The 60,948-nt window shown below is 47.3% G+C and overlaps 1 protein-coding gene across 1 annotated transcript; it reads left to right on the forward strand.

Annotated features, from left to right (window-relative positions):
* The first annotated feature begins 20,823 nt into the window (after nucleotides 1-20,823).
* On the forward strand, nucleotides 20,824-59,498 carry LOC8028420 (OTU domain-containing protein 3). The gene is made up of 9 exons (XM_002399203.4): nucleotides 20,824-20,969; nucleotides 21,730-21,920; nucleotides 30,303-30,451; nucleotides 34,665-34,777; nucleotides 37,285-37,407; nucleotides 38,484-38,588; nucleotides 41,784-41,889; nucleotides 51,729-51,892; nucleotides 58,775-59,498. The coding sequence occupies exons 2-9, from the start codon at nucleotides 21,763-21,765 to the stop codon at nucleotides 58,937-58,939; spliced, it is 1,083 nt and encodes a 360-aa protein (XP_002399244.2). The 5' UTR covers nucleotides 20,824-20,969; nucleotides 21,730-21,762; the 3' UTR covers nucleotides 58,940-59,498.
* The last annotated feature ends 1,450 nt before the right edge of the window (nucleotides 59,499-60,948 follow it).

The raw sequence follows: 60,948 nt of genomic DNA on the forward strand, positions 1-60,948 counted from the left end.
GCAGCTGGTGTATGAAAGTGAAGAAATATGGCCACAATTGCAGGAGCATCATTATAGATTTACATCTCACACAGTCAATGCTGCTGAGGGTATGAATGAATTGGCAAGTTATGTATACTATTTCGCTTTTCTTAGAGCGCAGCTCTAAGGCCTCATTCACATAGCCGGCGCCTCTCCCATCCCGGCACCGTCACGGGAGCACGCCGGGGCGGGGACGTGACGGCAAGGTGTCCGAACAGGCCGCGCAAGCAAAGCGACGGAGGCCGCGATGGCAGGATTGGATTGTATCGGATTGCTTATTTATTCAACTTAAATTACAAAATAAAGAGATAATTGTGCCTGAACATTAGTGCGGACGTTTCTTTTTTGTAAATTAAGGATTTGCGTCTGCTATTAGCAATCCCCGCCGAAAAGGAAAGAAAAAAAAGTGAAATCCGTTTACAACTCCCTGTGACGCCGAATTGGAGCGCAGCTCTTGAGGAGGAGGAGGGAAGGGTACTGAGGGGAGGGTAGACCCCTCCTCCTTCTCCTCCTCCTTTCCTCATCCTTTAATATGCTCCGGGGGGTCACGTGACCTCGGGAAGGGGGAGTCACGTGACTTCGGGGAGGGGGGTCACGCGACCTTGGGGAGGCGTGATCTAGGGGTCACGTGACCTTGGGGGTCACGTGACCTTGGGAGGCGTCACGTGACCTCGGGGGGGTGATGTGACCTGGGGCGGCCTTGGGGGTCACGAGACCTTGAGGTGACCTTGGGAGGGGTCACGTGACCTCGGGGAGTCACGTGGCCTGGAGGGGCCACGTGATTTGGAGGGGTCACGTGACCCCTCCAGGTCACGTGACCCCTCCAGGTCACGTGACCTTGGGGTGACCTTGGGAGGGGTCACGTGACCTTGGGGTGACCTTGGGGGTCCCGTGACCTTGAGATGACCTTGGTTACGGCGACGGCGACGCCGACGCCGCTCAAGCCGGAAACGGGCCCCTAAGAGCTGCGCTCTAAAACAACACAACAAGCATTGGCTCACTGTTGGCAACCGAACGATGAAAAATCTTCCAAACTTAGCGAAACTTTTCTATTTTGTGATGGGTCGGTTTTTGATGGGGGCGGGGCTCCGTCATCCGCCGGGACGTCGGGACGCCGGTGCCGTAAAGCAGCTCCCTACGTCGCCCGGCACCCGACGAGGCACAGCTTTCCGGCGAAAACCGGGCCGAAAATCCTCTCCCCTGACGGGAACGCCCCTCGCGACGGTGACGGGATGGGAGAAACGACGGCTGTGTGAATGAGGCCTTAGGGGCCCGTTTCCGGCTTGAGCGGCGTCGGAGTAACCGCGAAATCACGTGACCCCCCCTGAGGTCACATGACCCCCCTCCCCCCGACGTCATATGACCCCCCCTGAGGTCACGTGACGTCAAGGAATCACCTACTCGTGAATGGGGCCAGCTTAACATGGAAAACACAAAGAGAAAAAATATAACATTCGCACCGCTGGACTAGCAACATTTAATGATGCCTCTTTTTTCTTTTCTGCTAATCCTTGCGTTTAAGGAAGAGAAATTTCGAATTAAGTGTAAAGAAAAAGAAAACGTAAATCAAGTGTAAAGAATGAAAAAATCTAAGTGTAAAGAAAAAGAAAACCGGAATCAAGGATTAGCAGAAAAGGAAAAAGAGGCATCATTAAATGTTGCTAGTCCAGCGGTGCGAATGTTATATTTTTCCTCTGTGTGTTTTCCATGTTCAGCTGGCCCCATTCACAAGCAATGAACCAACATGCTCGGCTTCAGCCAATAGCAAAATCACCTACACCTCGGTATGCCTCATCCTCCTCAAGAGCTGCGCTCTAATCCATCCTTACAGGGAACGGTAAACGGCTTTCACTTTAGAGCGCAGCTCTTAGGAGCCCGTTTCCGGCTTGAGCGGCGTCGCCGTCGCCGTCGGCGTAACCAAGGTCACCCCAAGGTCACATGACCCCCCAAGGTCACGTGACCCCCCAGGTCATGTGACCCCCAAGGTCACATGACCCCCGAGGTCATGTGAACCCAAGGTCACGTGACCCCCGAGGTCACGTGACACCTTCCAAGGTCACCTCAAGGTCACGTGCCCCCCCTCCCCGAGGTCACGTGGCCCCCCTCCCCGAGGTCACGTGACCCCCCTTCACCCCCCCCCCCCCCGAAGTCACGTGACACCCACCCTTAAGGTCACGTGACCCCCTCCCCCCAGGTCAGGTGACCCCCCAGAGCATATTAAAGAATGAGGGGAGGAGGAGGAGGAGGAGGAGGGGTCTACCCTCCCCTCAGTACCCTTCCCTCCTCCTCTTTAAGAGCTGCGCTCCAATTCGGCGTTACAGGGAGTTGTAAACGGCTTTCACTTTTAGAGCGCAGCTCTTAGGGGCCCGTTTCCGGCTTGAGCGGCGTCGGTGTCGGCGTCGGCGTCGCCGTCGGCGTAACCGCGCGGTGCATTATGGGTAAATTTTCCCGCTAAATCTAGCGGAAACATTTCCCCGCTAGATCTAGCGGAAAAATTTCCCCGCTAAATCTAGCGGAAAAATTTCCCCGCTAGATTTAGCGGAAAAAATTTCCCCGCTAAATCTAGCGGAAAATTTTCCTTGCTAGATTTAGCGGGGAATTTTTTCCGCTAAATCTAGCGGAAAAATTTTCTCCGCTAGATTTAGCGGAAAAAATTCACCCGCTAAATCTAGCTGAAAAATTTCCCACTATCCGTACGTCGATCGATTGCACCTAATCCCTCAAGTGGTCTTAAACTCTTTAATGTAAAGCTGAATGTCAACCTGCGACACCCCGCCCCCTCCGATCACGGCCCGACCAGCGGCATCAATGCCCAACAGTTTACGATCTCATCTTCTTGTTACACCACTGATACGCGAACACACGGTCACATCGGCGATAATTCCAGTCTTCTGTTCCCAACCCACAACACTGCCATCACGATGTTGCAGCTATGTTGCTGACACGCACAAACACAGGACCACGTTGAACGCCGGTTGCACTCGGCATCGGAAAACAGAACCGAACTTAGCACGGAAGGCACCCAGGCAGCCGGCAGCAAACCTGCCTGTCTTGGACGCAGTTCCTGCGGTTTCATAAGGTCGAAACGTCGACACAGTTCCGCGTGGTTTCGCTACTGTATTGTTGTTGTTTGTTGTTTATTTCTGGGGTGACGAGAAGAAAGGGGCACCAGGAGATGTGTGGGCCTCCGTTCATGGGGCGAGTCGCTACCTGGTGGATCTGGGAAAGGGACAGAGAGAGGAAAGAGGAGGAGAGAAATATACAAAAAAAAAAAAGAGGTTAATGTAAAAATGTAGCCCTAACGTTTCGCTCACGGGTTCACTCTCGTTGAAGTGAACCCGCGACAAACAAACGACGCACATTTCCCGGTGGCGCTCGCTTTAGTTTGCGGCACCGTGCTTGAAGCGTGCGCCACCGGGCGAAGCGCGCCACGAACCTGTCGCAAATTTGCTCTGTGGGGCCTCTTTCGTTTGGCCAGTGAGGTGCTCAAAGAGTGTCGACAATGGTCACCTCCGAGCAGAAATCAAAGTCTATCTGCAAGGCCGCTTTCCCGAAGAAAACGAAGAAGTGCTCGGAAGGCTCTTGCTGTTACCCCTCGTAATCCTTCAGGGTTCAAAAGTTCCTCCATGCTGTTTCTTGAGAGTCCTTCAGAGGCATAAAACTGAAAAAGAACTCTTCTTGGCTCCGCATGGGCGGGGCACCACAGAAGGGCGTGTTCGGCATCTACTGGGTCACCGCACTCTGGGCAGCTGGGGTCCTCCTTACGGCCCATCCTGTGAAGCCGCTTAGCCGTATATGGACATCCAGCTCGAAGTCTGTGCAGGAGTGAAGCGTCGGCTCGCTGCAGGTTGCGGGGAATGCTTGGAGGCGGCTTGTTCGTCGCCACTCCTGGATGAGGATGCGACTTCTGTAGGCAGCTACGGATCAGTCGATGTGCCTCGTTGAAACGATCCAGCAGAAAGATTGGGTCTTGGTCGTCATGGGCTTTGGCTGCCAGAGTGTCCGCTCTCTCATTACCGGGAATCCCGACATGAGATGGGACCCACTGCATGGCGAGGGTCCATCCGAGGTCCTCTACCGTTGCAGCCTCTAGTGCCACTCTAGCCACGAGGGGTGTAGGTTTTTGAACACGCTGAAGTTGTTGCAACGCAGATTTTGAATCAGTTAGGATCACCGCTTTTCTTGTTGGCTCGATATTCTTAATTGACTCTAGCGCTCCCCATATGGCTACGAGTTCCGCTGTTGTCGATGACGTCATGAAATTGAGTCTGCCTGCGACATCATAGTTCATTTCGGGAATGGTGATTGCAGCTGTGGCTGTCTGCCTAGTTCGGTTAACAGAGGCGTCCGTAAAAACATGGGTCCAGTCTTCGTAGTCCTCGTTAAGGCTTTCTAGGGCAACCGAACGAGCAACAAATGTGGGAACATTTGCCTTTCGTTGGGGAATGGGCATTGTCTCGTATATTTGCAGTGGTAGACGTGTTGAATGCGGAGGCACAGGTGGAAGAAACTCTCCAGGGCCTCCTATCTCTTGATCAAATCTTGACATCAGGTGCCCTAGATGAGAATGCTGTCGCTTCCGGAGGTGACGCCAGATGCTGGTTTCCGGGGCCAAGCTATTCATGCGAGCGATGTTGCGCATGGCTTTTTCCTGCAGTCTCAGTGAAAGCGGCCATTCTTCTGCCGACACAAGTGTCGCGATGTTTTCGGCCGAAGGGGGGAGTCCCAAACAGCAACGAAGGGCAATGCGATGAAATGCCTCTATGGCTCGAACTTGGGCTCTTCCGATGGCCAGGAGAGGGAGCGCGTACATAAGCCGGGACATTATAAGGCCCTTGTAGAGCTGGAGGAGAGCATGTTGCGATGCCCCCCAAGAGCATCCTCCTAGCTGTCGTATGACAGAAAGTAGTCGACGGCAACGGTTTAATGTTTTTTGAACTTCTGGCCGCCAAGTCACGCGGTCGTCGACGATGATTCCAAGATAAGTGTGAGTTTTGACTCTCTTCACAGGTATTCCAGTAATCTTCAACTGCAGGGCGTTCTGGGGTGCTCGGCCTGTCGGTCGGTAAAGGAGTGAAGCGGTCTTTTCCGCCGTCAATGTGAGGCCCAATTTAGCTATCATTAATGCCGTGGCGTCTAGGGCCACTTGGAGCCGATTGCGAATTCCGATGGCGTTCTTTGAGGGTCCGATACACCAGATGGCAACATCATCTGCGTATATCGCCATTCTGATTCGGAGTGCGGAGTGGTCAGCCGGGAGGCAATCGGGGAGAGCAGCCATCGCAATGTTAAAAAGTACCGGACTTAATACGCTGCCCTGTGGAACCCCTCGGTCCACTAGGCGAGGTGTGCTGACAGCACCAGGCACTTTGACACGGATTGATCTTCCAACAAGGAATGCCCGAATGAAGGAAAGAATCCTTCCACCTATCCCGAGTTGTTGTAGCCGCTGAATGATAGTCAGGTGGGGTAGGCTGTCGAAAGCTCGACTGATGTCTAGGAAGACACAGTGTACCATTTTTTTTTTGTAGCTTTGGCCTCCTCGAGGGTTGAGGCGAGGTCTCCGATGACGTCTGCGGTGCACCTTTTCGCTCTAAAACCGGCCATTTCAGGAGGAAATGCGTTTGTTTGATTTAACAGCCATGTAAGGCGCCCAAGAACCATTCTTTCGAGGACTTTACCCACACAGCTCGTTAATGAAACAGGTCTGTAAGACGAAGGCTGTGCAGCCGGCTTTCCTTGTTTAAGTATTGGAATTATAGTGGCTTCCTTCCACACATTCGGAAGGATGCCGGTTCTCCAGATGATGTTAAACTTTTCAAGAATGTCTGCGTGGTAGACAGGGTCCACATTTCTGAATGCTTGGTAGGTTATACCATCTGGTCCCGGAGCACTTTTTTTTTTACATCGGCCCAGCGCTTCCGTGAGCTCTGTCAGGGTGAAGTCGAAATAGTTCGTCAGCATCACCCCTCTGTCTGGAGAAGGGTTGACTGGTGCATCTGTAATTTCTCTGAGTTGTTCGGGGAGTGGTAGTGGGGCTGCTTGTTGTCGAGAAAATTCGTCTGCTAAGACCTCTGCTATCTCTTTAAGGGGTCTACCGGTATCAATTGCAAGACTGGCAATGGGATGCCGTGGGACCTTAGCCCCGGTGAGAGCTCGGGCAAGTCTCCAAGCGCGCTTGTAACCACCTGGGCTGCCAAGGGATGTACAGTCTTGTCTCCACTGCCATCGCTGCAATTGCTTCGTGTGGCGCCTGAATCGGGCGTCAATTCGATTGTAGCGTGACCAGTCCCATTGGGCGTCTGTACTAAGCGCCCTTCGCTGTGCCTGTCGTCGGGCCGCTCGGAGGTTTAGCCACTCCAGATCCGGGGATGGGCGCGTAACAGGAACTGTGACGGTACGCGTGGCAAGTCGTAAACACTCCACAATGCAGGTCGTTAAATCTTCAGTGCTGCCACTATTCATGGCAGACCCAACATATTGACGGAATAGGTCCCAGTTTGTCACTTTGCATATTTTAAGGTTCTTGGGACTCGCGGTTGGGTGTTTTACACTTATTGGCACGTGATCGCTTCCTGCCGTGTCCGGTCGCGCAGTCCACGAGGCAAAAATTCCTCGTGACACCAATGTCAAGTCGATGGTGCTGGGTTTACATCCTTGCCTGCGGAACGTGGAGGACCCATCATTGAGGGCTCGGAGTTGGAGCTCTGTCATTGTGGCTTCTAGCTGTCGTCCCCTGGAGTCTGTTAGTTTGCCACCCCATGCCTCGTTGTGTGCGTTAAAGTCACCGCAAATAATGAGCTGACCTTTGCTTCGCTTCTGAATTTTCTCTAGTGCTTTCGAATTCCAGACAGCACGTGGCGCGATATAAGCGGAAACAACCGTTGTGTCGTACCTACCAATTCTAACGATCACACCGGCATACTCCTCAATGTCCGAACTTAAGTCCGAAAGGTCGAGAAGGGTATGATGTATATTAGCACGAACAAGTACAGCCACTCGGGATCTGCCATTAATGTTTACAGGGTTACTGTGGTAGAACACATATGGCGAGAGCCGCACCTCCCCGAGAACGACATTCGTTTCTTGAAGAGCAATGATATCAAAGCGCTCAGTTGTAAGATGTTGGCGTAGCTCAGATAAACGCGTTCGCAAGCCGTTCACGTTCCACTGAAGAAGGGATGGGAAAGGTGGACTTTGTCTTTGTCGAGGGGTACTCTTCTTTACTTGTGATGTGTGGGAGCTTGTTTGCCCATGACATTGCACATTAGTGTTTCTTGCCATCCTTAGTTTGCCCCCAAAATGGGAAGCATTGTCTGCAGGACAGAAGTAATTATGCGGGCCCATGATGTTTCAATTTTGGACAGTATAGCAAGGGTTATGTTCGCAACTGTCCCAAAGATAGAAACCCAGGGGGGTGATATGGCGATGGGGGATTCCGCGGTCTCGTCGTTCCCTTTCTCAGTGGCCGGTCTACCGGGTGGACGTTCAGGAGGCGTCTTTGTGAGAGCTTGAGTCCTTGGCAGTGTCTCTTGTTGATCCCTTGGACCAATGCTCTCCGGTGAGGTGTTAATAGCCTGCTTTACTCGGCGATCTCCAATGAGAACGGAAGCGTATGTTGTGCCGCTTGCCTTGTATGTTTTGGACTCGGTTTTGGTTTTTATATTCTCTTTTGATAACGGCTGAATGTTATCAACCCGTTGTTTACTTTGAAGGCTCAAGGCAGATTTTGCAACGGGGAATGCCACTGCATTTTCCCTCGAGTACGTGAGAATATTCCGTTCATTAATCCATTTGGGACAGTCATGCGATGTTGCTTGGTGATTTCCCTGGCAGTTGATGCATTTCACTGTCGCTGATTGACATTCGGCGTTCAGTGTGTCATGGTGTTCTCCACAGCGGCTGCAGGCCTTGGGGCGTTGACAAGCCACTTTTTTGTGGCCAAATCCGTTGCAGTTGTGGCATTGTAGTGGTCTTTCTTTGAAAGGTGACACGACATGGCGAACGTGACCTAGTAGCACGTAGCTGGGTAGCTTGCTGCTGCTGAATGCAATCTTTACAGTGCTGGAGCCTCCAAGTCTACGAACATGAACAACCTTGCTGGATATGTCTTCAGTGCGAAGGTGTTGAGCGATTTCGTCGTCTGTGACTTCGACGGCTACTCCTTTTATAACGCCATAAGCCGTGGGTCTTGAGAGTGGGGAATACGCTCGAACTGGGACAGTGCAGAGCTCGGTTGTGTTCAATAGAGTTTGTGCCGCTTGCCCATTCCGAACGTCCACGGCAATCAGATTTAGTCGGCTATTGTACCGTACCTGAATGATGCACTCCTGGCATAGCTGCTCAAGGGTATTAGACACTTTCAAGCTGTTGAGTGTTGTTAGCCTGGTTTCCTGTGCCACCGGCACAAAAATGACAGTGAGGCAGTTGACTTGCTTTTTCGGTGTGCAGATGGTTTCCACACTCGAAGAGGAGTGGGCACTCGTTGGCCGAGTGCGTTTCCTGATGACCCTTTGGAATCCATCGTCAGAGGTCTCGCTGTCCATGTTTACGGAGACTGAGCAGCTAGAGTGCCTGCCGTCTTGAGATGGATCGTGGCTACCTTGCTCATGACAGTGCACAGCGGTGATGGAAACATCGTTCTCTGAAAACGATGTGCCATCAAGCATCTCTTCTATCCGGTGGCAGCGTGCCAGTTGCCTTAGTGCTTGCCTTCTAAGGATCAACGAAGTCAAAGAACCGATTAAATGGCATAAAAGAGAAAATGTACAGAGGTCGAAAATTACGCGTAGCAGTTCCGATCACTTCTTTTTCCTCCTCTCCTTCGCTACTGTAGTGACTATAGACATTTTCATTTCAGTAGTTGCCTGACCGGTGGGTAGAGGGCGCTGACGTACTCGCCGCCATTAGGTTGCTTCAATTTGGTCGGTTTCGGTTTCAACGTGTACGCGATTGTGATGCTGTTTCATGCCACTTTCGATTAATTTTGCGATATGAATTTCTTTCTAGTAGCACACAGCGAATCAAACAATAGTATTGAGGCACTTGGCAAACCACAAAGTGGTTTCGAGCCTAAATTGCGATCTTTTTTTACGAAGACTATATATGCGTCTGATTCCGTCCATCGTGAATTTCGGCCAGGTTCGGCGAAGAAACAACTGCGCTGATGCACAGGTGGAGTACCATTGTCCACGGCCGTACCCGCGGACACTAATTATAAGAAGAAAAAAAAATAAAGAGCAGGACAAGCTCCGCCTGCAGCGTGCGCTTGTTGCCTGCCGCCGTGCTTTGGCTGTGCGTGCGCCGAGCGGTACGAAAGGTAGATAGCTCGCGCTCAAATCAGATATTGAACTGACCATCTTATATTGCAACAGACTATATTGCATAAGTGCTTTGTCAAAAAGCAGGTCGACAACATGATTAACAATCTGCTGAATCACCAAGAACAAATGAACTGACAAGTTTTCTGTTCGATGTTTGGTTTCCATACACGAACCTTTTCTAACTTCGAGACTGGAATCGTCATTTATAATGACTAGAAAAGTTTCATATAATCACGTAGATAATATTAAAAAAGTGATATTGTCTCCGCCTGTTTTATTTAAAGAAATTCATCGCTCGAGAAGTATTTTGATAGACCAGACTAGGCTGACTAGAAAATTTCTTTAACTAAAGTACTCACTTACAGCATTTAAAAATATTGGCCTTATGAAATAATCTTTTTGTCATATGGACATTTGCTTACGACGTTCTCAAGGTATGAGAATGGTAAGATAAGTGAATGCCAGACTACAAATAAAGTCTGATATTCATCTTCCGTAAAAGTTCCCGAATGAAATTGAAGAGCGCAAAAGAAATTATCTCCGATGAGTTTGGCTAAAGTCGAACGTCGGGCACCACCCAATGGACATTTGTAGAAAGCTGTTCACAGATTTGAAACGATGCCCTTTGCTCATTTCGACATCGCCAGCTATTGAAAGTAACTCCCTATTCGCCGTCGACAACCGGCTGCACTCGGCTGATTTTCATGCAGAAGGATTATTTTCGGCGCCCCATTTTGTGAATCATAGGCACTATCAAGCTGTCTGTGACAGTTTCTTACGTGGGGAGTTCAAATATTTGTGTTGAAATGAATTAATTGAAACTGCATGGTTATATTCAAAAATGACTTAAGCAACTGAAAGACTATGGACGTGGGATCAAGCACGATATACAATTCCGTGGAATTCGTAAATAAACCGATAAAGCGAATGCTTATAGCACACAAGCGATTAAGAACATAAAACAGATATAGCTGTGATATTGCGGAAAAACAAGTTGCCTAATGTTAAGGTACCATTATTTCTAGCATAAAAAAAGAATCCAAACTAAATGTTTGAATTATCCCGCGTCTTGTTCACAAGTTCTCTAGTGTAATTAAAAGAAACTGTTTTCGATCTGTTGTAACTAAAAAAACACGTGGCTAATTACACTGAGTGTTTTTGTTTTCTTCCATGATACCAATACGCGCTCATAGATATAATAACATTGGGCTTCCTATTGCAAATATTCCGCCCTTATTAGTAACCAAACCTCAGTTCTGATAAGTTATTGGTATTTGAACCCTCGAGGCTCTTTTCGAGTCATATATGTATTCAATGTGCGCAAGTGCTAACGCTGATTCCTGTTCTTAAAAACCTTTTCACACGTATCCCGCACACCAACGGTAAAAAAAAAAAAAAAATTAAAAACGTGTTACAAAATTAACTACAGAAGTTGCGCGCATAATGATGTAATGCAATTGCATGGTAAGTATAAGTATCGGACGACACTTTACGGAGTAAGGCAAGAGACGCGGTGAAACGCGACGAGAAACACGAATTCAAACCATCCGCCAAGGCGCGGACGGGAGAGTGGAGCAACAAGTTGAAGCAACCTAATGGCGGCCGCATCACGTGATTCCAAGATGGCAGCGCCCATGCGGCGGAAGGTGAAAAGGTCTACAGACAGTTTTACTGAAAGAGGGCGAGAGAGAAAAGGGGAAAGGGCTACCGGCGCTTTCCCCCTTTCTGATTGTGTAGAAAGAGTGAAAGTCCCGGATGAGAGGCTTCGCCGGTGTTGGGTGTCTGCTGTGCGCGAACTTCGTTCGCGCTTTCTTTTCTGTTTTAAGCTCGCAAACTTAATTAAAGCCAGGGGCTTCGACGGCAACAGTCGCCCGGTCATCGGGACACCATTGCTGGGTCATAGGGTGCACGAATAAAAACAGAAAGCATAGAATACTGTCCGAGGACATATGTAGCTTGCGAGGAATCCAGCAAGGCGAGAGCGGCTGCAATGTCTTTGAACTCCATCGCTTTCCACATCACCCCTGTCTCCGGGGGCAGTGGATTGCTTGCGTCCGTAAACCGAAAATGTGTTTCCTCAACGCCATCCTCTCGACTTCGCTCGGAACATTTCGTGAATGGAGCGCGCACCGAACGCTGTACCGCCGATGAACATGGGGTACGCTCGCAATGTGCGTGCGAGTTTTCTCATGATAACTGCTGTTTCAGCTTGTAAAATTTCGTAACTGAATTTATCTTAATAGTGATAATTTGTAGTGGTGACTGAATCGATTTTATCATCTACAACACTTAGTTAAAGACTTTTATTTCCGCCGCCGGGTAAGGCTGGAAATTGTTGAAAACGTAGTTCTATTTTTTTTTTATTATTATTATTTTTTTTAATTGCGATCTCCTGCGCGATACCAGAGAGCCGGCAAAAGCGCTCCTTAAAGTGCCGCTGGTGGGTTGTTTCCGTTGACTAAGGCGCTTTGAGGCGCTTGATAGTCGCTGCAGGGAACGACTCATGTGTTGCGATCTGCGTTTTCGAGCCCAGTGTGCACGTTTCTCTGTTTGAGTCATGGCATCCGCCAGTGTGGCGACGGGGGGAACAGCGGCAGCGAACGTGCCAGCTATAGAAATTGGAGGTGAGTACTCAAAATATTGCATCAAATAGTAATATAATTCGTGGCTGCTTCGAGGCTTTCTGCGGTTCGATAAAAGTACATCTAGAGCGTCTTCGTCGTTCATTCACAAGGAAATATAAGAACAGGGACACGAAGATATAAAGAGCACAGCAAGACGTTATATAGCAGCTCCGGGCGTTTACAAAGTTAACTGAGGTTCCCGTTTCGTGTATCGCTTGCTGATTACAACTAAAAGCGGCTACGTTTAAATAGGCCCATTGCTGGCAAAAATGTATAAATGGTTCACCATTTCCAGTCATGCGGAAAGCAATGGAGCTTAAAAACATTCCAGCCGTACTTGCCTTCCCGGATTCCATGCAAGCTACATAGGTCCTCGGACAGTACTCGACGCTTTCTGTCGTTATTTGTGCACCCTATCACCCAGCAATGGTGTCCCGATGACCGGGGGACTGTCGCCATCAAAGACCATGGCTCTAATTTAGTTTGGGAGTTTGAAACGTAGAAGAAAGCGCGAACGAAGTTGGGGCACTGCGGACGCCGAACACCGGCCAAGCTTCTCATCCGGGACTTCCACTCTTTCTACACAATCAGAAAGGAGGAAAGCGCCGGTAGCCCTTTCCCCTTTTCTCTCTCGCTCTCAAAATGGCGCTACCCACGATAAAACGGTCTATACACGAACTCATCTCTGTTACGTCACGGCGCGGTGGTGGCGCGTCGGTCGCACTTCCGGTCCGGGGCTGTGGGCAGAAGTGCCCATTTGAGACGTGTATTCCTGCGTTGTTTTGAAAGGAACCAGACAAAAATTTGCCTTCTTGTCAAAATGCTGCGACTGGGGCTGTACTAAGAGTATCGAGAGAGGTTTGAAGGTCAGTTTTCATGCGCTCGGTTCGTCCGAGAACGCGGATATGTCCAGTGAAAACGGAAAACCAGACGCCGTCGGACCACGATTGCTTGGGCGGGAAGCATTTTGGGTTAAATTCACCGATACTACTGGCCATCAAATTTATTTGTTTTGTTCCAAAATGAACGCCGGAAAACCGTCAAGTTGTACGGACCACCTGGGAACTACGTTCAGTGCGTCTTCAAGTTCAAACGGTCGCCGGATCGTTCGAACGGTCGTCTGCTCTTTCAAACGTTTCTGCTTGTCGTCTGCTCTTTTAGAGGACACCGGCCCGTAGACCAAACGTGGGCCCGGTACTTGTGATAAGAATTAAGTGCAGGCCTCAAAAGACTTAAGTTTGAAGGTTGGTAAGCAGGCTCGACGTAAACAGTAGATACAAGAAGATGTTGATCCTTGTTACCACTGGCCATCACCGACTTGTTATGCCGGATTCACTTGGTTAGATTCTGCTTGCGATTTTCAGTATCGACGTCGACCATCTCAGCTATGGTTCACGCTAGATTTTGCAGTCCGCTACTGAAAACTGCGAGCGAAATCTCATCTTGTGAATCAGGCTTTAGCGTACGCTCTGCGGCGTCCACGCGGAATGAATCGCCGCATATCTGATTATTCACGCGAAGTTTTGCGGTGTAACGAGCCTCGTTAATTTCGCTGACGCTGCTCAAGTAGTCAGACATCGTTAGGAGGACGTAGAATCAACAATTCCAACGCGAAAAAGAGCGCGGGGACTCAGACCGGCGCCGACAACATCGCATTTCAATGGTTTGTTTATGGGCGACGGCGAGCTTTTTGCCCACACCCCCATCGCGCATGCGCGGCGCCGGTGGCGTCCGCTAGGGGCGCTCCGGGCGCTCCGGTTTGTTTGTAAACATGAGTTGGTGCATAGTTCTGTGCCGCGCGAGTCCCGTAATCCGGAGACGGCCATCCCCCAGTGTACGTGGCGCTGCTGGCACTGCTCCGGAACTTCGCTGTTTCTAGCGGCTTTGTTTGCTCGTTTGATAAAATTAGTGATAAAAACGTGAATGCAACCGAAATGTTCTGCACGTTTAGACTAGAAGACGGAATTAGAGGCGGCCTTCGCTGCCGCTAAAGCTCAATCAACTCAACAGCTATTTATTCAACAACATGCGCGACTTGCTCGAAAAACGAAACCGAAAGGAGATGAGTTGGGAGGGCGAAATCTTTCTCCCGTCTGCCTGGAGAAGAAGAAAAACGTCTCGATCCTCCCTTTTTCTCGTGTCCGCTTGGGGGCGCGTCAGTAGAAGGGAGGAAGACGCGCCGTTGCTACTTTTTTACTCCATTTTTTCTTAGAGTGTAGTGCCACCCAATAAGCTACGCTTCAGAGTAACGACATTTACCCATCTTTCAGAATGGAAGCTTGGGCGTGTTGGTAAGGCACGATTATTTAAAACGTACAGCGAAACAGACGGGACAGAAGAAAGGAGACAAACAACCTCTGATCTTACAATTGAAGTTTTAATTGTCAAGGCGCAGCCTAAATTGCCTTGACAATGGCTGCGCCTTGACGAATATAGGCTGCGGCGCTGTAAGTTCAGCGGTTGCTTGTCTCCTTTCTTCCGTCCCGTCTGTTTCGCTGTACGTTTTAAATAATCTTGCCCATCTTGGGGCTTAAAATCATGGTTGCCAGTTATCTGTAGCTTTACCGAAAATCCCGATAAACGCTTTTCCGTCCTCTACAAATGTTTATACAGTTCGCGACAGAGCAAAACAATATATTACACGAGCTTTCTAACACAAAAATTTAATGCTGAGAAAGTCACACTTTTGAATCGTGACAATCGGCAGTTGCGTCTGCTCTGACAAGTACCGACGCGGCGACGCCCACAACAATATCGGGGAACAGAGTGCCAATACCCTAACCGTAGCTCATTTAGTAGCTCTAGTACAGGCTATGCTTTGTGTTTGACTTACAAAGTAGCGTCAGATGTGCCAATGCACGAGACCCGTGCGTCGTGCGGCCCTTGGAAGCGAATGGCGGAGGAGCACTCGCTTGTGGCACATATCTGACGCGTTCGCACAACAAGGGTTGTCGGTACTAGTGCCACTAAATAAGCTACGCTTCAGAGTAATTACACTTGGCCATATTGTGGCTTAAAATCATGGTTGCTAATTATCTGAAGCTTTATCTAAAATAACCGGAAACGTTTTGCCGTCCTTCACAAATGTTGAAAGAGTTCGCGACAGAGGAAAGCAATGACCTTCCTAGCACCGAATCTAATGCTGAGGAAGTCGCACTTTGGAATCATGGCGATCGGCAGTTGCGCCTGCATGCTCTGCATACAAACCAAAGTGGCGGCGCCCACAACGATGTCGACGAACGGAGTGCCTATACTCTAAGCGCAGCTCATCCCACTTAGCACAAGAACATTCTCAGAACATTCCGGAAACGTTCAAAAGAACATAGGCAACATTCTTGGAATGTTGCAAATTTACGTAAGAACATTCAACCAACGTTGTCAGAATGTGGCGCAGGCACTTATCGCTACATTCGGGGAACGTTTCCTAAGGGACATTCTCGGAACGTTCTGAGAATGACATAGAACATTACCAGGGCATTCAATCAACATTCAAATACCCTAACAAGGTTCTAAGAAATGTTTCTCATAACATCCAAAAAACTTTTGTGACCTTTTGAAATGTTGCAAATTTATGCCGGGACATCCTTTCAACCTTCTCAGAACGTGGCATGGGTACATCGCTGCATTCAAGGAACATTCTCTGATGACCATTTAAAAAGATTCCACAATTACGGCTACAGCCCCAATCCTCACAGGCCGATAGTTTTTAATCGAAACAGATTTTTAGACGGCGCAAGCGCAAATTACCCGATTTCCCAGCTTACCAGCCTGAGCACGTTCTAAAGATAGTTTACCTGTCACTTGTCAACTTCTTTAATTCAAAATGTGCTGCATACATAACCGATTACTCATTCCGAGCTTAAAGGGCCCATGAAACGAATTTCGGGTTGGGATAAATCATTTTCGATTGGGATTTTACTAATAGCACATCGTTCAGTGGGCCAAAAGAAAAAAGGTAGAACGACAAAAGCCTGACTTTCAGTGCGAAAATTTGAAAACACGGCGGACTATTTCGTACCTCCTCCCTTTCGTAAGCTCTCTGCCTTTTCACTGCGATACATCCGCGGTCCCAAAAGCGCTTCATCGGGTCCAAACGCACGTCACACGAAACAGGACCTCACTTATTCCCTTCACCCCTAAGCTAACATTAGCGAGTTTTAGTACACCGTGTTTCCCGCTCCGCTAAGCCCCTCCGCTACCCGGAACTCTGCAGCCAAGGCCATCGGCGCGCAGGCGCAGTGGCGGTTTCTTCGTAGCGGAGGGCTAGCGGAGCGGGAAACACGGTTTACTAAAACTCCCTATTGTGGTGGAAGCTACGCGCTTGCCGGACCAATCAGCCGCCTCCCTTTTATCACCTGATCTCGTTCTCTGCGCGTGAGTATGCGCGAAGGAGCGTGATCACGTGTCAAGCGTGGCTGGCCCAACGAGCACGTAGCTTCCACCGCACTGTCAGCTTCAGGGTGAATGGGGTGGGGAAAGCAACTTTTGTTTGAATCTTGAGCGACGGGCTAATCTTCTAGGGGGACAACGGCTCTGTCCGGGTATACATAAACAAGATTCCGAGCAAGAGGAGCCTCCCCTTTTTTCGTCTCCTTGAACTGTTTGGTGGAATGAGCGATTTATGAGTTGAGGAGGAAAGCTAAACAGGAAAAAGTTGGAAAAGCGTTTCATGACCCCTTTAAAGGACCCATGAAACGAATTTTGGGTTGGGATAAATCATTTTAGATTGGGATTTTACTAATAGCATATCGTTCAGTGGGCCAAAAGAAAAAAAGGTAGAAAGTCAACAGCCCGATTTTCAGTGCGAAAATTTGAAAACACAGCGGACTATTTCGTACCTCCTTCCCTTCGTAAGCTCTCTGCCTTCTCGTTGCGATACATCCGCGGTCCCCAAAGCGCGTCATCGGGTCCAAACGCACGTCACACGAAACCGGACTTCACTTATTCCCTTCACCCCTAAGCTGACATTGTGGCGGAAGCTACGCGCTCACCGGACCAATCAGCCGCCTCCCTTTCATCACCTGCTCATTCTCTGCGCGTGGGTATGCGCGGAGGAGCGTAATCTAGGGAGCCTTCATGTGCGCTTTGCTAGGGTGATGCCACCCTTTGTAATACCACTCGCCGACAAACCAGCAGCCATTTTGGTCCTCGGCGATAATCCGTGGGCTTATAACTAGGGTTCCGCGTTTTCGGTTTCTATTTTTTCAAAATTCGGCGTACTTTTTTCGGTGTTTATTTTAATATACAATTTTCGGTTTTTTTCGGCGGATATTTATGCCCACAAAAGTTTATCGGCTTTTTTCGGTGAATATAAAATAAACACCAACGGACACCGGATCAGTTGATCCTTGTACGTAGCTCTGATGTTTGTGATCACTCAAAGAAGAACGGCACAGATACATTGAAAAAGAAATGGACACTTCGTTTGGCAAATGTGTGCAACTGTAAAAGAAACAAGAAAAAAAACCATAGAAGTACAAACAAGTCAGATATGAAGCCTATGCCCAATAAACATGGAACTTCACTTTCTGTACATCAGGATTACGCAATCTCATTATAGTACACACACATGTACTTGCCAAGGTTCTTCTCCTTAATCCGCACTATTTCTCTTCTGTTAATATGCCCCTGAGCTTCGAGAATGCCCTCTCAACGCTAACACCGGACACGGACAGGCTGAGGAGATGAAGCGCTGCCTGAGCCAGCATCGGCCCATCAACCAGTTGTGACCGCCGAAAAAGGCACGGTGCGACGTTTTAAAGCACAACACAACATGCAGAGCTTGGATCACGTCAGTCTTCCTTACAACGAGTTTGAAAGCAAGCTCGTACATGGCGAAGTCATGGGGCATTTCGGACTTCACGTTCCGATCAATGATGCGCACATTAAACCAAAACGTTGTGATGCCATTCGTGTATCCCATACTTTCTGACACGTTTCGATAGACACTGTCGTTCCACTTTTTTGCCACGGCTCTGTTGTACGACTGGAAGGTCAAAGTGACCTTTTCCGGTTAACACTGAATTTTAGAAAATGGACTGGACGAACTTTTATCGGTTTAAATCGAAAATGCCGAACCTAAAAACTGACCTTTTTCGGTTAAAACCGAATTTCCAAAAATGAATTCGGCGTACTTTTATCGGTTTTTATCGGTTTAAAACGAAAACTCCGAACCCTACTTATAACCCTCCTGGAAACAAACACCTTATCTCACAAGTTCGGAGCAGCGTTGTGGAACCCATGGAGGGAGGATTAGCATTTCCCCCCTCGGATGGGAGGACCGATGGACACGAAGGCCACTTTCCGGCGCACGCGAAAACAATGAGGAACAATATGGCGGTGGACGAAGGTGTGGGAAAGGGAAACAGGCAGTTGGCATCACCCTATGCGAAGCGCACATGAAGGCACCCTAGCGTGATCACGTGGCAAGTGTGGCTGGCCCAACGAGCACGTAGCTTCCACAGTACTGCCATTTTCGGGGTGAACGGGGTGGGGAAAGCAACTTTTGTCTGAATTTTGAGCGACGGGCTAATCTTCTAGGGGGAGAATGGTTCTGTCCGGGTACACAAACCACAAACCAGCAAGAGGGGCCTCCCCTCTTTTCGTCTTCTTGAACTGTTCGGTGGAATGCGCGATTTATGAGTTGAGGAGGAAAGCTAAACAGGAAAAAGTTGGAAAAGCGTTTCAGATACACATGGCATCCCACATTCAACTGGGACATACCAATTTCAAAGTTATGAACTCCAGATACTAAAAATCTGGTCCATTCAAACCTGCCCCTCTAGATACGCAGTGAGTGCCAAGTTCATTATCAAGTTTTGAAAACCATTGCTTTTTTCCTACACCTTATATCACATTCCTGCGGCACCACGGGCCTCAGGCACGGGCCAATGGCCTTTCTGTGATGCTGCGACCCTCCAGGGTCGAATAAAGACTATCTATCTAAAGACTATCTATCTCGTTAGACTCACATAAGATGAAACTGATCCCTTATGCCAGGGGTCTCAAACACGCGGCCCGCGACTCATTGGGACGCGGCCCGCAGGCAACCGGCTACGCGTCCCGGTTCCCATGTATCGAGCGCTAGAAATGGCACGCGCTATAGTGATCTCATCCTGCCGATTCATTTTCTCTCGAAATGTCGCTCTGCTCTTTCAACGTATATTCACATAGTTTTTACTTATCGGTGTTCATTTAACCTTTCTTTTGCTTTTTTCTTATGGGGCCAGCTTTTTGTAACGCACAACCATTTCAGTACTCGGCTGCAAGCACGAGCTCTTTGTTGAAGAATGCATATCGGCTGTGCGAACTCTCGATCAGCAGAAGGAACTGCCAAAGATAAAGCTACAAGCTCAGGAATCTCGCCTAAAAAAGAAAAAAAGAAGAAAATATCATCATTAAAAGACAAGTATGGGTGTTGGTAATAGAAATCGTCAGGAAAGCAAGAACTGCCAAATAACTTGTTCTTTTTTTAGATAAATGTTCAGCTTGGTTAATTCTTGAGTGAATTGAGCAACAGGAACGACAGTGTACTTGCTCTTTTGTTCTATTAAAAATGCGAGCACGTTGGTGGGGCGGTGTCATCTTAATTATTGTTATCCCGTCAGGTCACAGCCCAAAGTATTCATATAAAGAAATCACATCTAAAAATGTCACGGACAAAACTGAGTTTACAAAAAGCGTAGAGCACGAGGTCTGTTCAGTTTTAAATCGTTCCTCGGTCTAACGTTGGCCCTCGGCCTTTCCAGAGTCGGCTATCCGGCCCCCACTCTCAAATGAGTTTGAGACCACTGCCTTATGCTAAGTTTCCAGAAACTCCACTTAATTTGCATGTTTTGGCACAAAGTGGCATATAGTGGATGGTGTTTCGAACCACAGGTTGCACGAGAGCTCCGTAAAGTTGGTTTCCCCTGTGAAAATTCTAGGAATGTTCGCAAGCGAACGTTCCAAGAATGTTGCGCATATGAATGTCCGAACAGAAACATTCCGAGAACATTGTGCATACGAATGTTCGCCAACGAACGTTCCTGAATGTTGAGCAGCTTACCTTTAGGGAATGTTCACATACGAACGTCACCAGAACGTACCGAATGGTTTTTTAACGTTCCTTCAACGTTCAGAACATGCAGGGATTGTTCGCACATTTGGTGCTACGTGGGATTTAGTGGTTAGAGTCGGTACTTGTAAGAAACGGGAAGTGTGAATTTGATCACCGAGGGGCTTCCCTCTTACTTGTCTTCCTCTTCCCTGTCTCAGGTTCAGGCAGGCACGTAGCCAGGATTTTGCTTCGGGGGGGGGTGGGGGGGGGGGTAGGGTAGTAGTAGTAGAGAGAGAGGAGGCCCCAGCAAAATGGAAGATTTCGGGGTAGGGGGGGGGTCGGGCCCCATGCCCCCCCCCCCCCCCCCCCTCCCTGGCTACGTGCCTGGGCTCAGGCCTGCCAAGTATTTATGTATTGCTTTATAACCCCTCCCCCCCCTTCCCCAATTTTACTGTAATGCCCCCCGGACGACGTACCTCATACCTACGTCACGTAGGTATGAGACGAATAAATGAAATCAGGAAAGATACACACACACACACACACACACGCACGCACGCACGCACGCACGCACGCAGACAGACAGACAGACAGAGAACGGTCAGCAATGTTGCAACTGCAACTTTGCAATACGTTCCCTCAGATGCCTCCACGCAAGACACATTTTATCTCCATCCCCGTGCCCCATCTTTCTCCCAACCCCCTCCTCTCAATTTCGATACTTTTCCCTCCCTTTTGTTTTTGCTATTCAATTTCTGGCGCCCTTGCCATGCCCTTGTCCCCTGGAGTTCGCTTCCTTGCTGCCGCCGCCGACAGATGGCGACTCCACGGGCATCCATTCTTCGATAGAGAGCAAATCTTGGGGCCATGCAAAATTGTTTGGGAAATGTCGTTCTTCGATGACTCCGATCCCCGCTTAATCGCCCAATGCTACTCGCTGGATACCGCAGCCCTTCCCGTCTCGTGAGTAGCCCGATCCGTCCAACGATGCCGCGTTTTCAATAAACCGCAAACGTGAAGTCCGTAGCCCCGAGCCAAGAATCGTTCCATTCGTAACGTCGGTCGAGATGCTGCCGTGCTCTACGTCGCTCGTCTTTTCACCGCTGCTGCCGTTGCTTCCGTCTCATTTTTCTCTTTCTGCGCACGATAAAGCTTAGGTAACGTCGAAAGTTGCTCACGTACTCGACTACATGACCACGGCGTACCGAGGGTGCGCTTGAAGAGGCCAGCGTATTGTTATTGTGAAGGGATTAAAAAGACGGGAGAAGGGGGAGCTCTAGTTGATATTTGAGTGACGGGCTGCTCGAACAGCTACCTAGGTATGCGGTAGTATTTTATGTTCTCTAACAGTTGAAGCTCGGAATGCATTCGTGCGTTTATGAGCAATGCAGCAAGGCGTCAACGCTAATCGAGATTGCAGTGATCGCTTATCCTCGAAGGATCGCTCTTTTTCTAAACGCGCATGTTGCGACCCACACCGTGTTGCTTTGTCTGTTGGTTCCGTGTGCTCCCGTTCGGTGCATTCACTCGACCTAAGTGCGCACCGGTCTCACAAAACGCTCAGCGCCCGTGCTATTAGAGAGATATATGTGCCCAGGATTTTATATGGGGCTATTATGCTCGGGGGGAACGGCTTCGCCGTGGCGAGTTTTGGAGCCTTTAGGAGGTCGCAGATGCGATCACGGCTGACACGAACGTGTCGGCTTTTGCATGTTCTCATCAGAGCCACGGAAGTTAGCCACGACTGCGACTGAGAATGGCTCGTCGAAAGTCGTCCGAAAAGTCAAACCAGTCTCAAAAGCTGAGCAACCTCAAGCTGAAGAACAAGGCCAATTCGGACGATGAGAACTTCACCTGCTTCAAGGATCAGCTGAAGGCGATGGGTCTTACTCTTCGGGAAATACAGGGAGACGGGTAAGTCTCTCCCCCGAATCACCTCCACTGATTTCGGTGTCTCTTTTGGATCACCTAATCGGTTGGAAAGCACCTTGAAGCTTGCTGCCATGCTACCACATAAGCTCACTGTTCAGCTTGCAACCATGCTACCACATAAGCTCGCTGCTCAATTTTCAGCTATGTAAGCTTACTGATAAGCTTTTTCAGAGTTTTTTTTTAATCCTATGCTAGCATCATGTAGGATAGCTTAGCTCAACACACATTTTGAAAAACAATGCATATTGTGATGGTAACTATTTTACAAGTATGTTTACTTTCTTGTATAGAGGTATGAACAACTCGAACAACAGACGAGTACCTTTTGCTCAGTTACAATCGCAAAGTCACTAATAACTGAAAAAAAAAAAAGGAAAGTTGTACAAAATATTTAACGAAAACAGATTGATTGATGAGGGTTCACCTGTCTCCTGTAGAAACTGAATTAACTTCTCCATTAAAATTGAATAAAAAGAGATCACACACTTGAAGTGGATTTTGAGGTTGTCTGTTTATGGTGATAACTTAATCTATGCGGAGGCATGCGGTTTAGAGAAGCTCGTTTTAGCGAATGCCGTTTTACTAACCCCGGTTTATCGAATGCTTTTATAGGGAAACCCAGTTTAGAGAAAATGGCGATGAGCCTCCTTTTAGCGAATTTGGTCGCCGTGAAGCGGCGTGTACGGGTAAATCAGGTGAGTTACCGCATTTATTTGAATATAAGGCGAGGTTTTTTTTCCAAAATCCGTAGTCTCAAAGTCATACCCCGCCTCATATTCGAAGCACAGTATAGCAATATGACGATTTTTTTCTTTTTCTTGGGTCCTTGAACTGCCCCCTCGCCTTATAATCGTGACCACCTTATATCCGAATAAATATGGTAACATCTTTGCAATGAGCCGCCGCAGACTGCCGCCGCGAAGCGGCGGGAGCGCAGCCGGGGGCATGGCTTAACACGCGCACCAGTGATACACGCGAAAAGTAGGAAAGCCTTTTTTTAAAAAGCGTCCCCTTTTCGATTGACGGCGTTTCTCTAAACTGAGGCTCTGCTTTCTCTAAACCGTGCTTCGGTAAAACATACCCATTCTCTAAAACGTGCTTCGATGAAATGGCATTCGATCAACCGTAGTAAACTCCAATCTATGGGCTCTAAGCATCCTAAAAAACCCAAAATTACACATGGGTGGCTCATTTCCCTATTAAAACTCTAATCAAAGTTTGGTACGTGCACCTCTTTCTGTGCCTTGGAGCAGAAACCAGATGGTGCCGTCAGGCGGCGTTTTCAAACAATAATTACTGCATTACGTCTCCTACGGCGAACTATTTTATCTTGTCAGAACCATAATCTGCAACATGCCTAAAAAAAAGCAATAATAGTGACATTTGAAATCTCAATGCAATTAACTATCTTCATTGGTCAGATTTAATGGAGGTGGTGGGGACCTGAGGATGACCCCCTTAAGTGAAAATGATGCCTGTGTATTTCTATGCGGAGCGCAAGTTCGTCTGCTTCTTACATTCTTACAGAGGGGTGCGATGATGTCAGAACGCCAAGCTCTTATTGGCTGATTGAAAGAAATAGTGGTAGACCTTAAGACATCTAGCATTGAGGTCTACCCTCTATCCTTTCAATCAAAGCCAATCGGAGCTTGGCGTCATTCTGACGTCACTGCGACTCCTGCGCAAGAAGCAGACGACTTGCAATCCGCATTGCTGCGAGTTTACTAGGACGTCTTGCCACCTATAGACCAACACGCGGCTCTGACGTCACGCAGCTGCGGTGGCGCTGTTGACGGCACTGCGCATGCGCAGACGCTTCACTTCACGCGAATCTGGTTTCTGCGCACGCGCAGTGCCCGCACCTGGTGTGGACAAACGCAGGCTTGTTTGTAAACAGTGTGTCGGTCTATACCCTGTCCCACCTTAAAGACCGACGAGCAGTTCGCACTTTACACTTTTCTCCCCCCTTCTTTCTCTCCACCTCCTCCCTGTCCGCCGTTTCCTGTTTCCTCCTCCCCCATGGTGAGGAGGATCTTCTGCCTTGCAGAATTTCGAGTCTCGTCGTCGGCCTTTAAGTGCGAGCAAGAAGCTACAAGAGCGAGTGCAATGCTCCGAGTGGGCCTTCTGTGCACACGTGCGGTTGTGAAGTGCAAGCAAAGTTTAAAGCGGGGCTGGGCAGAGATGCTCCATAAAGTATTTCGAAATACAAATACTGAGATGCATGTATTTTAAGGCCAAAGTACAGATACTCAGATACATTTGTTTTCTTTGTAATGGGATATCCCTGAAATTGTTCTGCAAAAACGACAAAGTGTATTCCGGAATACAGATGCGGATACACACAGAAACAAATTTTTCCTAATTGGTGGAAGGTGAGAAGGGTGCAGTTTGTGGCAAATGCAATTGATAGGGCTTGTGCTCCTTTCTTTGTGTCACTGTAAGCCACTCCCCTCGCCTCGGTCTCTTTGTCTATTCATAACTACAACCCCAAATGCCGCTAAAAAGTTATTATCGCCCCCAGCGACCCACATAGGAAGCCAGCAACTGCCTGCCACGCTCGACAAAATGCATCTGGCCAAAATTAATCCTGCTTTGCCGTGAGGGTGCATCTCCAAGTTGTCATTAAAGGGCAACTCCGCTCAATTCCGAAAAATTTAGGCTTACATGTGATTCCATTTCATAAAGCACTACTAAACAGCTGTACGTCTTCGGATTCGCGAAATGTGGAATATTATTTGTGTAATCCTAATTTAAACATCAGCTGATACCGAAACCGAAACTTCGGTTGCGTCAGGCAACATTGGTCTCGGGTCGTCAGAGTCATGGCCACGTCACGTCGAACCACGTGGTCTTGTGACGTTCGGGAGGGAGCGAGGGACAGGACAGGCGACGCGGGCAGGTCGCTTCGCATGGCGTGGACGGTGATGGCCCGGGGGTGAGGGGGAAGGGGAGAAGACGAAAGAGGAGAAGGGGAGCGGAGAAACAGACCGATAAGCGCACAGGGCAGCGCAAACTAGCGCATCCGCGTTACGGTGATCACGTGGACGCCGTTCAGCCAACACCGGGAAGAGAAACTCATGACGTCATCGTTCAATTTCGCTCCGAGAAGTAAAAACAAACAAAACGTGAGAATGACGTAGTCATGCCTCTGACGTAGTGGCTCAACGTTGGCCACTCCAACTCCGTCGCAATGACTGCACTGACGATTGCGCCTCACGTCGCACGCTAGAGTTGGCAGATTTCGGCGACTTGGCTCACCTGAAGGTTTGCTGGCCAGTTTATTAAATATATAGACGGAAATAGATCTTAATATTTGACATGGGGTCTTCCTATATGATATTGAAGAGAACCACATAGTTTTCTAAATATCAAAAATGAAGCGGAGTTGCCCTTTAAGTACTTGTGAGTCGAAACTGCAGCTTGGGCGAGTTGGTTGAAAGTGTTACCGACTTTAAAGGGGCCCTGCAATGACTTTTTTACTAATTTTTAATTTGCACCGAACCTGAGCGCGCTGAACGTAGTAACTTAATGAAACTTTTCTTTTCTAGAATTTCGCTTTATTTTAAAAGTTACAGGCCAATCAAAATGACAAAAACAAGCAAAAAAAAAATGAAAGCCGTTTTCAACGCCCAGTAACACCGAATTAGAGCACAGCTCTTGAGGAGGAGGAGGAAAGGGTACTGAGGGTCACGTGTTCTCGGGGGGGAGGTCACGCGACCCCTCGAGGTCGCTCGACCTTGGTGGGGTCACGTGACCTTGGGGTAGGGGGGTCCACGTGGGGGGTCACGTGACCTCGGGGACGGTCACGTGACCCCCCAGAGAAATTTTTCCGTTAGATTTAGCGGGGAAATTTTTCCGTTAGATTTAGCAGGGAAATTTTTCTGCTAGATTTTAGCGGGGAAGTTTTTTTGCTAGATTCAGCGGGGAAAATTTTCCGCTAGATTTAGCGGGGAAATTTTTCCGCTAGATTTAGCAGGGAAATTTGTCCGCTAGATTTAGCGGGGAAGTTTTTCCGCTAGATTTAGTGGGGAAAATTTTCCGCTAGATTTAGCGGGGAAATTATTCCGCTAGATTTAGCGGGAAAATTTTTCCGCTAAATTTAGCGGGGAAATTTACCCATAATGCACCGCGCGGTTACGGCGACGCCAAAGGCGACGCCGCTCAAGCCGGAAACGGGCGCCTAAGAGCTGCGCTCTTATAACCTCCTTCATGACGTTCTTGGTTGCTTGAGTGGCCGTGAACTAGAGGAGGGCTAGTGAGCTCAGCGAGCGCTCACGGCTGCCGCACTCCGTGTCGACGACTCGAGAGGGCGCCACTAAAGCATGTTCTGGATAGGCTGGATGAAGCGGGCAGCCAGGGCGGTCCGCATTGCATTTGCTGCGCGATTAAACACTAATTCGGCATGACACTTCATTGGCCACAAACAGCAGCAAACACGGGGTAAAGATCAATTCAGAATGTGAGCCACTTCGCGCTGCCATACCGCGAAACGGCCAAACCGCCTGACAAAGCTGCTCGCCGAAGGTCTTCGGAATGCTTGGAGCTGGTCGGATCCTCCAGTCCCTACGAGCGCAGCGCCGTCGCATACATCCGGGACCTTTCCGGTGTGGGCGCCTGATCTCACTACTTCCTTTCTAGTATGCGCCACCTTTTCCACCGCTTGGTGGCGGGTATGTCGACGGGTCATTTCTTGTTTCTGTACTTTATAAACTGTATTTGTTTCTTTTCTGATTCAAAATACTGAACAAAAACTACTTTTATGAATAATTGAAACGGTTTGCACCATTTATATTTTGTATTTCGACTAAAAAGAAGCTTTTGGCGGCTCCGACCAGTAGTAAGCCCAGAATCAAAGACGTCACATATTGCGCGCTTTCGGTACCGCGGGTCGCTCTTGTCGGTGGAGGAGGTTTCCGCGTCGTCCGGTTAAAATATCACGCACTGATATTTAGTTACTCTCTCCGTGCCTGCTGGCTTGCCCGAACCCAAAGAGACGTGGAAACCGCAAAAAAGGTAGACTCCTAAATACGATTGCAGGGCGCCTTTAAAGACCGCAGTTAGCGCACACAAAAAACTACATACTGACTCACACTGAACACTGAACTCATAAGTCTATTTTGTATTTCGCCTTTGTTAGTTTACCTGGCCTCAAGAAGATAATAGCAGAAAATTTTGTGCATTGATTTAATAAAATAGAAAAAATAAAACCGAAATATAAAATAGGGTTGCGAGTTCAGCGCAGTGTGCATGTTATGTGCTGTGTGTGTGCTAATGGTGTGCTGTGAAGTAGGTAACTTGTGAGTCACCCAGGGCAGGGAGAGTGAACGACAGCCTGTCTCCACTGAGGCCCCCCAGTCTACACGAAACCTGGTAATATACGAGGAAAGGAAGCTCTCGCAAGTTCTCTTCTGTCTGTGATTGGTGGTTTCACCTTCCTTGCCACCACTTTTTTTTGTTTCATCTTTGTTTCCACATTGTAGCTGCCTGTAGAGGAGGTTGTGGGGCAGGTTCACCGAAAAGGTGGTTTTCAGTTTATCGTAAAACCTCGGCAGTTAATCTTCTTCAAAAAGTGTAACGAGATAGCTAATCCTGACAGAGTATTGCAATGCGATCAATGCATGGCAAATGTATTTCACCATTGATACACAAATACATTTTTCAAATGTATCTCGATACAAAGATACTGATACTCGAAAGTGTCTCTAATGTTCTGTCACAATATATTTGTATTGTGATACTGCCCAGCCCTGGTTCAAAGCAACACCTCTGTTGTCTGCTTTGCTCACATTTATAGAGACACAAAATATAAATAAAATCAAACCAACTCTGGTATTACTGCTGTGCTGTTCGTGAAGTGGCAGGTTCTAGCGTACAAGATCCACTTTGCATATTTGCCCAGTATTGTGGCCAATAATATATGTGGCTCTTTATCTAAGAGGTCCTGCCTTTTATTTTTATTGAGAACATAAGAAAACAGGCGGATAACCGGCCACGCGATATGTCAAACAAGCAGTGATTTAAGGTAGCAGATGCAGGAGGAGACCAATTCGTAGCACGTCCAGCAGGGCATGTCGTGCCATAAAGGAATTCTTGTCGGAGTACAATGGAGGGACGGACCTCAAGGCTGCTAGGTCCAGCACAGGTCAACATACTTTCTGATGCAAGAAGTGTTTTATCATCTGTTATAGATGATAAAACATCCATTATCATCTGTTATAGACTGACAAATTCTCTGCAAACAGAGTGTAAATTACGAGGCAACCGCTGCTGGCACTATGTGACCATACATTTAGTGAAAAAGTAATGCTTGACTGAATAAAGCACAGAAAATTGCCTCAGCCTTGCTCGAGTTTAGTAGCAATCCACAACACTGCAGGAAAAAGAAAAAAGGAAAAATAAGATGCATGTTTCAATTTTGAGTTTAAGTGGTACTGAAAAGGCAGCACTTTAAAGTCGTTGGGAGCTGCTTCAAGGCCGAACAATGGTGCTGTCAAGGCATCTCAAAGCCGTGTCTAAAAAAGCGTTTCAGTGTTGTTTTGTCTTCATTTTATTTGCTGCGAGACGTCACCACTGAAATTGTGTTAACTTGACATACCCTCGGTTGTTAGCAAATGTGCAAGCAAAACACGTGATTCTTGTCTGCCTATTGTGACTGTGAAGGGACCCTTCTATAAGTATCATGACTGCGTGAGTCATGGTAGGCAAAATTCTATTATACTTTCCCGAAAAATGGTCTTGCCCCGTTTCTGTTTAATTTTTAGTTATTGAAAGAATACTAAAGGGTGTCCCACCCCTAGAAAAAAGTGCTCCTTCGAGTAGTATCTGGTAGATAAGTGAATGAACAAAGTTCTTTCTATGGCTTTAAAATAACATCATACTGATCACATGGTCCACATCAGCCGACATTAGCCCTGAGAAGATGGAGTGGCACCACCTGATGTCCTCCTCACCACGACGTAGGATCTGGGATCGTGCGACTGTTTTTGCACTTCTGTTGTTCCATGTAGGTTGAGCAGCTCTGTTCTTAAATCACGTTTAATTCGCTATTTTAAATTAGTTTTTGCGGTTTCTTTTAGCCTAATCTTTTTGTCATACTACTCATCAAATTTGAACTCGAGGAATGCGGCAGCAGTGGAGGCACGGCCTGCGGAACGGAACCGTGTTATCGTACTGACCATGACACAGCCGGTCCTGGTCGTTGACTTCGGAGGCTTGTCAAGTGACCGTACAGGTAGCTCCTGGGACGGTACGGTTCCCGGGTCGAGTTCCCTTTTTTTACAATTCATTGAAAACAGCAAGAACAAATAGAAATTAATCGCAACGAAGGTCGAGCACGCGTCATTCTGATTGCCAGTTTTCGTTTGCTTTCGCGGCTCTGAGACTGCCGTGGTTCGTAAAAGCTATTCGAGTGTCAAAATGCACGGAAGCGTGTTGTCGCCACCGTCACCTTTAGCGGTACCTTTTTGCGCTCGATGCTGACGTGACATTCGACAGGGAAAACATTAAAGCGGCATCGCGTAACTACCGTACCTACCGAGACATGCGCTAGCTCAATCTGTGTTGGTGTTTTTACAGCAGTCACCTCGAAATAAAAGGGCATACTCGAAAAATAAAGTATGTACCACATGAGACAAAGGTAATCCATACTGTGTTTGGACGTTGGTAGCCACGTTGTTCGTTAAAAGGGCCTAAAATGCCCTCTGAAGCTACGTCACCTACGCAAAACATGCATTAATTTCGATTTGTGAATTCTAAATTGTTTTAGGTTTTGTCCTGCATACTTTTTTTTTTGTAATAGCAACAACAAAGTGTCCTGAATGAACAGCCTCTAGACCTACACGTTAAATCACCAAACCAAAGTGGAGCAAAGCAGAGAAAATATTTGGCACTGTCACACGATCCCAGATCCTACGTCACAATTGAGCAATCGAGGCACTCCAATCAATCTGGCTCGGGGCTGATATTCGTGGCTTTCTGAGCATCTATAAGTCGAGCAGCTTTTCACATTTCTGTTTTTTTAGTCGAAGAATGTTTCCCTTTTCCACCCTATTTTCCGTCTGAAGAAAATGGGGCTATCCTTCAGGCTATTCTGGTAAGCGACAGTTACATACCTACTGCATTCTTGGTGCCGCGTTGGCAACATGCACTTTCTCATCATCATCAGCAAACCTTAATCAATTTGCTGTTTATTTAAAAAAAGTCATTTTGGTCTGGATTGTCATTTGAGTGGTCGGTCTCTCCGCAGTGCCATTGAGCACACCATGTTCTTGGCCACGAGAATGAGAGCAGGCAAACTTTTGTTGTTTGCCCTGTGGCGAGTGTTTAGGGACGTCCTCACGGAGCAGACATGTTGTTCTGCTTCAGGAACTGCCTATTTCGTGCCCTCAACGACCAGCTGGAAGGTCACACGAGGAACCACCTCAAGTATCGGTACGAGACGGTGCAGTACATGAAGGAGCACAGGAACGACTTCGAGCCTTTCGTGGAGGACGACGTTCCCTTCGACCAGCACCGTGAGTGTCCGGGAAGCCGCGTTCGTCCCTTCGGCAAACTTTGCTTGACAGTACGACGTTACACTGGCACTCGCTCGCGATTTGGTGATGCAGCTTGACGTAGAGAACCGGGAATGATTGCGCAGGTTTGTTGTATGCTCTATTCGCCTCTGAGCCGACAGCGCGGTGGAGGCCGAGTGCATGTTGGACCAGTTTTTCGTCGCGCGATCGCACTCCCGGCCGTGCTCGCGTGCGGAGAGTGGGGGTGAGATCATCAAAGGGAGGCGGTCGATTGTTCCGGCGAGTAAGTAGGTTCCACTGCACCGTCAGCTTAAAGGGGTACTCCACCGATTTTTGAGCTACCTCAACTAACTATATTTTCTGACTCCCTGGCCTTTACTCTCTCCGGTATGCTATTTAGAATCGTGAAATTCATAATAGGTATCGTGAAATCGGCAAATGAAAATGATGCCAAAACCAACATTCAAATATACCTGCCCTTTTCAGTGCCGTGACGTCAGTGGCAGGCAGGCTTGCCAGTCGAGCAAGCAGCCAAAAAATAGAATATGCCAATCATTTGTCCCGTGCTAGAGCGCGGGTACTGCTGCGAGCTTCCCAAGCATTCATTTGACACCATGAAACTGCTTCGAATCAGTTTAAAACAAAATCTACAACCCAAAGAGGGAATTCCTGCCTTCCACTGACGTCACTTTTTCATTGTTGCCAGTAGAGACTTCGAGCTTGAAAAACACGGTGAGGACCAAAACTGTAAATTCAATAACTTTGCAAAAAAACAATATTTTGACCTAATATTTGGGATACTATTTTCACGATGTTTGTTGGTTAGTTTAGCAAAATTTCAAGCAAATCGGAGACAATGAAAAAACCAGTGGAGTACCCCTTTAAAGACCGGTCCAGACATCTGCAGCGAGCACCATAGCTACGAGTGCATTTGTTATATCCAGCCGCTCTGCACCACGCATACACTCTTGCTACCATTGCAACGAGAGCAGAAACTCTGGCCAACATGTCGGTCGTCAGCACGGCAGCCGCCTCTCCGTCGCCGTCGGCTGTTTTCGCAGTGCCTCTAAAAAGAAAGGGACGTGCTGCCACTCGCCAGTGTAACAGAAAAGGGACAGACAGTTTTCAATAGCTTCCAGCTTAATTTGTTTTCATTTTTACAGGATAGGGCTCGTGGGATTGAGTGGATGAAAAAAGAAAAGAAACATACGCTGTACGCAATCTTAGACGATCACGACTTCAACCGATAGTACAAATCTCGCCATGCGCTTTTTCTACGATTACGGAAGACGCTACAATTTTAGCCACAATATAACGACATAGAGATATGATTTCGTGATCACATAGACATTGCGAGCGTTCAGAAATTCTACCACTAATCACTTTTCTCGGACGGTAAACGCGTGCGGAAATTTGCATCTTTCAGACACATCTTCAAAAACTGTATGCACCAGTAGTACGCTGAACTTGAGGAAAATCGTGGAGTGTGCAAAATAAGAAATCCGGGCGATATTCGAGGACGCAAATGCTAAGAAAGGACCACTGGAGTCGAGATAAACAAACACGACGGCATGAGCATTTCTGCCGTCTTGAGGGTAGCGCCACATCGCTGCTCAACTATTGAAATCACTGCTGTGGCTGATATCTCGTATGTCTCCCTTACTATAAATTGTACGGATTGGTTTTTGCTATAGTTGTGTCTTTTTATACGAGTTTACGATGGAGGCATTCTCATGTTATAAAACCTTAGGTGCAGATGTGCGAGAATGTTTATTCTGACTGTATACGTGCAGTGAAGAGAAGGAGCTGTGGGTTTAGTTCACACAGGGGGGGGGGGCACAACCAGCCTCCAGAATGTACTAGTTTTCTATACTTGTTTCTAAAAATAAAGCACCTACAAGACGTATGTTCTTCGATGTCTTCTTCTACTGAGGTCATCTGTGGTAAAAATGGTAGTAGGCCTAGCAGGGCAATTTTTCTTGACCCCCATCATTTATACAGGGATCAGTCCTTTGTAACCTCTGTATAGTCCAGTCTGTTTTTGGGGAAAACCTTTGTCATGTGAATATGTTTGCTAAGTCTGTACCTCTCTTATGGTGCCAGTAGGCCTATTGAGCTTCTGGTCTAAGGACGTGATATCCCAGGTGCCACCACAAATGAATTTAGTTGGCATACGAAATGCATCCTGTATTCCATTTAAGTGCAATTCTCACTAAACTGTAGGCATGCCTCGGGCTCTTTGAAGTCGTGGCATACCACAGTTTCTTTTTCATGAGCTTTTTGTTACTGAAGACTCAATAAACTTGTAATTGTAAGACCACATAATAAGAGACAATGATATCAACATGGATGTGTGGTGCAGTAAACTTCTAGGAAATATGGATGTGTGATACACAGTAAGTGTTCAGAAAAACTTGGTCTCAGCCTTTTATGTTAAGGGCCCCTAAAAAGAAAAATGTTTTTTTTAAAGGGTCTGGTTGACACGTGAGTAAAAAAAGAATATTTTTTTTAATATTGACGGCGAGAGATTTATTTGAAATTCTGCGTGCAAATCCTATGACGTCACGGAATGGTCATTCGCTTTTTCGACCTCAACAAGATGGGACTTTCGCTCTTGCCACCTCAGCGTGAAGGTGAAGCTGATCCACCTCTCCTCCACGCGCCCGAAATGCCAAGAGAGAAAACAAGTGGAAAGGAGGTGACTACCAACTAAATTGCGTCTCGCACCGTCAATATTGCTGTAAAAAAAATTTTCTTTTGTGTGAAATTAATTTTTTGACATGCGTGTCCCAACCAGACTGTTTAAAAAAAAAAATCATTTTTTTTTCTTATCAGGGGCCCTTTAAAAGTGAACTGTCTTGCCTTTGTCTTTGGTATCCTCTTCCACAGAAATGCTGCTTATACATTTCCTAGAAGTATGTATAGGCATAGGAACTTTTGTAGCATGGCTCATTTAAAGGGATGGTGAACCGAAATTTGGATTTCAAAAAAACAATGTAGGAGATATAGGCGGGACGCTACAATCCCTACAACACTACTCGTAAGGCAATATCTCGAATGGGCGGCCATATTTTGGGAAAAAGAGGCTGAGATTAAACGAGGGTGACGGAGCGAGGCGCGTGAAGTGAAGATATCTCGTTTCCTCCTTTCTTCGCTTTGCTTTCTCAAGGCAGCGAGGCGGAGAAGACGCGAGGCCGTTCCCTCTCCTTCTTGGAGAAACAAGACGTAAACATATCTGTCAAATGCGCCTCCTTCTTTTTTGAAAAATACGGTCATGCGTTCGAGATATCGCTGTATGAGTAATGTTTTGGTGTTTGTAGCACCCTGTTGCACGCTTTTGCCGCCATATTTTGTTGAATCAAGATTTTGGTTCATCATCCCTTTAAGGGCCTGAAGAAAGTGATCCAGCAAATGACTTATCATAGGGTTGTTTATTTTATTTATTATTTATTTAATGTTCTTTATGGAAGATAAACTTTCTGACAACATACAAGAAAATGTACATTTAAAAACAGTTAATACTTGCATCACAGCCCTATACGCTGGGAAAGTTTGGTCGATGGATGGAGCCTGTCGCCTGCTAAAACAAGCAGACTTTACGATAACACAAAAATGGAGGATTTTGCTTTTGGCCACTCCACTTACGTGCGCTAGTCCAAATGCGCGGTTAGTAGTAGTTTTATAAACACAATTTCTTCGACTCGGACATTTTTCTATGCCTGCAGTTGGTCGCTATATTTAAGCACTGGCCATCTTTCATTGATCACCAAAAACATAACTTACAAATAAGCTTTATTTCTTTTGGATTTAAACAAAATTAGGCTTTCTCAAACAAAAATTAATCTGCCGATTTTTTAGGAGATTGTAGCAGATAAGCAAGGCTGAGCTTTTACTACATGTGCAGTGCCAAAAGCACTTACTTAAATGATAAACACCTTTATTACAATGGTGGGTCACAGCATACTTTGCATGCCTAATCCAGGGTGGGTTCGAAATTCGATAATTCAAAATGGTGGAGGCAAGGTGCTGCCTTCTCGTTGCCTAACTTCCAGCTGTGGTTCTGGATTGTCGGAATCTTCGAAAGTGTGCCATACTCTCCCAGTATAAAGGGCTCTGGCTTGCATAATGTGTCTTTGTGCCTGCTGTTTTATTAGATGGGTTGCAAGACCTTCAATGTTTCCTAGCTGACAGTCATTTGTCCTATTCATTTCAGTATATAACCTTGGCCAGCCTGGTACATATGCAGGCAACGACGCAATCGTTGCCTTTGCCAGGCTCCACGAACTTGTTATAGTTATTCATCAACTAAATACTCCTCTATGGCAGGTGAGTCCTCTTAAGATGCTCTTAGTGTCTTAACCACAATCATTCACTTTGTGTAAATTGTAATCTTGTTAAATCGAGTGATGGCAGGGGCGGATTTAGAACTCCGTTTTGGTGGGGGGGGGGAGAAATTTGTAATGATACTATTCTCCCATTCTTTCTTGTGCACTGGGGGGTCCACCCATGTCAAATTGCCCTCCGAGAAGGGGGGAGGGGGGGCGGTCGCCCCCGTCGCCGCCCCCCCCTTGGATTTGCCCCTGAGTGATAAGAATTCACTGCATCTTTACCGTACGTCTTTACCAATGGTTTGGGGCTGCTGCAAATTACCTTAATTAGACTATCGCAAAAAGACGTGGAAAATACTTGTCTGATGGTCTGATCTTCGGAGATACGATAAAATTTTCACAGTCAAACATTTTAAGCATACCTCAAATCCCGTTGTGTTCTAATATATAAGCTTTGCAGTTGGGCTAACACAAACATTCGAGGCCACAATTTAAAGCTTCGTTGTAAACTGGCCAACCCAGAGGCTTTGACAAGATGATTCTTAAAGGGCAACTCTGCTCAAAAATCATACCAATCTAAATTACTGGTATTGCTTTGGCGGCACAAAGTATGATGACAGCCAAAATATTAAGTTAGAGTGAAGTTGTGTACTCCCTAAATTCGCTATTAAAGACACGGCCAACTGCTCTCCAGCAGGTTAGCTGTTAGTCAAGCAACATTGGCTTACAACTAGGGTTCCGTGTTTTCGGAATAAACTCCAAGAAACGCTCGAAGGTAAAATCTTTGACAATTCTGATATATCCATAAGAACTCTAAATTTCATTGTCACAATGCCAAATAAAAAGTAAAAAATGACTGTATATTACAAATAAAGTTTTTCAAAACACAAGTTTAATAATCCTAAAAAGAAATTGTTTTAATTTTTTTTTTTTTAATTTTGGACAATTGACAAGAGGGAGTTTCCCATTTATCTCGTCAAGGTTCGTTCAGTACAGTGGGCCAATGTACTTTTAAACTACAACAAAAGTCAGTGTTCTGGTTTCCAGTTTGAATTATACCATTTAGAGGGAGTAGGTGTAATATGTTTTCATAAAAGTGAAACGTGTTAACCTATAGATATAGAACAAAAAGAGCAGCTGAAGGTTTTAGGCGTCCAGGAGTTTGGCTATTTTAAAGTATCGACGTATATTGAAGTAACATGGTTTTCAAGATTTGTTGTGGGGCAATTAGTATTGCCAATCGCAAGGGCACCAATGCCAAATCCAGCAGCAGAAATTAGCTATCGGTAATTTTTTGGGAATTTAGTGTTGGTTTTTGTTCAGATATTATTTATTTTTATTTCAAAAAGTAAGGAGAAAGTAAAATTAAACTTCGAAATTTGGATAATTGGGAATCTAACAAAAACAAACTCTAAAGGACCCCGAATTCCCAGCAAAAAATAAACTCCAAAGAACACCCTTCCAATTTCACAAAAAATCAACTCCGAAAACACGGAATCCTAGCTATGATGTACCGTCGGTGCTTTGGTTCTCCCGTGTGCCTTTCCTTCGTTGATTAAAGTAGTAACTTAAGCAGCTTCCCGCAATTTAATGTTTTTTGCTTTGTTTTAGCTGTTTCCATGAGCCTTCAGTGCGTCCTTTTTTGTATATTAGTGCTCCTGCGTGTAAGGTGTGCAATCAGGGCCGTAACCAGGGGGGGGATTAGGGGGTTCTGACCCCCCCCGAAATTTTTTTCTGGGTACGGCCCTGGTCGGTGCACTGGCAGCCAGCCGATTGTAATCTCCACCTCTGCGCACACGCAGTGGCGCCGTTCGGCTACCGGGTACCAAACCGGGACCGGTTCTCCGGTTTGCTGTAACTCTCCATTATATGCCACCGATGCACATGATTCATAGGCGAAAATAAGACAATAGACACTTTCAAAATGGCCGCCGTTGTCCCCGAAAACCCCCCCCGAAATTTTTTTCTGGGTACGGCCCTGTGTGCAATCAAGTGCTATTCTGCACTGCGCCAGAGCGTGAAAGCACCAAATGCTAGCTAAGGCCCAGAAAGAAGCGTCTTCTAAGCGGATAATGGGCTTTCTACGGAATGTCATACAAACTGATTTTTCCTACATGCACTACTTTCGTGCAACGCATAGGACTAAACGACGAGCAGCTTCCCTCACTTGGAATTGATAGCTTGGCGAGGTCAGCTGCATGTCATACCACATACCGTAGAACTGACGTGACGTCGCTGAGCTGATCAGTGTTGTCATCCCTTCCCAGATAGTTTCGGTTTTGCCGTAGGCGCCCGAAACCAAACTTTGGGCCATGATATTCGCAAAACTAGTCACGATATCGAGAAAAAATATGCCTCGTAATTCAGGTACACTGACTGCGTTGGGAGCAGTCGTAATGTCAACTTTAAAAATATTGACCGGAGCTGCCCTTGAACGCCGAAACTTAATGCAAATGAGCCTAATTCGCAGTTAAAGTCTTCCTTTTGTCGTTGTGACATGCACAGGTGAAAGGAACCGACAAGCCGAATGCAGTTGAGCTTCATCTGTCGTACCACAATGGAGACCACTACAACAGCGTCCGGAAGATCGGCGATAATACTCAAAGTCCCGCATGCATCCGATTAGCTGTAAGCCAACACGAAGTTTGAATGCTCGTATGTTGTGTGTATGAGTGTCTTCCTCCTAGGTTTGGCAATTGTAGGTTCACCCATTGCTTTCAATGCCCGCATGCGACGCATGACGACTGTGAGAGCCGACGGCGACGTTCGTGTATTTTTTGTACATAGTCATAATATATTATACACGGATAAATAGGAATACGAACGTGCCCGGCCCGTGAGCTGTACGAAGGATGTGCTTTCAATAAACAGATGCAGGAGCTCACTGTGAAGAGAGTTATGAAACCATAATCCTCGTGTTTTGTGTCCTTGGGCGTGATCCTTTTGTTTTTGCTCGTGACGCTGGAAGGTATCATGCTCACCCTTCCCCAGTTTGCCATCCCAACCATCCCTGCAGCCTCCAGTATGCCTCACTGTTCAGTTCCCCGAGTTTTTGCTTTTCGCATAGCCAGGACGCACTCGAACGGGCGGACTAACCAGAGTAACGGTAGACGTGCCTCCTCAGTCATCCCGCGACTTTGTTCCGAAAGTGAAAGCCGCTTCTTAGGCAGTCACGCCTACACTAAGACCATCACAGTGCAGTGCCCAAGGTGAAGAAGCATCGTTTTGATTTCATTAACATGCATCATCTAGTGCATCATAGTACCATTCTCTGTGTCCTTCTTTCCCTGGCTTGGCTTCTGTTTGCGGCTGTCCAGCTCTGCATGTCCTGTACCTGCACGCCGTGTCAGGCATGCTCTAGAAGCGTACATTAACTTCTTTTCCTCCTTTTTTGTGGCCCAAGGTCTTAAGCAACAGGCAACAGCAACATCTCAAGTTCTTTTTGCATGCCCTGGTCCCCCAGGTGACAAGCTTGGCTCTTGTCGTCCATGCCAAGCCTGAGGCAGTTCAATGCCGGCGCGATTCTCACTCTTCCGGCGGCATACAACCTTTCTCTCTCTCGCTGCGTCTTTTCTTCTGCTCACTGAGTTGCACGATGTCCGAGTGCTCTGTTCCAGTTTTTCCCGCACTTTGGAAAGACTGGACCTGCCTGACTGTGTGCCCCAGTAAACCAATTCATTCTTCGATGCTTCTTTGGACAAAAGGCACCGAGGGCCGAGAAACAGCAAGACCCGAGCAGAAAGGATGTCCCCAGCGAACAGACGGCAGCGCAACTAGAAGAGCAAGTCATGCTTGAGACTGGAGTCCAGGTAGGCCTATTTGCGGGGCATACCTTGCCGAAAGGCCAAGAATGCTGGAACATAGAAGCTATTTTACCACATTAAGAACCTCTGTTTTGTTTTGCTCGTCCATCCCTTGTCCTCAACATGTTACAAACTAGTGTCCTTGTAGAGGACAGTTTTAATGTAGAATAAGGTACAGGGTAGGTTACATAGAGAAAAATGGACATGAGAGTGGACATGGACGTGACATTATTGGCGTCGTGTGACACGTCCCGCTGAAATGAGCAGATTTCCATGAGTTGGTACATCTCAATGAATCGGTAACCGTTGCAGTAGTGTCACTACTGCAGCTGTGCTCCCTTGTGGCTGGTGCCTCATAAGTGTCACCAGATGGTGAATTCCTTTGCCAGATGCTGGATATCTGACAAAATTCTGGAGTCCTTGATGTCCTGGTTAGTGAACCTTGATGCTAGACAAAATCTGGTGGAAATTTGGAAACAAATCTTCCGTGACCCGCAGCGACTGAGAAGGCTACCGCTGTCGCATTAAAGTGGCTGTTGTTCGGTGGCACAAGCAGCTGCTCGGTTGAAGTAGAGCTCTGGCGGTCTATAGTGGAGCCGCAAAGTCAAGGGTTGAGATGGCCATGTCCAAAGAGACAGTTTCATAAACGCGATCTGACAGGGAGTACAAATAATGATTCTTTCTTGTTTTTTTAAAACATGCACGTCTCGAGTGAAAGAAAGTTTATTTTTTTGGTCTCGCAACAAATCTTCGAAAAAAAAAAAAAAAACATTTTACAAAATGTGTGAAGTATGTGCACAACATTTTTTTCTTCGGTCGCGTCACTACAAACGGCGACATTTGCGCTCTGCTGGTTCATTTCGTTTCATAGTAGCTTTGTCTCGTTCATTATGTTGAGACGTGTGCGTGTGTACCGGAAACTGATTAGGGTTAATTCACATTCTTCCTAAGATATCTTCCGAATATGAATGCTCAATCTTTCTAGGAATTATTTATGTTAATTCTATTGTTTGGCGAAATCGGGGGAAGTCTCGACGGGTGTTTGGCGTCGCAACCAGTTTTCCCCACCTGGCAACGCTGCCTCATGACAGTTGTGTGACAAAATCGTGTCATTGTGTCACGTGATGCAGCACAAGCCTACGAGTCTCGGTACAGGCGCGATTCCGCCAACGTTAAAGGGAAGCTACGGATCTTCTTGAAAAAATGAGTTAGAAGTGAATTCTAGTGTATTTTTATCCCGTGAACCCGAATACCAAAACCATTTGCTGCGCAAGTATTGTTAAACGCGAGGAAATGCGAAAGACAGTCGCTGTATGTGACGTCATCGACGGACTTTTTGGCTGCCCAAGGCTAGGGAGTCGGGGCTTCAGCCCTATTTTGAAACTGCTCTTATGGCTTTCCGGCGCGTCGCATTGAAATATATTTGTGTTATCTGTTATTATGAGGGCCCAATGAATGCAATTCAAGTGTTTTTTGTCAAATGCAGAAGTGCCCCATCTTCCCTTTAACGACCGTCTAGCGTGTTTTATGTGCAGGAATTGGGTCGGGGGTGACCAAAACGGGCTGCAATTTTTACAAACAGAAATGATTCCAGCTGTCTCTGTCCTCACCTGGGATGACTTGTGCATGAGTATCGAGTGACTGTCGACATCTTGGACACCCGAGACTGTTCCTAGTGCCAGGTGTTCGAGATGTTGGAAGTTCACCAGCTCGCCTGCATGTTCTCCGTTATTTCTATCGAGTGACTATTCCTACGATACCTCACCGGCTTACGTCATGTGGACTATGGTCGGTGACAGGTTAAGGGTAGAGTGGAAGCTCCTCCCTATTTCTATCCATGCCTTAGCAGAGCAAACGCTGGAGTGGAGGTGACCTCCTCTCCAGCATTTGCTCTCCAGCGTTCCGACCACTGGTAGCAGGATATCTTGGAATGGAAACGGTGGAAGTGTTGTGTCAAAATTGTCCCTACAGCTGGGAGTTGTGCCAGTCGCATTTTCTACGCTTTGCCACTGCCTGGGTGTCGGGGCGTTAATGCCTCTCGAGTGGCCCTTTGCCTTTTGCTTTTGGTTTGCCTAGAGGCCAAAACGGGCTGACGTGGAAGATGTTGGAAGCAAGTAGGCAAAGAAAGAAGCGGATGAAAAGGCTTGAGGGAACCTAAAACATTGAGGGGCATTTGCAGAGGATGTCTGGCAGAGTTGCTCCTAAGAGCCAATTTGTATGCTTTAGTTGTGGCCCTATTATGCAGTCTAGGACAATGCAGGAGCTCTGGCTGTTTTTTTAGCTACTTTAACTAAACTCATTTTGGGAATACCCAGACTTCACTATTCCCTGCATGCTATTCACTATCCCTAAACTCAAAATAGAGAGAACTGCAAATGAAGGTTATGCCGAAACCAACGTTCAAATTTTCCCGCACTGTTTTCCCAGCATTGATTTTCCACCGTCAAACTTTTTCTTACCCATCGGGAACAAGCTGCGCTGGCCCCCTGTTGAGGCATTTCACGTCATGTTTTCAGCGTTCCCAGTGGAGCCTTTCGGATCAAATAAAAAAATTGAATAACTTTGCAGAAAATAATTAGTGTGACTCGTAATATGCGTTCCTTGTTCAGATGCGTCAACTAATGTGTCGAACTAAGTTTGAGGCTAATGAGCGACTAAAAATTTTGCAGTAGTTCCCCTTTAATGTCCAATGCAGTTTTCACTGTTCCCACTTTTGCATCCTTTGGCCTGTAGGCAAAACAAAAATGGTATTATTTTTGGCCGGAGTGACCCTTTTAAGGGGCCGTAAACATTTGGATAGTTTGTGGGAACACAGTTTTACATTTGTTTGAAATGGGTTCACAAATTGTACAGAGCGCGACGCTGGTAGCATGAGCAAGCAGTAGCCGGTTTTTCCCGCATTTCTCTCGACTAAGGATCTGTCATCAAATTTGGTGTCGCGGTTCAATGTATTCCTGCGGGACAACAACCCAGCTGGTAAAATTTGACTTACATCATTATCGTGTCGGAGCAAAGCGCAGGAATATGCTGAAGTCGTTTTCGCGGTCACGGTGTCGTGCACTGCACTTAATAATTCACGCGATTAAATTCCTCACTATTTTCTTTTTCTCATTCGCGACACGCGCCTCATTTTTAGGCTTCGGGTAGCAGCCCGTGTTTCTGGTGCTCGATGCTCAAAAAGAGGAAACTTGCACTTTCCAGGACTTGCAGCTCATCAGGGAAGTATTGCAGGACTACGACTTCAGCAAGCAGGGGGCCGTCGATTATATCCGTAGTCAGAGGACTGCATGCCCCGACAAGGCTGTAGGTGGGTGGAAACTTGGCTTCACACTTTGTTTGCCAGGGCTGTTTCTGAGTGCTACTCAGTTGTAAAAAAAGATGCCTAAATAATTCAGTGATTGGAGTGCAATGAAACCTTTCAGCGAAGTGTCTTCGGGACGTGTGTGGATCATGATCAAACTTCATCAATGTAGGTTTCTGAAAATAAAAATAAATGCAAGAAACACGTTTTTCTAGGATGACCTCAAGGACAACTTCTAGGATAACCTCGAGGACGACCTCCAAAACCACGTCTAGGACGACCTTGAGGATGACTTCTCGGACGACCTCAGACGACCTCGAGGACGACGTCTAAAACGACCTCGAAGACGACGTCTAGGACGACCTCGAGGACCTCAAGGACGACGCCTGGAGAAATTCAGCCTTTCCACTCTGGTGAAAGCCAGAATGGAAAGGCTGGAAAGCTTGCCGCTACCTATGAGCAACGGCGGCAACCAGACAACCGACGGTAGCTGTCTAGAGTTTTGTGTCGACATTTGTTTGTCCACGGACACGATACTGGGGAAACTAGCCCTTAACAACTCCGCTGTAAAACCTTCTAAAGCACATTTTACAACGATGCAAGAGCTGCTGCCGTCAACTGCAGCACACCTTGCGTAGTTGTTCGCAAGATTTGTTCTATGTGAAACAAACATTGCAAGTTTGCAAAAAAAAAAATATGAAATAGCGTGTTTCCGTTTTTCTCCTTGTGCATCACAAGGAGAAAAACAGAAACACGCTATTTCATATTTTTTTTTGCAAACTTGCAATGTTTGTTTCACATAGAACAAATCTTGCGAACAACTACGCAAGGTGTGCTGCAGTTGACGGCAGCAGCTCTTGCATCGTTGTAAAATGTGCTTTAGAAGGTTTTACAGCGGAGTTGTTAAGGGCTAGTTTCCCCAGTATCGTGTCCGTGGACAAACAAATGTCGACACAAAACTCTAGACAGCTACCGTCGGTTGTCTGGTTGCCGCCGTTGCTCATAGGTAGCGGCAAGCTTTCCAGCCTTTCCATTCTGGCTTTCACCAGAGTGGAAAGGCTGAATTTCTCCAGGCGTCGTCCTTGAGGTCCTCGAGGTCGTCCTAGACGTCGTCTTCGAGGTCGTTTTAGACGTCGTCCTCGAGGTCGTCTGAGGTCGTCCGAGAAGTCATCCTCAAGGTCGTCCTAGACGTGGTTTTGGAGGTCGTCCTCGAGGTTATCCTAGAAGTTGTCCTTGAGGTCATCCTAGAAGTCGTCCTAGACATTGTCCTTGAGGTTGTCCTAGACGTCGTCCTCTAGGCGTCGTTTTCTATGTCGTCTTAGAAGTCGTCCTTGAGGTTGCCCTAGACGTCGTCCTCTAGGCATCGTCCTAGACGTCGTAAAGATAACAGCACCGCTGGTCCTCCATCTTCATGAATTGCAAGGGCTCTACATTTCTTCTTTTAGCGGATATGCTTTAGGATATTTGCTTTTAGTAGAATATTGTACGAGATGGGTGCTTTCGGAGGTGTGTGAAAGGGACTTGCGCTCTGCTTCTGGTGCGCATGGTCGGGGTCCTGTGCCCTTTGCTGTTCTTGTGCCACTGCGGCCCCCGACTGCTCTGCTCAGTGCGGAATGCTTGCTGCTTCTGCTCCTCGAATGGAGGGCTGCGGGGAATGGCTATGTTTTGGTGTGGAGGGGGGAGGGGCAACAAATCTGAGTGAGTGTCGTGCATGCGTGCCGGAGAACCTTCCAGAACCACGAAGCGCTTGCGGTGAGCAGACGGGGGGTCAGGGAGAGGGAGTGACACTGGGACATCAAACTGCCTGAATTCACGCGTGTATCATTAATTTTTATTTATTAATTAATACCGCAAACTCATCCGAGTCTGAGCAGGCTCTGCATACGGGGCACTTCGAAAGTAGATTAAAGGAGCAGCTTAATTTTTTCATAATGTGCTGTGGCACTGTTCGGGATGCTCCCAAGTATTTGGAGCGGTCTTTTGCACTACTGTGCCACGGCACAGGTGTCAAGCATGTGGATGGTAATGGCGTTATCGTTGTAAATCTCTCGACTGCAGGGCGCTGGGTCGGCCGATGCTTTGTCGAGTGCTCCCTTCGGAATGTCGCTTTTGCGTCCTTTGTCGATTTTCTTGCTCTCTATGTGGCGTGCATCCGCATCGCACCACGACATTCCTCATCGTTGTCTTGCCGCCGAGTGTGCACTTTCTGCAGCATACATTTTCGCACCCCTGAATCCATTCTTTTCGGTGAGGAGTAGAAACTAGTGTTGCTAATTTTTCAGTTTTCCCACTAAAGTTAGCAGATTTCTAAGTTGTCTAGTGGGGCAAAGTGCAATTTGGCGGGAGGCGGGATTTTGAGCGCTTTTTAAAGTGTTGGCGTTTTTTTAGGTGGCCCAAAAAGTTTTCCAGTTTACACCTGTCAATCATAAATAGCTTAATTTGTGTGGTAAGCTAGAGTCATGGGGTGGTCACGCTCGCTTACTCTCAGCTAAATTCTGGGCGGTGAAAGTAATGTTTCGTGACGCCATTGAGATATTACGGTGGCAAACCTTGAAACATGCTTTCAACCGATTTGTACTTCAATCTATGAACTCGTTTTTCAAGTCTGCCGGAAAAGATAAAATTATGCGCCAGAACTTAAAAAAAAAAAGGTGGGGTTTATGAGGGCTATAGGCTTTTAGACTTATGGCAAATTCCGCTGGTAGATTTGGAGTGGTTACGTAGCGCTTTTACTTGGTATCTTTATGCACATTGCAAACACGAGCAAGCATTCGTTGCTCTAATTTCGCGAGCATGGAGCAGTTTTGGATCACTCCAAGTCTACCAGCTGCATTTGCCATTAGGGATCGACTACTGGAAGTTTCAACAGACCTTAGACAAGTCAGATAGCTCTATTGAAAAATATAACTTTTTGAAAAGCGCGTGAATTGGTTCACTGAAGCTTTGAAGTGCCACCAATTATTACACTAAAGGTCAAAATGATGGAGGTGTGTGTCGTCAGGTACGGCGAGACAACGCGCAAGATCATGCAGTGGACATAGCTCTGTGCGTGGAGGCAGCCTGCCTGAGTGAAAACATAGATGCTTTTAAGAAATCTTTTATTGCAAAAGCATTTACTGTCCCGAGGAGCAAAGCGGCCGGCGTCGGTAACCACGAAAAACGGCACCTAAATTCCCATATTCCCATTGGCTGAGCGAAATTGCACGTCCAAAAGCCATTGGCTGCAACGCGTCATAGTCTCAAGGAACGCCACCAAACAGAGAAGCCCTCTTCCTGGCGCTGCGGCTTGCACGCCGGTAAAGGGGAGAGGGCCGCTCTCATGTCAGGCATGGCCAGGGGGTTGGGGGGAGGGGGGGGGGGAGAGGGAGAGAGAGGGGGAAATTCTTGCTCCCTCTCCCCGTGTATTTCTGTATCAAGTGCTCTACGTTCTGCTTTCAGCAATGTCGCGCCATGCGGCCGGCCTCTGCGGAGGGCAGCGGGGCATGCTGCTTGTAGGAATGCTCTCGCATTCCTACACTTAAGCAGTCTTAAGTGTCCTCCTGTCAACTTTTTTTACTGTACTGTTTTCCGACTAATTATAGCAGTAAATTGAGTTAAAAAGTTGTTCTTGCCCTGCACCTAATATTGAGTGGTTTTTAGTGGCTTTGTGGCATTCCTATTGTGAGTTTTTGATTTTGAGTTGGCAACACCGGTAGGAATGCCCATTAGCTGTCTTTTCATAGGCTGAAGCAACGTTATTAAAACACTCAGTTGGGAAACTCACCTTTGAAACCTGGACTGCTGGCGTCCACCGGGACAAAACAACTTTTAAGACGTGAAAGTTGCTTTATGTGGTTACTGCTAAAGTCACTGAATGTTCCCAGAGTACCGAAATTCCCAGGCTTGAGGCACCAAGAGGGCAGGTCAATCTTTGTTTTCATCGTGGTCACTATGAGCTTTTACAGAGCATGTTTTTGCATAAAAGCAAGTGGAAAAAGCTCTTTTACAGCAGAGGTGTTAAGGGCTAGTTTCCCTAATATCATGTCTGCATGCAAACGAATGTCGACACAAAACTCTGGACAGCAACCGCCATCTATGAGCGACGACAGCAACCAGACAACCGGCTTGCCAATTGTCTGGTTGCCGCCATTGCTCATAGATGTCGACAAGCTTTCCGGCTGTCCACTCTGGTTTTCACCAGAGTGGAAAGACTGAATCTCTCTAGGCGTCGTCCTCGAGGCCGTTTTAGAAGTTGTTCTCGAGGTCGTCCTAGAAGTCGTCCTCTAGGCGTCGTTCTAGAAGTCGTCCTTGAGGTCGTCCTTAAAATCCTCCTAGACATGGTCTTCTAGGCGTCGTCCTTGAGGTAGTCCAAGAAGTCGTCCTAAACGTCGTAAAGACAACAGCTTCGCTGATCCTCCATCTTCACGTGAGGTGGAAGGGCTCTACATTTTTTGTAGGAAATTTAATTAGAGATCAGCGCAGAATGACAGGAGTGTGATGTTTAGTTTACAAGATTTTGCGGCACAATTAATATTGTTTCTATACAACCATGTCTCACCAGTGACTTCAGGTGGCACGTCCTAGCTTCTGTGGTCAATCGCGGCGTGTCCACTTGGGAGACTGGGCTTGGCAGCCCTGAAACCCCTTGCGCCGTATACATTAAAGCAAGTAGGCAGGCGAGCTAGTGAAGGATAGACATGGTAACCCCGTAGCGAGGGGACAAAAAAGGATGGACGTGTCTGTCCGTCCTTTTTTGTCCTCTCGCTCCAAAGTTATCATGTCTCTATACATTTTGACGCAAAAATGGCCGATCAAAGCCAAAATTGAACAGTAAAAGTGAACGCTATCTAATATGATACTCTGGCAACGTAGGGTGACTCTAGCTACTGCCAGATGGCCCTGCCAGCCCTTCCGCGACTCGACGTGAACCAATATGTGCAACTGTGCAGTTCCCGTAGTGGCCGCTGCGGGCGAAATGGTGGCATTGTGATCGCGTTTGGTTTGGTTCTCGAGTACTGATCGGAGCCACTTTTTTAATACAGGCTCCTATGGCAGTTTTTCAATCGAGTATTCTAGTAATGTTGGGCCGGCGGGAAGCAAAGATGGCTTGGAGGCCCAGGGGAGGAATCATACTTTTGGTTTCTAGGTCGGGTGGCGCTAGGTACCACCCGTTATAAAGGCTACAGCCGTTAGCATCCATCCAGCCATCCAGCACGGAGCAATGACGCCATAATTGAGGCATGTGACAACAAATGATAAGAGAGAAAGGAAAAGATTTTTAGCCTTACTGAGGAAGGCTCGAAACCTCTTTTGTAGCTAGAGTTTTATTTTTAGACAGCAGCAGAAACAAGGCAACATTGATAATGGATGGCATGCCCCGTTTCAAATAAGCAGATAAGAAGGAAATACAAAAAAGTTTCCTCATCTACTGAGTCCAAGGGCGACAATTTTGTTTTCGCTTACTTTTCAACACCTTAAAGGCCGACGTACACTTCGCGCTTTCCACGTTTGCCCGCCACCTCCTTTCCTATATCCTCTCCACGTTTTACCTTGCCCCAACCTGGTTCCCCCTCGCAGCTTAGGAGAGGGGAGCGCTAAAAGGATTATCTTCCCTGCAGAAAACTGAGACTGTACGTCGGCCTTTAAGGACTGAAATTACACTTGGGGTTGATTTATTGTCATTTAATGCCGTAGTCAAAACCGATAGAATGAGAATGGCAGACGTGTTCCTTTTAATGCCTCTAGCATGCACTCCGTGCCTTCCGCCTTGTCTTGGCTGCACATGTGCGCTCAACAGTGGCGCATTCAGAGGGGGTCCGGAGGTCCTGACCCCCCCTCTTGAATTCTGCATTTGTAAAAATTTAGGGCGGGGAAATGGAGGGGATGGGGGTCTCAAACATACAATACGCTGACCCCCTCTCTGGAAATACTTGCATCGACCCCTGGTGCTTAAGAATTGCCAGGCGCCAAAGCGCAGTCAAATGGCGTGTTCAGTAGCAGCTCCGGGAGTCAAGGAGCTTGTGCTCCTTGTGCCAGACAGCAAAAAGCGACTTCCGGTGCATGTTACTCCAAAGTAAAGGAGTTGCGCTCCGATATGCCAAATCCAGAGACAGTGTGCAAGGAGTGAAAGGAGTGCGGTACCACGTATTTCAGGATCCCTGACAAAGTTCCAGTGCCGAAAGAGAAAAAACAAACATGGCGGGATAAGCTGCGTCAGCTGCGGCGTGTGTCTGCAGTTTGCTCGCTTTTTGTTGATGAAAAGTGCTCGAGAGGAAACGAGTAATGCATTCGAATTTCATTTCCAGCGTGGGCTCTTTTCAGAAAATGCCCTGGAGCATATTTCGTTTGTTTTGGATGCGCTAATAAACCCCCTAAACATTCATTTGGTGTCAAGTTTTGATCGACGCGTTACGCGGAAACTCTGCTTGTCGACGATGGTTTTGTACGTGCTGAACAGAACAGCCTGCATAGAAGCACCGAAGGACAGGGACAAAGTGAAGGAGGTAACGACAGCACGGGAAGCCGAGCAAGGCAGGGTGCGAGCGTAACTGGTGTGCGGTTGGACGCTTACGCAGAGTGTCCAACCGCAATGTAATACTGAGGCCACGAAATGTCTATTTAAACTGGTCTGAATGCCCACTTCTCCTGACGATGGGATAGCCGTCTTGGTCGACTGCAGTGAACTTGATCGCTCGGAAGTCAACACAACTACCATCGTTGCTAGGAGATGGCCCGCACGGCTCTGCAAATCGGCGCGTATGTAAACATATTGTGGCGTTTTGGGAGGGGGCCGATGTTCCAGGAAGATAGGCACGTTTTAACTAAAAGAGTGTCAGCAAGATTCACGTAAATACCTGTTCGCACTGGGATCGAAACTGCACTGGCACCACGTTCTTGGTAGCCGATTGGGGAGCTATCTTTTACAACCGATTTTATGAACCACTGGGCCAAGACAATGCAGACATGACGCTTGGCAGAGAATGATTGGTCCGGCATAGAGCAGCTCCCAACAACTGTTCTAACTCGACATGTGTTGGTGTACCATTATGTTGGAATAAAATAAACATACTAAAAAAAGTGCATACCCATGTTGCAAAGGTAATCCATATGGCACTTATTTGAGTTCTGTAACACAAAAAAGGGGATAGAATCGACGAGGGTGTCTCTTTTTGATGACGGCGTTCGTCGCCGCTTGATCTAAAAACACACTACGGACGACGAGGGGGAAGACTGACCTTTTTACCCCAAAATAGAAGTCGGGGTTCAAACTATTCGTACGAGAAGGGTCCAGAAAGGTCGCGCGGGCATATTCCATTCAGCAAGCCAGCCGGTCGTGTGCAGAAGGTCTTGTCCCTGGTTGTCGGAGCAACGTTGCATGAGAGTGCTTTGCTGAGCCTAGCGTTCCTTGATATAGTCCTTGGTGGTCACTTGGTCGGTGGGATTGTTGTCGTTGTAGCTTTTTTGGTTATCTGAAGTTCCAGCGTTTGTCTCCACCGCGGCACTCAGTTTCAAGTACTTTTTAGAGCGCAGCTCTTAGGGGCCCGTTTCCGGCTTGAGCGGCGTCGCCGTCGCCGTCGGCGTAACCGCGCGGTGCATCATGGGAAATATCCCATAATGCACCGCGCGAGCCCCCCACCGGGGTCACGTGACTTCGTGGGGAGGCACGTGACCCCCCCCCCGAGGTCACGTGACCCCCCGAAGTCACGTGACTCCCCTGAGGTCACGTGACTTCCCTGAGGTCACGTGACCCCTCCTCGAGGTCACGTGACTCCCCTGAGGTCACGTGACCCCCTCCTCGAGGTCACGTGACCCCCCGAGGTCACGTGACCCCCGCCGATGTCGCGTGACCCCCCGATGACGTCATCGACACTGATGACGTCACCGGCATCCACATCGTCATCGTCATCATCAGTGATGACGATGACGATGCGGATGCCGGTGACGTCATAAGTGATGATGACGATGACGATGTGGATGCTGGTGACGTCATCAGTGATGATGACGATGACGATGTGGATGCCGGTGACGTCATCAGTGATGATGACATCAATGATGATGACGTCATCAGTGACGATGACGATGTGGATGCCGGTGACGTCATCAGTGATGATGACGATGTGGATGCCGGTGACGTCATCAGTGATGACGTCATCAGTGATGATGACGATGCGGATGCCGGTGACGTCATCAGTGATGATGACGATGTGGATGCCGGTGACGTCATCAGTGATGATGACGATGACGATGTGGATGCCGGTGACGTCATCGGTGATGATGACGATGTGGATGCCGGTGACGTTACCGACATCCGCATCGTCATCGTCATCATCACTGATGACGAAATCAGTGACGTCATTGATGTCGTCACCGGCATCCGCATCGTCATCGTCATCATCACTGATGACGTCGTCAGCGACGTCACTGATGACGTCACCGACATTCGCATCGTCATCGTCATCATCACTGGTGAAGTCATCAGTGACATCACTAATGACGTCATCAGTGACGTCAGTGATGACATCATTGGCATCGGGGGTCAGGTGACCCCCCAAGGTCACGTAACCCCCCCTGGTTAGTCTAACCCCCCCCCCCCCCAGCGCCCTTCCCTCCTCCTCCTCAAGAGCTGCGCTCCAATTCGGCGTTACAGGGAGTTGTAAGCGGCTTTCACTTTTTTTTCTTTTCTCTCACTGCTTGTAGTTGGGTCGCGCACGAGAGCACATAGAAATGCACGTTCGTCGTTGCGACGACGTAAGCGAGCGACGTTGCCGGAGATGTGAATTTGATCATAAAAAGTATGTAAACCTCTGGAGCCGTACGTTGTAGGCGTGGTCGTAGAATTTCATCATAGCATTGGAAAAACTTTCAATAATTTTGCTTCATGAACGCGGATTTCTTTGTAGGTTTTGTCGTAACATTGTTTCGCGAATAAGCTCGGTTACCTGCTGCGGACGACGAGGACAAGGCAGACTGGTCATCCAGATACGACTAGGCCGAATTGCTTCTCGGCCATCAGGGCCACTGGTGATGTAGCGGCGCCTTCATAGCCATCATATCCACCGCTCTCATTGCGTTGGTCGGTCATTGCACACTTGAGGCAGCACTGCCAGCTCCGCCGCTCCGTGATATGCTACGGCCCTCGGGTACTTTGACAGAGCGAGATTGTAATGCATTGACACTTCCAAGTGGCAAAGCTTGTAACTACGGTACGCTTGGCCCTTGAGGAGATAGTGACAGCAAGGCCGCGCCCGATCTGCTGGATCTCCCTTATTTCTTGGTGTTTTTTGCATATTTCAAGTTTTGATTCAGTATTCCTTTAAAATGTAGGCCGTTTACCCTTGTAGGTGTTAAACTGGTGGCAGCTCATAAAAGCTGTTTGCTCTACTGATGTCTAACTCCTGGTTAGCTCAGTTGGTAAAGTGCTCCACTGGAAATAGAGAGGTCCCTGGTTCGATACCAGGACCAGGCAGATTTTCTTCAGCGGGCACCAGTCACCTAACTGTGTTTGGAGATTTGTTCTTTGTCCCCCTTGTTCCCCTTCTCCAGGGATTATTTTCGTAATTCTTGTCCTTTGCATCAATCGCATTATCATCATAACCTTCAAATACAGGACATTTACCCTTGTGGGTTAGACTGGTGGGAGCTGATAAAACCCGTTTGCTCTACTGACGTCTAACTCCTGGTTAGCTCAGTTGGTAGCTCCACTGGAAATGCAGAGGTCTCAGGTTCGATACCAGGACCAGTCGCCTAGCTTTGTTAGCTCTTTGTCCCCCTACTCCAAGGATCATTTAGAAATAAGCCCACCAGAAGGTCTGTGGCCCTGTTCTTATGGGTGCTCTGATGCGTAATACCATCGTAATGTGTTCCAGAGTTGAACGAGGAGGTCGAGTCGATCTGGAGCACGGAAGAGACGGGGGCACGGATTCTCGGAGACGCCCCGGTTGTGGCCGTTGCCACCATCGCTCCAAGGAACGGTGTCTCCGAGGACGCCGACGAGACAAAGACCAGGACAGACTCTGCATCCGGTCCTAAGGCAAGTCCTAGGAAAAGAACTTGACAGAGAAAACTGATGAGCGGCGACGTCGTATGTGCCGTCACCGTTCGTGACATTCACGTTGCTACAAGGGGACGTTCCGATGGCCACGAACCGAGCTTGGAGCTTTGCCTCGTGTTTTGCAGCTGAAAGGTATTGGAAATACCTGGGACTTGGCAGAGCAAAGTGCTCGTACCCCTTGGTTACGAGCACTTTATTCTGAAAGGGTGCGGGAGTAGGGTCATTCCATGTCAAACGCCCCAGACGTTGCGCTCGACCATCTTCGATTTCTAAAAAAAATTCATCGCTTTCTGCCCCATTGTGCGTAGCCATGCCCTAAAATATTTTTGACGAAAACATTTTTTTGATAGCGTGAGCACGGTTTTAACTTTTAAAATTAGCGTGAAACTTGGTATTACTCCATCATTTATGAAAAATCAACTTTTTATAACACACCAAAACAATATTTTTTTCTTAAATCTGGATGGCTTTCGACTTGCAATGTGGTTGGGCTTGTGCAGTTTTGTTTAATTTAAATATTTTTTAAAAACACAATTTTTTTGTGAAAATTTTAACATTTTTGGTACTTTATTAAAAAATGTCTAATTCCTCTGGGGACTTAATAGAACTTTTGACCAGCTGCCCTGCAGGTATATAATCTAAAAAAAAAAAATGTTGAAACCACTCATTTAAATATCTCACAGTAAAAAAAAATCCTGAAGTTTACAAAAAAGTGTGTTTTGATGCATAAACAGCCGTTTATTTCACCTTGAGGTGGTCCAAGTAAAAATACAAGATATGGTGGGTTTGGAAAAACAATCGATTGTCTTTGGATTCTGAAAGTTTAATCAAAGCAATTTTTGTTTAAAGCGAGAAAACAAATTTTGAAGTTGAACTCTCGCATCACAACCTGGCGTCGCTTCTTAACGCCTCTTCGCCGCACAGCACGCCACCGGCGACGATAGCTGACACGATTAGGTCCAAAGAAAGAACGGAGTTTACTGCCGCTTCCCCTTGTCACTCTTTTCAGCTGCAAGGAAGAAACGGCGGGCATCGTGTTGATAATCGGAGGGGGACCCCCATCCATAGGGATGGGGGACCCCATCCACAGGGGGGGATGAAGGGGCGTTAGATGATTACAATGAGAAAAGTCAACCTTGAAGCAACTTTGAAGCTCTGAAACGGAATAATCAGCCATCTACTCCATTTCACGATAACTTGGCGAACTGTGGAGGCTAGGGCCCTGCGACCCAATAAGTGCGTCGGAGCGAGGCACGTGACCCGACGTCGCAAGAGATTTGTGTCACCATGCCAAATGCGATGCCTGGGGGAATTGGCTGTCGTCTGCTAGCCGAGAGTCGTCTGCTCCAAAACCAACCCAGGGTGTCTAGCGACCGGGAAAACTGGGAATTCTCAGGGATATTGTCAAAAAGCGAGCCCAGTCAGGGAATATGAGCCGGAAATGCCATTGAGTGCCCTGAGCAAAGACTTGAGGACTTAGGGTCAGAAAAATGGGCAATAAATTACGCTTAGAGCGGAGCGTGGGCTCTGCTTACCCGATGTAGAGTGTGGTACCGCATGCAAAAGGAATGACCGACAAATCCAGTCCAAGCCTTGGAATGGATTGGATTGAGGGCGCGACACTAGGCTAGATCCAGTTAGAGCTACTAGATTTAGTAACAATTGGAAAAGCTGCAGACCCCAATCCAATTCAAGCTGAAAGTATCCGAAACTTTCCAAAAGTCTGCATCCGGCATCCATGCTGCCATTCGGTTATTGAGTAGTGTGGTTGAGTGTCTTGTTTTCATAGTGTTTTCGGAAGTGGCCTCTTCACTGACGATGTTGGCAGCAAGAAAGTGCTCGTTTAGCCCAGGGATGGGCAAAATCATGCAAATATGTATCGAAATACAAAATACTTTGTCAAAAATGTATTTAATTACAAATTTAATTACATTTCCAAAAAAGCATTTAAGTACAAGATACAAATACAACCAAATGTATTTGGTCTCCTCCAGATACTTTTCCAAATATATTCCTCAAAATTTGCGTCAGCGACTTCAGGGCACCTGCAACGGGTTTCTGGGTATCTCATTTTAATTTTGCATCGCACACTCGGGAGTTAGTGTGCGAGGCTCTAGTAATGTAATAGAAATATAATTACAAAAAAATGTAATCAGCTTGGACGTAATAGGTGAAAAAAGTACAGAGCTTCAAGCAGCTTTTTTTGTCGATTACATTTTGGTATAAAACAACAAAGAACCGCGCAGCACTAGCTAGAGAATTTTTTATTGTTGCAACTCGCGCCAGTTACGAAAATCTGGACGACCCGCGCATTTAGAATGTTCCAGGCAAAAATATAGATGGAAATCAGGCTGGAAAGCATCACAAGTTGTCACAGGCACTTATTTAGCCAGTCTGCCTGTGAACGTCGATTTCGTCACTATTCTTGCCCTGGACTGGCACCGTAATCACAAAGTCACTAAACGCTTGTGCTTGATTGAGAGACACTGCATTCGGTGCATAACATAGTTTTCTTCCTGCTCTGGACAGTGACGATAAATTTGAGAGATGTATTTTCGCCCACAAAATTGTATTTAATTACAACTGTCTTTGAAATACCCACATTTTAGTATTTAAATACACACGTCAAATACATTACCCAATTCGTAATTAAATACAAATGCAAAATACACAAAATATATGAAATACATATTTCAAATACTTATATTTGAAATATTGCCCATCCCTGGTTTAGCCCATTCGCTACCAAAGCCGGCAAATCGCAGGGCGTGCCATCAGGGGCCATATTGCCAAAGCCGGTGATTTGCCGGTCTGCATGAATTTCTGTTTTAAAGAGCCATTCATAGATGGTGCGCTATGTAGACTTGGGGTAGTGTAGTACATTGCCAACAAATGGCAAGGGCCATTCTGTTCGTTGTTCGTTTAAGCTTGTTCTTGTTTGCGCGTCTTTCCCACTCGATCGCTGGCTGCTTGGAGAAGGTGGCAGCGTCCAGTGTGCGGTGTGGGCTTTCTGACGATGAAATCATAGATATCCTCTTCGACAGCGATGACGACGAGACATCTGGTGAGGATAGTGAGTTTGCAGAGCTTTCTGTCGACGACGGGAGCGGTTTCGACAGCATTTGCGAGTCCAAATCACGACAAGAGCGCACCGGTTGTGCGACACCTAAGTGACCGAGGATGGAGTGTTTCGAGATCTTTCATACGAGGAAGAATCAGTGAGGGCCTATTGATTTAAAGACTTGAACGAACCACTTAAGCATGTAAATAAACATGTTTTCTTGTTTTCTGCACAGAGTTTTACTCTCAAAGCTAATTATGCAAGCAAAACAATCACACCTAGTGTGGCCCTATTTTAGGGGTGAAAAGCGCGGTACGGATGGCCCGGCAGCGCGGGACGCGTGCAATTAGTGAATAGGTTAATTTTAATTTTGACCGGAGTAACCTGAATATTTCGGAATATGCAAGTTGGATTAAGCCCGTGCAAAATGACCCTCACAATGCTCAATGCCTTGTGTTGTAATGGTCTTATATATTTAACCACCTCTACAGTGGTCAGGGAATTTCAGCTTTAATTGTCAGGGAGAACCTGCAAAAGTCAGGGAATTTCAAAATAAGAATTTGCTAGACACCCTGCAACCAACTTTGGATGAACGTCCCCCGCAGCAGCATATCCGTCCGCTAGAATAGTGAGCACTTTGGGAACAGTTCACGAGACAACCATACGTTCAATCTAGCCTCAAATCTGTGACGGGTGCTAATGCCAGGGCACAGTGCGATGCTTTGAGCGGAAGCAATCGATTACACGGCTGCGATCACCAACGGCCACGGTGCTACGAGGCGAAAAAAATCAAGCGGATACGGATGTGGCATCGCTTTTTTGGTTTAAATATAATTGAAACTCATAAATTTGTGATCATTTATTCCTTATTCTTCATATCTTCCCGTTATAGATTGAATCATGCGAGTTTGATTGCCGTTAAAAGAAAAACAAGCAGGGAACTACTTTTTGTCACGGAGGGCTCTGCTGTTGCGGCGGTAACGAGGCCCCGGTGGCATCGACAATGGAGTGTTAGCACGTGCCTTGCTCCGGCGCCCTTATCGTATCGTGGGGGCCGCAGCCTCCACAGTTCGCCAAGCTATCATGAAATGGAGTATAGTTACTTGGCACACATGGTTCCGTCTATATAGCTTTGTGGGATAGCCAGAATCAACAACAAAAAAAAGTTTTATTGCTTGGCTTGATTGACATTCAAGGGCTTCAGGGACCCCAAAGGGTCTGCACACACCCATTTGAGAACCAGCGACCTAGCCATTTGAAATAAAATGACATCTTTATTTGTGATACACTGCACCATTGCATTTTTTTTCATGCTTTTGTCATAACTACTAATGCAGTGCAAAATACTTGTTTGGTTCATTAACCTAGGTGGTAAAATTTGACGCCCAGCCGTGCCCTTTGAGTAAGACGAGAAAGTGCGTCGATGGTGGAGCTATGTGGAGTACATAGCAAAAGGGGAAACTGTGTCTTCTGGAGGTACCATTTCAAAATGCTCTTTCTCACACAATTTCTGTGCATCATTTTTTAAATAGCAAGCTTTTTCTTTATTTTTTTTGATGGGGTGGAAAGAGGGAGAAAGGTGTTAATGTCTGGATATGGAATATTTCCCTAACTAAACAGATAAATCTGATTAGAGCGACCTTTTATCAGTTGGTTTATACCAACAGTTTCTGCCATCATTTTGCATAGCTGATTTTCCGTCTTACTACTATCTCCCAATGTACTGCTGTATCACAGTTAGAGGGAGCATAAAATTATATTGATTTCAATTCAAAATAATATTCGGGAGCATTGCACAAGCTGAGTAGCACGTGGAAATTATCATCCACAATCTTGGCGTCTGCCACGGAACTTAAGAGCCAAAAACAGTTTTTATTTATTTGGCTTAAATACCCTTGGGGCCAGAGGCATTGCAGAGGGGTAGTGGGTGTGGCAATCATTTATCACTCTCCAGGACAATTTGCCATCTCTGATGGTTACGATATTCTCCAAGAAGTCCTTCCAGCCCACAATAGAAGTAGGCCACTGAGCTGCATTTCGGCCGGGCTATTTGGCAGGACATAACTAGGTGGGTGAAAAGGGGACTGTTGTAAGGTTGCGTGGTAATTAATTTTTGTGCAGAAGACAAAGGCGGGAAATGTCGCACAAGTAGAAAGATGGTGAATGTTACGTTGAGCTTTCATGGTAGACACACTGGAAAAACGCGAGTAATTAGGCAGGTTGAAACGGATCGGTTCTGGATTGATTCAGTTGGGTTTGCTCAACTAAATTGGTGAGGACTCCAAATCGAAGCTACATACTCTAACTTTGGGCAGACAAGGGCAAGATAGAGAAGACGTGTAAGGACAAGAAAGGCAGACTTCAAAGTGTGGTTTGCTGAAGCCATGATAGTATTAATACAAGTATGCCAGGAGGGATCAGAAGTAATTGGACCCCTATTTATACTCATTAGCATAAGCAAGGGCTATACCATGAAGAGTGAACTTTGGTTGGGGATAAGAGAAACATATGCATTTACATTTATTGATGTCAAGAGTCATCTGCCATGTAACGCACCTTTGGAAGACATGCCTGCTGGCCAACTAGCCTGGTGCATGGCAACTTGTCTAGTGCTGCATGGGACTCTTGCTATCCCACAAGGAAGTGCTACACCCTCATTTGCTTCAAAGGGCCGCTCATCTCAGTGCTGCACTGCCACTTGCTTCCGAAGGCTGCACGGGACGCCTGATGCATTGGCGGATTTGATGCTACACTTGTAAAAGAAACGCATAGAGGGACTTTACCCATGCCTGCTGCAGAGGCAGACGTTACTTTCGTTACTCTTTAGTATCCTAATGTCGGTACCTCAGCTGTCCCTAGGCTTAAACTTGCCAGAGAATAGCGCGAAGTAGAATTTACTTGTCTGATTTATAACAGCAGCTATGGCATATTTTGACAACTGGCAGTAAGCCTCCAATCAGAACGTGGCAGCGAAGCGGAAGAATTTTTAGGTAATCAATAATTTTTGGAACCCTCGGTAGAGGTTACGCGCCTTCTTGTTGCACCTCCGCACTCGCGCGCGAGTAGCGCCAGCAATTGCTAGCAGCCGTCGCAGCCATTTGCCATCCCGCCCATCCGCCGGAACGTCGTTGGCGGCGCAGTGGCAGCGTAAACGCATCGCGACGGGTGAAGCTTTGGCGGTGCAGTGGCAGCGTAAACGCATCGCGACGGGTGAAGCTTTGGCGGTGCAGTGGCAGCGTAAACGCATCGCGACGGGTGAAGCTGTTCCCTTCTTTGAATACGTTGTTCGTCGTAACTTACCTTCACGTCTGGCAGTGTCACTTTATCCACTTACTTTTACAAAGGAGAGACGAGATAGGGGCAGCCTTGCAAAATAGCCAACGCGATGCCCTCTCTCCCATTTCCATGCGCTCGTTCGACTCGGCTCTCGGCTGCTCGAACGTTGTTGCCATGGTAACCTGCGCCTGCTCGCGTACACCACGTGGTAGCGGGAGGAAAGGCGATGGGTGGAGCATACCAAGGACTCCCATTATTCTTCGCGTGGCACGCATGGGCTTGTTGCAAAAGGTCTATTTGCTATTCATCACTTTACGCTCGTACCCAAACGTCCTTTATGTTTGACAATGCCGTCACAAAGAATTCTTTTCTTTCAAGTACCCTTTTCTTTTTTGTTGTTTTCAGTCGCTTGAGTAAGTGGACACAAAGCAATAACGGCAGCAGAGTATTTTTTCATCGGAAGCAGACCATGTGCACATAATCTCACGAGCAAACGGTCTCACGGAGTGCTCCTTTCTCCGCAGAAGCGGCTCTCGGCCAAGGCCAAGAAGGAACTGAAGAAGCTGGAGCGCAAGCACAAGAACGTGCAGCGCAAGAAAGGGGACAGCAACACCGTTAAGTCCCGCAACGAGCTGGAGGACAAGACGGCAGACATCATAGTGGCAGACTTCAAGTACCTCACCATCTGAGCACCGAGGGCTTCCTTCCTTTCCCCACAAACTTTCCACTCCGGTCGTCGTGACGTCTCTTTGTCGTTCCGCTAAAGAGGTGCGAAGTGTGAAGACATTCCAGCCGTGTGCCTTACCGATTTGAGCGTCGAGCCTGGTGTTGGTTCGTGTCGACTCGCGTCTTCGAGCATCGCGAAGACAGAAAAGAGTGGGAGGCCAATTCTTGCTTAACTTATTTAGGGGGGAAAAAAAAAGAAAAAGAGAGGAGATGCATGTGAATCTATGTCTGCACGTGTCAACCTTGTTGTGAATAGACGACGAAACGAAGGAGGCGGCTCCAACTGCCGTACCTCTCATTTCAATTTTGGACTCTGCATTTCTCGTCGTAGCTCGACGAACCTCTTCTCTTTCGTTGTTCCGTCGTCGTGGGAACAAGCTAGCATGCGCCGAGGAGGAACTCTGCAATGTAAACTATATTTATTAGAGGACTAACGGAGCGTGCGAGAGATTCGCTCGAATTTTCCGAGCGCCATAGACTGTAAAGATACGATGTTGGTTATAAAGAAAAGGAGTACTACGATATCACTGTGTTTCTTAGTTCAGTTGTAGTAGGAGTTACCCTAGGACATGGCTGATGTTGCGAAGCCATTAACGACTCCGGCGAAATCGACGCCATGCGGCGGCCACATCGAGCTCCGAGAGAAGGTAGTTTTGCCTGTCTCGTCTGCTTTTGCTGGTTGGTTTTCGTAGACAATGTAGCTCTGCGAGCTTGTTTATTGAGATCAACTAAATGCTGCAACAAAACAAAAGGTGAACAAGGATGTGAAAACATTATAGTGCAGTGCAGTTTCTCTCATCCGTGAGATGAAAAGGTACACCATCACACCAAACATGTTCTTGTGGGAAGCGTTTAACAAGTGGTCTAGCGCACACCAGCTCGGAGCACGTGGAGCGAAAGCTCGCGCTGCAGAACCCAGGGGTCCTGGGTTCGAGCCCCACCCCTGCCCGTTTCGATCTGGATGAGCATCGTACCGGCGTGCGGTCGTGTACCACTACTGCGTGGTGCACGTTAAAGACCCCAGGCTAGCGGTTGTACTGCACTGGCTAAATTGCTCATCTACAGCTGGGAGACTCGTCGCCCCTGTGAGGCAGACCAAGTTCTAGGCCGTATAAACATACACACAACCCAATTTTTTTTTTTTAGATTTATAAAATAAAGACTGCCGCAATAGTCCTCAGCATCCTTTCAGTCCGCCAGTTTGCATTTTCCCCCATTTGTTCAGGTTTTACGAACTGGAGCTATGTTTGTGCAGAATACACAGGTCTCGTTATGTTTTGCGCATGGTATGGCAAACGTCTCGTTTGCCATACCATGCGCAAAAGGCAACGCCGGAAACCGAAAAAACCCTATCTGGGGTTCGATTCCGATGTTTACTCCGAAACGGAGGCACTGCACAGGAAGTGCAGGGGAGGTAGGTCCCCCTGCGCAACCCTGTACGGACAACGCTACAGCCACTAAATAGGCTACGCTTCAGAGTAACGACACTTCATCCATCCTTGTTGCTTTCAGAATCGTAGTTGTCGGTTGTCCAAAGCTTTATTCGAAATTGCAAGAAACGCTTTTCCGTCTTCCAGAAACGTTGGAACAGTCTGCGACGGAGCAAAACGATGTCGTCTGAGCTTTCTGTCACAGTATCTAGAAATCTGGAAGTCTCGTTTTCTAATCGTGACCAATCCAGCTGCACCAGTCGACACTCTATCTAGCGGCTTCAGACAGCCCCCCTAGGCAGCGAGGCCGTAGTGCTGCATTTCCTACATCGCCTACCAGAGGCCACCCTAGCAGCACACTTAGGTCTGCAAATGTCCTAATGTACTGGGGATGTCCTACGAACGTCCACAGGACATCCCAGAACGTTAGAACATCCCAAGGACATTCACAGAACTAACTAAGTAAGTGTGCTACTAGGGCAAGGCAAGCCACAGATTGGATACAAGCTTGTGTGTTTGGCCAAGACTCTAGCCCTCAGCAA

Source organism: Ixodes scapularis, unplaced genomic scaffold (assembly GCF_016920785.2).
Source record: "Ixodes scapularis isolate PalLabHiFi unplaced genomic scaffold, ASM1692078v2 PGA_scaffold1__304_contigs__length_218370807, whole genome shotgun sequence".
Lineage (NCBI taxonomy): Eukaryota > Metazoa > Arthropoda > Arachnida > Ixodida > Ixodidae > Ixodes > Ixodes scapularis.

What these genes read in the sequence shown, in the direction of transcription:
- LOC8028420 (XM_002399203.4), top strand. Translation starts at nt 21,763, where the DNA reads ATGGCTCGTCGAAAGTCGTCCGAAAAGTCAAACCAGTCTCAAAAGCTG. An exon ending in TAAATACTCCTCTATGGCAG is followed by an intron (nt 34,778 to 37,284) that starts GTGAGTCCTCTT and finishes TGACATGCACAG; the next exon opens with GTGAAAGGAACCGACAAGCC. An exon ending in ATGCCCCGACAAGGCTGTAG is followed by an intron (nt 41,890 to 51,728) that starts GTGGGTGGAAAC and finishes AATGTGTTCCAG; the next exon opens with AGTTGAACGAGGAGGTCGAG.